Below are 61,598 nucleotides of genomic sequence, written 5' to 3'. Positions count from 1 at the left end.
TAATATGATCCTCCTTGATACTCGGACTCGTTGATCATTTTTCTTGCTCAATAATGGTATTAAGTCTCACATGGTTTGCAAATCTCTTCCACTTCCTTTTTTCCATATGACCATGATAATGGTATTGATTCACATCTGTAGAGTCTAGATAAATTCAATCCGAGATGTCCTGTTGTAGGTGTCCCTCGTCGACTCATTAAAGGCTTCATAATTTTCGAGAATTTCATAACGCTCTGGTAAACTGTTGGAAATTCGCTATAACCATAATGATACAAAAATGAAAGTTCCAAGGCATAATATTCTTCTGGTAAACCCTCTTTTATTCGATGATCTTATCGAATTCATAGGTAATCTAACACACCCCAGGGCTATCATAGGAAACATAGAACATATGCCTATATCATATTCAGAGTAATTGTCCTATTTGTCCTTAATGATAATTCCAACTCAACATTTCAACTCAATTTACCATATATTTTCCCCCAACTGACCCGGAGTATCACAAACACACTATTCTTGTTTATCTCTTATTCCCCCTTTTAAGTACCTAATTGGTTTCATTCTCGACATGTAAATACTTGCAGGTTACATAACTGCTCTTGTGTGAGTCGTGTATGAACATCTAATCTTATTTGTAAACTTCCCTTCCTTTGGTTCGTTCTACTTTGCGTATCTTATACATATCCAAACTCTTTTGCCTATCTGTTGTGACTTATCTCGTCATACTCTTTTCTTTCCTTTATTTGTTCCTTGATTATCACATCTTATATTCTACTATAGAAAACTTTATGTCCCTTCTTATTTGTCACTTATAAATTGCAATATCATTAACAAACGACTCTACTGTCAATTCCTTTACTTCTATTCCAGTATAGCATCGCTATCCTTTACAATATTCCTTGAGTTATTTGCTCTCAATGTCATGTTGTTCAAGGTCTCCACGAATGATTTTCAATACAGTCTTAGATACCCGCTCGATTCCTGTTCATTTATTTACTAGCTATTAGACTAATTTCTGCATAACACTCACTTTTTGTTTTAGAGTCTATATCTGTCACATCTTAGGATTTATCGTTTCAATTTCTACACTTGTATTTTCCTTACTCGCTTCCCCCTTTTAAGGGTCTTACTTATACCATTCTCAAATCCGTTACCTCACTTCCAATCTTGAATTCATGTATCCCTTTCCTCAATTCCCTTATTATACTGCATCATATTCATGCCATTTCCTATAATTTATAGCTACAATAATTCATGTGTGAAGTCTTAACATACTCATCTTGCAGTTTTGTGATCAAGTAATACAACCAACATAGCAATCCAAACAAGGATGCATTTTACTTAGCTCAACCGTTAGTTATGAGTCAATGTCTACATCCGCTCCAATTAACAACTTATGTCCCATCGGGATACTCGAAATAGTAGTATGTCTAGCTATCTGTACCATCCATGTAATGTCACTTATCCCATTCTTCGATACACATAGTTCACTTATAGCGTCATCTTTCCCTTTTCTTCCCATCTCAAGTTATTCCTCTCTTTCTCGTAATCGACTTATAGTAACCGTAAATGCATTTTCCCTTAAACCCGCCATCTTTGTTTTCAAGGAACTAAGTCTCATGCGCAACTAATACCCCTTATGCCTCATACTCTTTTACTCTTGTGTTGCACTCAACATTGATTTCAAAACCAATCATAATCATATTGTATTTATCGTTGATAATAGCCTTGTTTTATCGCTTTATCGTCGTACGATAAACTCATAACTCATGGCCACATTTTTCTTTCCAACTTATTCCTTTATATACTTTACTCGCTCTGTCTTGGTATAGGATATTCGTAGGAGATGCATCTTCCTTTTCTCATAATACGACTACTTCTTAAGCGCGCGTACTTCACATATTTCCTTTTCTTTCTATACCCATACTTATTCCTTTACATTATTTCCTCCTCAATTTATCTTATTACCTCCCGTTTTATAATCAATCCTTTATTACTCGCACAAGGTACCCTATTCTTAACTAAGTACCGCTTTGTCCTTTAGAATATATTACTTCTATACAATCCATTCTTCACTTCCAAAACTTATTCTGTTCATTCTGATCATCCCTTCTCATCCTTATTATGCTGATCCTTTTCCTAACAATCGTTCTATTTCGTTATACATCTTTCCGTAGTCTTGGTCTTTTACATCCAGCCAAAGATATCACTCGTGATCTCAACTATACAAATCACAAACTGTTACTACTTTGCCATATCACTTTTTTCTGATTTTTTTTTCAAGTTGACTTCCTTTTTCCTTTTGCTTGCTATCATTTCTGTCATTGCTTCAATTGAAAATCAAGAAGATGCTTATCGTGGAAGAAAAGTCCAAGAACGAGTCCAAGAATTATGGAGAAGAATGGGGTAAATACTGCACATATTTCATGATCCAAGTCCAAGCTCAAGAGGAGGAGGATTGGGGCCCACATGGAGCCCAAAAGAGCTTAAATTCAAGCTCACATGGGGCTGAAATTTCTGCCAAAAAATGAGCTCAAATCCAACCCAAATTGGGTGGAGAAAGTCACGTACAACGTGACTTTTAGGCAACATTTTCCTTGTTCAATTAGGGAAGAAGTTTGCCAATTATTTTACATGCTTTCCTAGTTTAATCCTAGTTAGGTTTTAGTATTTAATTATTTCCATAAAAGTAGATTCTAATCCCATGCTACTTGGGATAAGTTTCACCTATATATATGGGTGGATTTTGTCATTTTCATTACACAACATGATTATTATTTGAGAGTTTCTCTCTTTTATACATTTGCCTGTGACTACTTTTGATTTATCTTGCAACCTTATAAGAACGATTCTTTTAAGACGTAACATTAATTTGTACTTAATATTTTTGGTTCTTGTTCGTAAATTAAAGAAGGTAATTCGTCTTAGAGTAGTGATTATTGTTTCTAATTTCTTCAAAATAGGGGTCTAGATCACCTTTTGATATAAGTTTTTGAATTAACTCTATTAGTATCGTAATTAGTTTTAATCCGCTAATTTTGAATACTAAGATCAATTAGAGTTCTTACCACTTAATCTTGAAATTTTGGGAATTTTATTCTCGAATTTCGTATATCTTTAGATTCAGTCTTTAATCTTTGTATTTTCGCTTCCACATTTTTTTTTTAATTCAAGTAACTTGATTCTTATCATAACCACTAGGCAACTAGTCTAGGGGTATATTTTGCTTAAAAGAATACCATACGCTTGAAGTAATTTTGAAATGTGTAGACTTTGTAAATTTTAGGCGAGTGTGACTTAAATGATGAAATACGAAATTCTATAATTGGTCAAAAAGAGGGCGGGAAATGAGAAGGGCCCAAGCTTAGACAGCCTGACTTGTGAGTACACATATATATACCAAACGTTCACAGTTACCCCAAAAATAAAAATTCCACCCGGGGATTCGCTCCGATAATCAAATGCACTCTACTCTTAAGGTTTTCTTTCATCTACTTTCCCTTTTCCCCTTCCTTAATTTATCTTTCATTTCCTAATTTAATCTTAATTTGTAGTTTGACCCGCACAGATTTTAGTTTTGTTATTAGTATTTCTGCCTTTCTATGCATGAGATTTCTGCCTTTTCCTGTGGGTGTAGAAATATTTTGGGTACACAGAGTTTCGACCCTATCAAAAGGAAATCATAGACAAGATTTTACATGGAAAAGACTGTTTGGTCATAATGGCCACTGGTAGTGGCAAATCATTGTGGTAAGCTTCAAACTTTTTTGTCAATATTTAATACTTCCTCCGTCAAAAAAAAAAAAAGTCCCAAAATAAGTGTCACCTTAAGAATTCAAGACAAAAATTAGTATTAAAGAAGTAGTCCTCTTTAATATTGGTCAATTCTTAAAAAACATCTAGTAATAAATAGGGATAGTTTAGTAAACTCCACATAGTATTTATTGATTTCGTTAATGAGCCTGATTTTTACTAACACTTATTTTGGGATGGTACTATACACAAACATACATGCGCTGAACCTTTTGCTTGAATAGCTATCAGGTTCCCCCACTGATATCCAACAAGACTGCTGTAGTTATAAGTCCTCTCATTTCTTTGATGCAAGATCAGGTAAAACACTTTGTATTGTACTCCCTCTATTCCAATTTATGTGACACTTCTCGCTTCTCGAGATTCAAACACCATGAACTTTGACCAACATTTTATGATGTATTTTTTCACCAAATTGATATGACAAAAGCTGCAACTTATAGTAGTATTTTCGTGTAGTTTTCAATTATATAAATTTTAGTCTTAAAATAATGAGTTAATCTGATCCAATGTAGCTTCAAAATTCAGTCAAATTGACTCTCGAAAGGCAAAAAGTGTCACATAAATTGGGACGGAAGAAGTATGCTTTTTGATCATAGCATAAGAAAGATGTTTTGAAAATACTCTGTCCTGTGCTGTAGGTGATGGCACTGAAACAGAGGGGAATTGAAGCTGACTATATTTCAAGTGCTCAGACTGATCGTGGGGTGCAGTCGAATGCTGAGTTGGGTCACTATCATATTTTGTATATGACTCCAGAAAAGGCTTGTGCGCTTCCTAACAGGTGAGTAATCTGGAAACGCGTATGTCTAAGTGGAAAAGCTCCTTGAATAACTAAAGGAAGGTGCTTTATGTACTCTTATTACTTCTGTAGCATTGCCAAATATCCAGCTAATATAATGCTGAAGAAATTCAAGATAAATGATTTAACCGTAAAAGTTTTTTTGTATACATCTCAATAGATTCCTTCTACTCCAACTGTGAGTTTTCATATCTTTTTCTTTTTTTTAAAAGCACAGCCACGTGGGCTCTTTTTTATTAATTAAGCAAAACAAGACAAAAGTCCAACAAACAAAACCAAATTGTGAGTTTTCATATCAAGTTTCGGGTAAGAGGATTTTTGTGTATAACTGGTTAGGCTCCACTATTGTTGATGGATTCCTTCAATTTCACGTTTACCTGTTGCATGTATTCTTACTCCAGTCTTTAGATGTCCCAATTTGGCTCACGTGGAAAATGACTGGAACTTTTTCAGTAACAGTTAGTTTAGGTTTCCACTCACTATTATTGTCAAGTATTTTTGCTGTTGTTTTCTGTCATTCACTTAGCAAAGTTGTCACCTGGAAACAATGATGATTTTCAAGTTAAGAATCTTTAAGGTGTTTTTTCCAATGGGTTTAGTGCCTTTAAATATGATTAAATTTCATCCTTGATTTTGTTGTTGTGCTGCAGTTTCTGGTCAGGATTGTTGAAAGCAGGGATTTGTCTCTTGGCTGTTGATGAAGCACACTGCATTTCAGAATGGGGTCATGATTTCAGGTTAGACCCTCTACCACATTATCCTAACATTTTGACATTTGAATTGTTTATGTATTCTTTGGTCCACTTGGTGTGGATCTTAGCAAAAGTATTATTTGAGTATCTTGCCCGTGTATGGTTTGCTGCTTCAAAAAACTTCCCAGTTTAGAGATTTTGATAGCAGTGGCTGAAGATAAATAAAGCTCAAGAAGATTGTATTTTCTGAGCTGTACAAATTTTCCTAGCTAAATAATGGGAAACAGTGGTAGTCGAATAGCTTGGGACCCAGTTTTGTTTCCTGGTTAGATGTTCATATAAGTCTCTCCATATGGAGAAACACTCTAGAGAATGATTTTATGAGAAGTAAAACTAAGACATAACACTGGAAGCATAGTCCCCAGGAAATGAAGATGAAATGAGATAGAATGCGATTACTGTACATAAATGTAGACATTTCTAATACTTAGACTCAGTTTGATAGAGAACTGAATGATAGATGAAGAATGAAGTTATAATGCATAGAATTACAATTTGATTACTTAAATTGCAGCAGCATTGGTGGAGTACTATGCGATAAAAAAATACCTAACAAAATGAGAACTTACCACTTGGTGAAATGGGGAATTACTACAATGGGTAAAGACTAAGGAGGACTGGGCATAAAGAATATGAGAGTCCAAAATAGAAGCTTTCCAAAGAAGTGATTATGGAGATTCAATAAATAGGAGAATTCCTTATGGATATGTATGATTAAAGAGAAATATTTCACTGGGTATGTTGTTGTTGTTGTATGGAATGCTAGGGTAATGGTGTACCTAAGCACTGGCAGGAACTTACGGGTTGGGTTACTGGAAAAATCTTATGGTCTTGTGACCAGATTTTGAGAAAAGAGTGGGTTTTAAAATTGGAAATTAAAGAAGAATATCCCTTTTCTTTTATCAGTAAAAGTAACATTTGTATAAATTACCAGCAAGAAGAAATTGCTGTGTGAATAGAAGATAGAAGAATATTCTTCTTTCTTGACAACTGCAAAGAGCATACCCCCAGGAAGGAGCAACTTCCTCGGCTTTACAATCTGGTGCAAAATGCAGATACAAATTTATCTCAATGCAATGTAGAAGGATAGGATGTGAGGTTCAGGAGAAACTTGAACTACTGGGAGCTGGAAAGTAGCAGAGATATTTAAGACTCTAGAAGAGAGCGAAGGCCTATCTGATGAAGTAGATTCTGGTGTGGAAGACACAAGGAAAGGGGATGTTTACCGTTAAGACATGCTATCTAGCTCGTACAAAAAGGTATGGACAGTACAACACAGCAAGGTGGAGGAAGTTCTGGAAATCCGAAGCTCTTTTTGAAAGCAACTTGTTTCTCTTGGATGGTCTCTCATCAGGCGTGCTTGTCTCAAGAGAACCTCTGGAAGAGAGGAGTCCAGCTGTGAGATTGCTGCTACCTATGTCGAGGAGACTGAAAGCATTAGCCGTGTATTCTTGCATTGCTCTTCAGCAAGCCATGTATGGTCCTTTTTCCTAAACACACTGGGGATGACTAGGACTATGCCTGGAACAACACCAGAACCAGTAGATTGCTTTTCTTTTGAGAAAGAGAACTGGTAGATTGCTAAGGCTGCAAAGATGTAATGAAGGGGAATTATGTTGATAGGGAGAATTGTAATCACATGCATTAATATAAAAGTTCATGTTCAAACTACTACAAATACTTCCAATTAGTAACCAAATCTTCCAAGGGAAGAAGAAATAAAAAGTAGAAGGGAGGGAGGTTCCAGATCTAAACAACTAAGAAAATAAGTGACAACTTCATAGCATAGCCCTAATGGAATAGTTCCCCTTCTATATATAGCCATCCTCACACATAGTGCACATGCTCCTTTTAACCGGGGTCCCAAAGGTAATTTGACGTTTTCCCATCCAAGTTCATAACAATTCTTCCGCCCTCGAAAAGAACCTTCTCCTTAAGGTTCTAGTAGTAGAGCAAATGCAGGAATATCTGGTCGACATTTTCAACACCAATGAAGCAAATTATAGCAACAATACTATCACTAACTTTCTCTTCCCATGTTCCTCGCATAAAGGCACTGTCCAGTAGGCTAGCAGCAACCAATACCATGACTAACAATGTATTGAATACATAAGAGAACCTCATCAGATAGCTTATCAAAACCATGCCCTTTTCTTTCAATTCTTCTTCAGTAGCAAACCCCGATGAAATGTCAAAAGCAATTAAGTTACCATTCTCCTTGTCTTCCTGTAACACTAGGAAAGCTCTAGCTAGACTAGTGTCACTGCATATACGTAATGATGTTAGAAGAGTGAAGACATTTAGGCTTGAGTAAACTGCAGTGATAATACTAAAGAAGTCCATGTCGAGAACATCACATAGATCACGTATGGTAAAGCTCACTAATTCCAGGACACTGTGCCGTTGCACGCACTTTATTATTAGAAGATCTTAAAGTTGTGCATGAAAGCCATCAGTTGAACGACGTTGTGTAGCATCATCTACAGATAGATAACCTGCAATCCTTAACATCACGTGGGAGGCCAAATTTTCCAACATCCTTAGCATCATCTCAGCTTGCTGTGACAGGAGTTGATATCTTTCCAGAAGACTAATGAAATACTTTACCACGGCACTCCCTTGTGACTGTCCAGATTTGGACTGTGTCAAATTGTGTTTTTCACATCTTTGCCACCAAATATGCAGAACAATCGTTGTGTTGCAAGATACAAAGCAATTAAGATGTTCTATGACCAACTGTTTTGTTTGTTGCATACATCGTGTAAGATTAGTCTTGTGAGTCCTAGCAGAAGCATTGAAGTTCTTTTTGGCAGCTAGCAAGCCAAGTACTTCCGTGGCAACATAGGCAACCACAAATCCTAGTGATCTTGCTAACAATGGTTCTAGTTCACTAGTGAGCTCTGTGCATAATGATTCCCCTGCTGGAAACTCAAAATCAGCCACCCTAGTCATAGATCGAGCCAATAACGTCGTCACCACATCATGGAAAATAAGTTCGCCACCATATGACATGAAACTCACCGAGTGCTCAATGAATGAACATACAATTCTATAGCAATGAGGCCACATAGACGAAAAGGATGCAACATAAGGAAATGCAGGTACAAGATGGGACGGCAGTAACATAATCAAAAGCATATTCATGGGATGTTCATATTCCATCTTCATATCCCTTAGCCCTTAGTGCAAGCTGATTTGTAGCAAGTGCCTCTATTATCTGGTTAGGACATTCAGCCAAGAAAAGCTCACAAATATAACCAAAAGGCAAGAAAGGGTCAAGGGATACAACCAAAAGGCCCAAGCTTCTTATAATGCCTCTGCTTATTAAAGAATCCACTTTGCAAATCCAGTGAGCTCTGCTACAACAAGAGCAAATAATTGACGCCGAGCACCTTCTACTTGTGTGTTTTTAACGCACCAAATTCCTCAATGACAAGTTCACCACCAACCTACTCTCGTAATTTTGCAATACCTCTGTCAACTCCACATTTAGCAGCCTTAAAATCTTGCCCCGTTCCAAACCAATTGCCTACATAACTGCAAAATGGGATAAGCTCTAGTGGTGATTCAGACTCATCAGAAATATATGCACAAGTCCTCGTATGACAGCAAGAACAAGTATCAATTATGTTGTCATTTTCCAAATTGACACCAATATGCACATCGCATGTTCGACCAAAAGGAAAAAACCCACCTATGGCAATGCTAGCGTAAGGAACCATAAACATAGTTGCAAAGTAACCAAGCTGTGTTGCTATATGTCGTTCAGTATTTGAAGCAAACATCCGGTCCACAAGTTTGGAATTCCCATCTATGTGGTGTAAAACATGAACTTTAGCTACTCTGCCAGCAAAGTAACTGTGCATACATAAAACCACCGGCACTTCCGGTTTAGCAACCCAAACATATAGCTTCCCAGGACCCCAAATCTCGATCATTACTGGGGAATAATTGAATCGGTTATACAACCAACTTACAATAGTTTCTGTGTGCATGTAGGGAACAAAATGAAGTTTATGTGAAACACCTTGGTCATCTTCCTTTACCACAGATATGCTAGTTACCCTATAAGTGCAAAAATTATAATTGCTTCCTATTTGAGCTCCATTACTGCCATATAAATCTGTAAGTGCTCTTTGAGAAATTTTCTCGAACAGTGTAAGTGCATTTAATGTTAGCGTTGAAACATCAAAAAATGAATGTTCCGGACCAAGTTGTGAGAGCTCACATACAACAGAAACCCAAATATCTTGACTTGCGTCAAAAGCGTTAAGACGAACAGGCCTTAATGAGGGACCGAGAGAGGTAAATACATGGCAAAGTCATTCTGTAATCTCTGCCAGGTGTCTAACCAGTTATGGACGTGAATCCGCTGCTTGTTAATCTCGAACGAAGGAGGGTTGACAGGCTCAATAACCCTAAAAGTCTCAGTGAAATCCAAGGAAGATAACTTTACCTGTAGTTGATAAAATCGGGAAGCAACTGTGTCTTTGAACTTAACCTTTAGCTGATCAACTTTGGAAGCAGCTTTGCCTTCCACATTACCATCACAAACTAATTTCTTCTGAAAACCCACTTGAAATGTAATTATTGAACCTATCGAGCCGATGTGCTTACCGCTATCTTGTTCCGTATATTTGATGAAGTGAAGTTCACCTAGAATGACAGAGTCTACCAGTTGAGGACATTCATCGAACACCTCATCCTCATCTGATATTCCATCAGCTAAATCAGATACCGAAGCAGAGAAAATGGTTGTAGCATCTGGAATATCTGGAGCAGCATCAAATGTCGTAGAATCAATTGCTTCGTAAAGGACCTTTGCTGCACCGCCCATGACTATGACCTCATCTGTTTGTGAAGCATCCAAAACGGTGGAGTCCACTAGCATCTCCTTCTGCAGCAGTGACCGTATATGGCTAATAGAAGAGAGCATACGAGAGTTGGTCTCTTCCATCTCGTTTATTGATTCTTGCAATGTCTTCACCGATTCAAAGAGTGCATCCAATTGATCATTGGTTATAATAGACGGGTAGAGAGGTGTGGAGTACGAACAATGAAAGCACCAATGTAATGAAGGGGAATTATATTGATATAGAGAATTGTAATCACATGCATTAATATAAAAGTTCATGTTCAAACTATTACAAATACTTCCAATTAGTAACGAAATCTTCCAAGGGACGAAGAAATAAAAGGTAGAAGGGAGGGAGGTTCCAGATCTAAACAACTAAGAAAATAAGTGACAACTTCATAGCATAACCCTAATGGAATAGGTCCCCTTCTATATATAGCCATCCTCACACATAGTGCACATGCTCCTTTTAACCGGGGTCCCAAAGGTAATTTGACATTTTCCGATCCAAGTTCATAACAAAAGATCAGAGTAAGGATTGGAAGATAATATGGAACACCATCCCTCTATGCATTTGGTGGACAATGTGGAAAAAAGCAAACCAGAGGTGTTCTGAAGGAAGTGCTAACTCCATGTTGAAGATCAGGACTAGATGTATATTTTTGGTGTATAAGGGAATATTTACAGTAGGCTGAATACTGATAGATTTTATTGGTTGCTTTCACTGTTAGAAGGAAAGTCACTTCCGTTTTTCGCATCTTAGTGCTCTTGTTTAATGAAATTTCTCTTTACGGTTTGAAAAGATACCTAACAGAGTGAAAGGCAAGACCTATAGAATGGTTGTGAGACCAACAATGTTATGTGGCAGTAAATGTTGAACCTAGACCCAACACATCCACACTGTGAATATCACAAACATGAATGTTAAGACCGGATATGTGGTTGTATAAGATCAGACAATTTGAAATGATCACAACTGTGTGAGGGTGCAAGCAGCATTCATAGTGGTTAAGGTTATAACTTTGCACTGATCAGTGGATCTCAATTACTTGAAGTGCACTGAAGTAGATTCAGAATTAAATGTATCTTCATCTTTGGTTCATGGAGCTCTAGCTTGAAAGTTTCTTCAGATTAATATTATTTTCTACTGCATGAAAACTAAAGACGTTGTTAATAGTGGATTTGTAACATCATTCCATCAAGATATTTTTGTTCTTTCTTGTAGTGTGAGTCTACTTCTGCCTTGTAGGGAATGGTTCTTCATTATGTCTTTGCTCTTCGAATTCTATAGTGCTGGCACATTTTAGTCGTCTCTTGCAGTATTAACCTACTTCTGCCATAGATGATATTCCTTTGCCCTTTTACTTATTGTCTGAAGAAACTTGCTTTTCTCCGTTGCAGGGTTGAGTATAAACGGTTGAACAAGCTGCGCAATGTTCTATTGAATGTTCCATTTGTTGGCTTAACAGCAACTGCTACAGAAAAGTAAATACTTTTTCAAGTGCTGTAATGTTTTTCTTTACTTCTCTTTTCCCTAACTCTACAATTTCTTCTTCTTTTCTTATAAATAGCCGTGGAAACAGCCTCTTGCAGAAATGCAGGGTAAGGCTGCATACAATAGACCCTTGTGATCCGGCCCTTTCCCGGACCTCGCGCATAGCGGAAGCTTAGTGCACCAGGCTGCCCTTTTTTTAAAATAATTTTCAGGGCCATGTTCTGCTTAAGAAACATTGGTGGACAGGATCTAACTGGATATAGAAGTCTTACTCTGCATTCTTATTCCATCTCATAATTTCTTTTGCTTGCTGCTTGTTAGTATCTGGACCACTCAGTAGACTTTCTACCAAACACTGTTTTATATTTTAATTTCTACTGTTTGGTTGGGTTTCCAGGGTATGGTGTTATCTACAACTGTATTTAGAGGGACATTTGTTAAAGTGAATTTGGTCGTTTCCCAGTAACAAAAGGAAAATTTATATTCAAGCTCAACTGTCAGCTTGAGATATCAGCCTTAGTTATATCCCTTACCTTGTTTCTCTTGTATCTAACAGTCTATTATGTTGTGTTAACTTCTGCTGTCTCTAGACTACTTTATCCTAATTTTACAAGCATTCTTGTTGTAGTAGCCTAGTAGGCAACTTCTGTTGTGAGTTAAGCTGCATCAGGTTTATGTTAACTATGCTTTTTGTTAAGCTACTCACAACTTCTAGGCCTTGTCAAGAATGTATTCGCGTCTCTCATAGCAAGAGATGTCATTTACCGGGTAATAATAAAATTGGACGCGCACTATAGCTTTGTTGGGCCTGTAGATATAAGCTGACACTCCATTTTTATGTCTTAGTTTTCCTTTCTTTATTTAGATCTTAGAAGCTTTGGATGAGTAATCGTTTCTTTTCTTAATTTTCAGAGTTCGGAGTGACATTATGAACTCGTTGCAGATGAAAGATCCTCATGTTGCTATTGGCTCATTTGACCGCAAAAATCTTTTCTACGGAGTCAAATCTTTTAGGCGTAGTTCTGAATTTGTTGATCAGCTGGTGGAGGAGATCTCTAAATATGTAGATAATGCAAATTCAATAATAATATATTGTACAACTGTCAAAGACACTGAAGAGGTGACATTTCATCTCTGCCATGACAAAACTATGATTTCTGTTTTGCCCATGAGGACATTCTTAGCATTCTAGTATGATATGTTTCCTGTGGATCTGCTTTGATACACATTTAATGAGTAGAAAGTGTTGAAAGCATTAGTCTTTGTGCCTTCCATTTCAATATGTCTTCCTTCTCCAAGGTTTGTGGTTAGATGCATGAAGTTTGGCTTGCTTGCCACTTACAGTTTATTTCAGTTGAGAAAATGCAGAACTTTTTTCTGCTCCTACTAGTTTTCCTTTTTCCTTTATTCTGTTTCTGTACTTGCTAGTCTGCTAGGTTCAGATAAAGTTCATGATTTCAACAGACTGTTGGCTCCTTCCTTGTTGCATAATAGCATCAAGTTGTTGGATGTGTTTCTGTGCTCATGATATTGTAACAGTGCATCATGCTTTACTAGTGACTGAATGCCGCTAGGACCTAGTGATTTGGTGTATGACACCATTATCATGGTTTTTGTAGATCTTCAAATCACTTCTTGAGGCAGGAATCAAAGGTGGAATCTACCATGGTCAAATGGCTAATAAAGCACGTGAGGAGGCTCATAGGTTTCATCCTCCTCCATTCATTTCTTTTGCTTTTGAAACTAGTATGGGCAATTAATTGGCCTTCGGCCTTCCTAAGTCTATCACAGAAACCAATTTAGCAGCCTTTCTTTAGCTATGCTTATTTGTTGCTCGAGTCATTAGTGTTTGGTCATGGGTGACGTATAGGCTACATTTCTTATTGCAGGTCGTTTATCAGAGATGAATTCTATGTCATGGTTGCAACTGTTGCTTTTGGCATGGGTATAGATAAACCAAACATAAGGTATGTGATACATTACGGCTGCCCAAAGAGCCTGGAGTCTTACTACCAGGAAAGTGGACGATGCGGCAGAGATGGTGTTCCTTCTGTTTGCTGGCTTTACTACACAAGAAGTGACTTCGCAAAAACTGATTTCTACTCTGCAGAAGCTCGTTCAGTATGTGCTTCTTTGTCCTGGTTCTAAAATGGACCATATCTTGCATTTGTCTCTTTAATTCTGTTATACATCCTGGTACTTGTGACTTATGACCAGGTAGTTCAAAGAAAAGCTATTCTGGAAGCATTTTCTGCTGCACAACATTACTGCATGCTGTCAACCTGTAGAAGAAAATATTTGTTGGATTACTTTGCGGATGAGTATGCCTATGGTGACTGTGGTATGATCTCTATTGAATCTCTTTTGTCCTGGGAATATCTGTCTTAGCTTTTGTCACACCCCAACCGGGGGGGGGGGGGGTGTGGCCGGCACCCGAAGGGCCGAGCGAACCAATTGTGATATCTGAACTCTGTAATATGAATCATAGGCCGACAAGGCCGCTGAATAATAATTGTAAGAAGTATATTATGTTAACTTGCAAGCAGAAAAGGCCCAACAACACACATATGCATAACTAGGGCCGACAAGGCCACAACCAAGAAAGACAACTAGTCAGAAGGCCGGCAAGGCCAAACACAATACTTGTACACTGACTGACTAATAGTCTGTAAGCCTCTAAGAGCACTAATATGCATCAATCGGTCGGACAAAGGGCCCCGACGTACCCATAGCCATACTCATAATATATATATATATATATACATGCATGCATCCTATTTAATGACTCTGACCAGCAACTTCGGAGAATGGAGTGCGAACATCCCTGCTGAACTCTGGTATCCTACTGAGAAAGGTACACCAATCCGTCTACCGTATCTGTGGGCATGATCACAGCGCAAAAATGCGTCAGTATGAAAGATGTACCGAGTATGTAAGGCGGTAAGCATAAACATAACATAAGCATAAGAGATATAAATAACAAGAGGGGATATATAGAGGCAACCTGAAACTCTAAACGAGGCCACTGAGGGCGACCATAACCATGAAAAAAATGGATTTTTCCAATGTATAAAATCAAAATTCCAATGGCTTTGGCTACTCTATCCTTCCCGACCATGATTTTTTTTTTATTAGATTTTTCACTGTGAAATAAGAAATTGTATTTTCCTAGGTATCAAAAATCTAGTAAATAAAAGAAATAAAAAAAGAAAGACATAAATGTAAACGCATGCTCGTAAAATCATTCCTCACAGTGGAAGCTTATAACATATCATATCATATAATAATATATATCCCTCTGTGGTCATCTCTGCCCAACTGATCAGTGGTATGCACAGCTACATACGCCGGCCGTGTATGACACGGCGCGGTAATGAAAGAAATCCATCTAGGTGCACGTCTACGTGCCTGCCCGGCCGACCATAGCGCGGCGTGGTAATGAAAATAAATACATACATATATATATATATAGAGTCAGAGTGACCTATCGTCGTTATCCTCCGACTATAATTATTGTCGCTACGTTTATCATTCTTTAATCATTAGGCCAAAGAAGTAAAAGTACAAGGAAACATCTTGTTATGAATTATTCACGAAACAAAGTTAGCCAAACTCTTATGAAATATGATCGACACAACTTTTATCGGAAAGAGTGTGCCAACGAGGTTCGTCAATTCGAGCAATAGACAAAAAAGATAAGGATTAACTCAATTAAAGGAAGTACAATCAACTCAACTTTGATGTGAAGAGTATTATGACTAATATCATTCTTCATTCGATAAACAAGAGGGATACGAAATGTGAAAGGTACTTCAATACAAGCTATTCATGAGAAAAGGGTAAGCTTAACCATTTTGGAACATAATCGACACAAGTTGAACGGAAAGTCTTTTGATCGATAGCCAAAAGGAGATACGTGGAACATAATTTGTACAAGTCATGATTTAAGTACGTGTCGGCCAAATATGATGGAACGTGATCGATCCAAGTTAGCGGGACAACTTTTCAATGAAAGGTCATTTGAAATCTAGTCATGCCACAAAGAGAATAGAAAGCCCTACATACCTTGTCGATGGAGTTATATATGTTTCCCCGAGTCCTCGAACGCCTTACGAACGATTTCCTACATAATACGGACTATTCAAGATCAAACCAAAGTCATAGCTTATAGAAATCTTCATTTAGACATTTAATCGAGCAGCTCATGGGCGTGAATTTATAGGCCCTTTTGTAGCGTAGTTTCCCCGTAAAACGCTGCCAAATTCTACTTTTCTACTTCTCTTCTTCAATATGATCCCATCCATATCACAACTCCAAACAACACAACAAAACCATATAAAACAACCCAACAAATAAGCTAAGTTCATGAAAGTTTCATAAGAATATAGAAGAGCTTGTTCTATGGGGTTTTTCACCAATTTCTATGATTAATTACTTATAGAAGTTTAAAGAGGTCAAAAGGAAGTTAAAATATACCTTAGATGATCAAAATCACTCCAAACTCCAAGTTACTTCAAAGCAAGGTTTACCTCCGAAAGGCGAAATAGTGAAGAAATCACAATTCCGTAATTGCCATGTTGTTCTCCATGTTGAAATTGTTTGATTTGCTCTTAGGTGTGTTTGTGATTGATGGGAAAAGGTTTGAGAATATTACTTAGGGTTTGCTGGTCTTTTATGGTGAAGAAATGAAGGAAATTTTGTCCAAGGCCATGTATATATACAGGGGCAAAATAAAGACACCGACTATGTTCACCGTTCCCGCGGCAGTTTGCGTCATTGGACGAACACGCGAATATCTCTCTACTCCGATGTCGTATCGACGAACGGTAAAATGCGCTGGAAACTAGACTCGTAGACCTTCGATTTGATAGGTGGATCAACCCGTAACTCCAAGTAGATTGAGAGAAAAGCTCTTCGACATCTGACCCAAATTTCAGTGAAATTTACAAACTTAACTTGCGACGCCCTTTGTCGACTTTCGTATTACAACTCGTTTGACTTCCAAACTTAACAAGAGACCATTATACGATTCAAATACTTCATATCATTACCTGCTTAGCTTATGAAGCACTTCTAATCTCACCCAAAAGTACAAGTTATCGTATTCCCAACTTGCCGGCCTTTGACGAAACTCATGCTTCTTGGATTCATTCACCCTCCAAATCTTCCATCACTTGCTAATCTTATTTATAGGCTCTTATAACCATTTATATTAATAAGCTCAATCCCTTTTAACCTCAAGATAATTTCCTTTGAACTTACGTCGACTAACTCATGCTGTGACTTTAACGTGCGAAGATTCGGGGTGTAACAGCTTTCCAAGATGTTTCTGTTGGCATAACACAGGAGAGGTGCTGGGTATAAAAGTAAGCATGCCTTACCTCCTAGTGATGCGTTTTAAAGCTGTGCGGGCCTAAGCCCAGGCGGACGATATCCTTTAACGCGGCGGGTTGTTGCGGATGGTAGCAAAACCACCGCCGTGTTAGCCTTGTCGATGGTGGGCCGCAGTTCGCGAGTTTAGGAAAATCCCGGGTAGGCGGGCAAACCTCGATCTTTGAGTCTGGGCCGTCCCGTACGGTGGGGCAAACTTCGGGGGACGTTGAGTCCGAGTAAGAGGAGGTGTATGTGACACCCAGTGGAGGAAAGTCAATATCGGCCTCAATGGCACGGAAGAGGCCGGGTATATAAGTAAGCATGCCTTACCTCTGGTGACGACGTTTTAAAGCCGTGCGGTTCTAGGCCCCAGTTACAATATCCTGCAAAATTTGTTTTGTTAATTTTAGTGCATTATTATTGGTTACCAACAAAAGACTTAGAATAGTTATATGTTTGTGACTCATGTCTAAACATGAAAGTCTGAGGAAAATAAAAAAATGGCTAGAGAGAGACACTCCTCTCTAGAGGCAAGAAGACTAAACTTTGAGGCTCTGGACTGGCTGATGCTGTCTTTAGTGGGGGAAGGCAAGAGATTGCACAATGAGTTTGACCCATTTTCAAACTTTGAAGGGATCATGTGGTGGCAAGGACGAATATCTCTAGACCTATTTGGTTGAGGCTTTTGAGAAGAAGATGAGATCATTAGATCTAGTAACTGACCGGACAATGGAGGCTTGAGAGGTGTCATCGGGGCTGAGATGTCGGCTATGACGGATTAGACATTTCTGTTTTGATTTGCTTGTGAGGTAGAATTTATGGTGTTCTGGGTAAGGGTGTGAGATGGATGGGGATAACTATATAGTATTGGAAAGATGGGAGAAGATAAAAAGATGTGAAATATAGAAAAGAAAGGAACATATCATGGTCATGAATGTTGTTGGCTTGCCGGCACACTTGTGGTGTTATGAGTTGTTAAAAAAGGTTTGGAATATATGTGGAGGGTCCATTGATGTTTATTGTAAACCAGCGGATATGGGTAGCGTGAAGGTATTAGTAGGGCCGGAGCTGCGGAGGGAGATTTTAGTGTCTATGTTGGGGTAGGGGGTAATTTTAATTTTAGATTTTGGTTAAGACCAAAATTTACCCTTGGAATTCTGTCCCAGGAGAGTGTAAGAAAAGTAATTAGGGAGGAGAGAAGAGAGAGAAAGGGCAGAGGTAAAAAGGACCAGGGTTTAACATAAGTTCCCTGTTGAGTAAAATGGTGAAGTGACCGAAAATGGCTAAAACTGACATGCTAGGGGATGAGGGATTCAAATTTGTTAAGGCTGGGAGGAGCAGGGATGGGAGGAAAAAACCTATATGCCCTCGGGTTAGTGAACTGAGTCGGGAGGAAAAAACCTATATGCCCTTAGGTTAGTAAATCGAGGAGGAGGAATATGAACGGGTTCACCAAACCACTCAGTCTGGTAAGGTCTAATAATGAAGGACCGACTAGGCAAACCGGCTTGAACCATTGGCCACTCAGGACAGGCACATTCCTATTCTGGTGCAATTAATTGTTCAAAATTCAATGGAAAGGCTATCTCCTTGCACAGAATCATCTCGAAAGCTCAATACTAGGGCCAACTTCTCACCTGAAGTTTTTGTCAAACTGAGTGGCTGAAATAGTAATCTAAGTGCACTCAAAATCCTCAGTTGTGGGGTGGATGTGGGTATAGGTGTTGGAATGGCCTCGGTAAGGGTTTGAACCACACAGCTTGTGAACAATGCCAGTTCGACCTCAAGTTTGGTCAGATTTTTTTCGGGAAGAGTGTCGGTCACAGAAAAGGGTTATTTTCCTTCTGGGCATGCAAATTTAGTCTCCAAAAACAAAAGGGCAGATCAGGACAAGGCCCCTAATGCTGTGGGTAGTGGATGATCCTTAATTTTGGAAGTTGTTATCCCCGACACCTCTACTACAAACTTGCAGTCGCCGGAAAAGGACAATCATCATCCTAAAATGATTGTTTTAGCCCTTGAATGCATTGAATTTCTGGGGAAAGGGGGAGTTAGGGGTGGCTGCAAAAAGATAGTGTTATAAAGTCCACAAGAGTGACTAATAATGGCATTAGTGGGTGGCACCTTGCAAATTCTCGTCCCCAAGGAGATGCTTCAAGTATTGGTACTAGCCTTTGAAAAGAGGAGTGAATGACAGTTTTAAATGGTAGAGTTGAATATCCCCAACCTTTGGCAATCATTGAAGGGGAAAGAAAACTAACTAGATGTGCTGGGAAGAAATATCTTAATTTTGGGAAGTTCTTAGGGTTTTATTTGAGAGAACAGAGAAGGTCATTGATCTCTTACTTCACATTAAACAAGAGTCAAGAGCTATTGTAGATGTACGTTGTAGTGACATAATAGGTAAGGAGGGGTAACTAGCAGTGACATAAAAAGCAGAAGACAAGATATTGGTGTACGAAAGAAGAAATAAGAAAATATGAAAGGGAAGTGAGATAGTAGAGGGGAGTATGGGAAGGTGGGGAGGGAAATAATTATATCGGCTCGGGGAAATGCGGGGGGAATCATGTAACTTTGAAATCTTCAGTCTCCAGAAACCCGAGTGCTGCGCTCACCTCAAAAAGGCAGTAATGGCTCTGATACCATGAAGATTTCAAGAAGAAGAAAAAGCTTCCTTGCATTTCTTGAACTATACAACCCTTGAGAATGGGTACTTATACAATGAGTCCTAAGACTAAATAAGGAAAGACAACATTACAGGATCAATTACATCTAAGACAATATCGTTCGACTCCTATAATTAAGCTATCTGTATCGATCAACATAAACTATGAGAAAAGTGAGTTTACTTTTTTGATATCTTATGAAGAGGGTGTGATCAACATTGCTTTGTTGGTAATTGAAGGAGATTATTGCTTTGCAGAATCTATCAAATCAAGCTCTAGGAGATTGCTTCAATCCATACAAGGCTTTCTTCAGTCTACATACCTTTCCTTGACTTTGTTCAGTAGCAAAACCATGAGGAATCTCCATGTACACCTCTTCTAAGTTTCCATGAATAAATTCATTCTTCACATCAAACTGTTGTAAGTCCTAATCAAGATTAGCTGCACAAGACAAAAGAATTCAAATAGTGTTCATTTTTGCAACAAGAGCAAACATAGTATACCACGGGATATACATAATGTATGGAGGTAGGAGGTGGGGGATAAATGAGTTTTATCTGTTAAATCCTATTATGGATAACTTTTGTATAGGAAGGAGGTGGACTTTACGTATAGGTCGATTTGGATTCCGAAGGTATCGACAAAAGTGTTTTTTTCCCCACTTGTAGTAGCTAGAAGGGTGATCTTCCCAGAAATTTCAGAAGAGAAAGGTTACCCATGTCAGGTGCTATATGTGCAAGGGTTTGGATGTAGATGTCGACCATCGCCTCAATCATTGTTTAGTAGCATCGAGACTATGTTGGGAAATTCTCATATGGTTATGGCTAATGCAAGGCCCAGGGAAAGAGGTAATGACCAGTTGGAGCTATTGGTAGTTTGAGAAGAAGTAGGTTATGGAAATTTGCGCCGCTAGCTCTTATGTGGGTAGTATGGAGGGAACGAAATATGAGATCTTTTGAGGGTGTAGAGATGAACTTTGTTCTATCAGGAAGTAGTATCCTATCCCTTATTTCTTTTTGTTGCACATTGTTATGATCTCAATCACACAAAAGAGAAATTAACGAACTAAATGGAAATTACGCGAGTTTTTGGGACGATTTTCTGTATATTGATAAAACTGAATTGTGATTACAACTAATAAGCTAATTACGAAAATGGAAGATAGATTGGAGCTCCCTTGTAGCTCAGATCCGAAGAAGAAGAATTAGAGTAGGTGAGGAGAATTTGAGAAGAAGAATTTGGGGAAGAGAAGTGAAACCTGATTTTCGTTAATACCCGTTCCCACAATAGTTTCAGTGTATTTGTGTTGAAGTGTCAATAGCACATGCCTCGCATGTGACCACTAATTAAAGTGGGGTCATGACAATCCTTCCTGCTTGAAATTGACCTTGTCCTCAAGGTCACTCGTGATACACTCAACTCGTGTCAGTTGAGAATTGCTCGATTTATGCTAGGTAGAATCGAACACCCGCAAAACCACCAATGCCAATGACCGTAATTCAAACGGATCAGCTGTTGCAATAAAGCATTTTCAAGCTTGCGATCCAAATAGCCAGTGTTCTCACTGATCACTTTTGAGCAATCATGCTTCAACCCGACAATTATTCTCCGTTTCAGTTCCTGGATCATTCTTTTGCACATTTCAAGATCATTCTTTATTATCTGTACCTCATTTTCAACTGATTCAAGCTGCATATATGATAAAATGGAAGAAGTTTCTCATAGCAACCAAACTACCAAAAAAATGCCAACGACAATATTCCAATAGAATGAGCTGCTCAATTAAATTAATCCAAGGTTGCATTTCACCCATTTTAATTGACTTTTTGCTCCCACTTCCCCGTAGAATCTCAATTTCATCAAGCGAAACAATAGTCTTTTTAGAAGAGCTAACCATGTCAGTCTGAACTTTGTTCAAATCCAGAATACAGTCTTCATTAATGACATCTCCTCCTATAAGTACTGAAATGCCCTCCAAGATGCCTCTCATATGATTCACATAATCAAAAGCTGTAATGACACAATGAACTACTGGTCTCAGACTTTGGTGGTGAGTATAATTGATTGCAGCCGCAAAATTATTAGCCAACAATTGTTTCCTTCTAGAAGACCTCTTTGATGGTCCTTTTACTGCGAGATAGTTCCACATCCAAGCAATTTTCGCTTCCTTATTGTCAGCATCTTTTTCAGGTAGTTGTGTCTTGCCATTACGTGTTGCTGCTGTGGTTTCAGTTGGATCTCTAGCAGTCTTATCAGCTTCAACGTTATCCTTGTTCTGTTCGAATTTCCGGAAGAATTTTCAGCGGGCAATGTAGGGAAAACTTCCTCCTCTTCAGCGTAAGTCATATCTTCAAGACTATAGTCAGTTTTCTCGGTTGGATCTTCCTGAAGTACCCACACTTTAAGAGCTTTATCCCATTTGTACCTAGTTCCATCATCACCATCAGTGAACTCATCTTCACCATCTGGAGGAGTTGAAGGCCTTTGATCCTCATCGACTGCTTGCTCGTCCTCTGCCTCTTTCACTTCCTTTTGAAACTTTCCATACTCATCCAATGGATCATTAGAAGTCAAAGAAACTGAATTTGTACCACCAGTGCTCTGTTCAGGTACATCAGCCAGCAATCCTGGAATCGAGCAAAGTGGTTGCCATTCACTCCTTCCTTCGGACCGTACACCAGCAGAGTAGTGCTCACGCAGTTCAGATATTGTATGCGGGCTTAGTTGTTGATGACTTTGCGCAAGCACAACCCAATCCAGTGCTCATTTCAGAAGTTGTACACAAACTACTGTTGTCGTCACCCACAGAGAACATTCTCTTGCCTCCCCTCTTGTGCATTTTCACAAACCTATGCATCTGAAATATCAAGTACAAAGGTGCCATACTTTGCTCAGATAACATACGCCAATAATTCATTTCCAAGGTCCTTAAGGTTGTAGTTAACAACAAAATGGAAGTGATTACGTCATTAATTCTGCCCCAACCGAGCAAAAAACATGCTAAGAAACTATTCGGCAATTCACCAACAATAGATTTGATGTTTTTCCAGTAGATATCAAGCAACCAAATAACTGCCTCACAATCCACTTGTTTGAAGCCTTGGCATCATTAGCGAGTTGTGTTATGGCATAATCCAATGAATAAAGAAACAAAGGTAATGAGGCACAAGATGCAAATTTGACTCTATGGAAAAGTTCCTTCAGTTGATTCAGCCAATTGAAATTAGACTCAATAAACTTCATGTAGCTAATTTCGGACAAATAGAATGTAAGGCCTCCAGGATCAAAACTTAATGATATTGCAACAGTAAGCTTATCACGCATTCCCATTCCAATTCCCATTCTTCTGAAAAATACAATCTCATGCTCCATTTCAGATTTTTTTTTTCACATCATATTCCCAGAAAAATACAATCTCATGCTCCATTTCAGATTTATTTTTTTCACATCATATTCCTTGCGACATAGTTTGAGTTCCGGACACAAGGAATTCATTTGTTGGGTTTTCCCTAAATGTGAGGTGGTATTTACCATAAAAAACTTTGCAAGAAGGAAACTCCAGTTGCTCACCCATTTTGACAAAATTCGCTGTTGCTAGACTATTTTGACTAAAACTATTAATATTGACACGGACCGCAGGAAGCTGACCTTTATTGGCAATTTTTATTTGAGTTTACTTGAGTCTCTGGTGAGCTCTGTGGTACTATTGCAGTCTCCATCCTCGTTTCATCTCTTTGAGGCTGTTTATCATACACCTTTTGCTCGTAAGCCTCTCTATGTTGTGCCTCTTCCAATGTGGTGAGTTTATGTGAAATTTTCTCCAACAATGTCCAGCTTGTAGCTTGAGAATCTTTCATAAGAGTTTGGAAATGAGAAATCTCACCTAATTTCTGATTCATCCGCTTGAATCTCTCTTCCTGTTGGTTGATACTCTCACCTAATGCCTTCAAAGGCTTACCATCAGCTATCGATCAGAATCGAGGCTCTGATACCAATTGTTATGATCTCAATCACACAAAACAGAAATTAACGAACTAAATGGAAATTGCGCGAGTTTTTGGGACGATTTTCTGTATATTGATAAAACTGAATTGTGATTACAACTAACTAAGCTAATTACGAAAATGGAAGATTGGAGCTCCATTGTAGCTCAGATCTGAAGAAGAAGAATTAGAAGAGAATTAGAGTAGGTGAGAAGAGAATTTGAGAAGAAGAAGAATTTGGGGAAGAGAAGTGAACCCTGATTTTCGTTAATACTCATTCCACAATAGTGTCAATGTATTTACGTTGAAGTGTCAATAGCACGTGCCTCTCATGTGACCACTAATTAAAGTGGGGTCCTGACACACCTATAGGATTCCTTGATATATAGAAGTTTGGGTGTCATTCGTAGAAAGCTATCTCTTTTTGTACGTTTTCTTCTTTTGATATACTTGTTGTAAGAGAGCACGTTTTTGCTTAGCATTAATAAAATTTATTACCTCATAAAAAAAGAAGGATGTCTTATTTATGTAATTGGGATGTCATAAAAGAGTTTAACGTTTGTGCCACTTTAGACTGCAAAGCATCTAGGAAATGGATTTTATTTGTCTGAAATCACATTATTGAGGGTCAGACCGATGTTGCATCAAAATTAGTGTTTGTCTCTACAACATTGACCAATCCCCGACACACTTTAAAGAATAACAAGAAGTGAATAGGACAGAAGATCTTTGTTTTTAAAATGTTGGACCTTTTGAATATACTGGTTGAAAAACAGTCCTGGGTTGCTACACTTGTGTATGAGGTATGGACAATTACTTAAGAGTGTGAAATGAATCTACATGTTGTTTCCAGGAAACTGTGATATTTGCACTAGCTCAATGAAGGAAAAGGACTTGTCCAGAGAAGCATTTCTTCTTATGGCTTGTATTCAGTCATGTGGAGGATGTTGGGGCTTGAATCTACCCATAGGCATTCTTCGTGGATCTAGAGTAAGCTCTCATTGAAATCTTAAAGTTTGAATTATTGTGTAACTAGGAGCTGAATTCTTGAATACTCTATCTTCCCACTCGTAAGACCTACTTTTGAGTGGGAAAAATTTGATAAATCTTATATTTGTTTATGGTGTCAAAAAAGTTTGTTATTGTATTGGCGTTTGTGAAGTTAAGATTAAAAAGAAAACGTTTGGAAGATACAAAATAATGGTTTTCTTATATATAAAAGAAAAGAAAAGAATAACCATGCCAAATCAGCGTCGAATAATATAATCAAGTATTAAAAATGTTGATTTGAACTCTTGTAAACAGGAGAATTAATTGAGAGCCCTGGTAGAGATTCTAGCTTCCATCCTTGAGGTGCAGGGTATCCTCACTCTGCTACCCCCCACCGCCAAACAAAGTAGTTAAACAAAAGGGGTCCATCTATTTTAGAGTTGAGACAATTAATATGGAAAGTAGGTCGGACAAAACGGGATGCAATATCATTGAATCTTTATGTGGAGATGTACTTCCAAGTTTTCGAAGCCTCTAATTTCAAATATTACAAACTCACAAAAAAAGTAATTTCCCTTTTAGTGTAAATGTTTCGAGTTGATATCTGCATAGGCTAAATTAAGATGAGTTAAACCTTTTGTTTTAACTTTTAAGGTGTGTAAGGAAGCTTGGTGCCCCTTTGTTAAGGGTCAGGTACTGAACTTCAGATATAACGGTGTCAACATTGATCTGTCAAATATAAATCCGTATTGCATATTGTTGAAAGTTTAGCAGTTGTCTGTAGAATTATTGGCTCATCCTTAGTTGAATGCCTAAAACACCAAGCTCCTTGTGCTAACCCCTTCTGAATAACAGATCAAGAAAATTGTTGATGCTCAGTTTGACAAGCTTCCATTTCATGGTCTTGGGAAGGAGTTATCTGCAAATTGGTGGAAGGGACTGGCTTACCAATTGATTTCACGTGGTATGTATGAGAAACACAGTCATGCTTTTATATGTAGTTGATATACCTGCTTAGTCTCTTTACCCCGGATCTCTGAACTGTAGAGAAGAAAGAGGATAAAGCATCTGGAATCAACAAAATCTATAGGATAATCTTGTGAGAAAAAAAAAAGAGAAATTTGCAAGCTCAGAGGGCTTTGGTCTAGTGGTAAGAGCGCAACTCGTTACTGTGTAGGTTAGACGCACATCATGAGTTCTAACCTGGTTGCAGACAGTGGCGTACTTGGGATTTTAAAGTCGTGGGTGCTCACTGTATTTAAGGCATTATGTAATTACCGCCAAATATAAGCAAATTGATGATTAAAATATGTATAATAAATATTAATCTTGAATTATACTTTCTGTTTTCATATTTTGTAAACAATTTATAACACTAATATCATTCATATAATACCACAAACCTCTCTTTCAATTTCGGGTGACACGAGCGCCTCCACGCACCACTCCTTTAGACTACCGGAAGATATTTCTTCAGCACGTGAGCCTCACGCTCATCTCCGTCGGCCGCTGGATTCAGAGGATCTGTAATTCGAGGGTAGGGGACCCTCCGTAGGTAGGTGGTGGCATCAGAATTCCAATTCCCAATCATCTTCCAAAGTACCAGATTTGGTCCCAAAGTAAGTCTCACTTCCAGTGAGTTTTCTAACTCAACTCTGGCGAAGCAAATGATCCAACCTGATACCATGTAAGTAAACAGGAATGTGGAGGAATTTCCTTGTATATTATTTCATGATGTAAAATGTGAAAAAAAAGAAGATGTACACTAGGTTCTAATTAAGGAAAAAAAAAAGATATCCTAAAAATCTTTACATATTTCCTAGGCTATGTACATAACACTAAGTGTAGTTTCTATTCATTTTGTAACAAATTGTAATGATAACAGTAAACCACTAAGTGGTCGGAAAAGTGAAGACAGTTGAGTGGAAATGACTAATTTCCTGAAAAACTGCTAGAACCTTGCCATAAAGTTCTGAAAAACAGATAGAGAGTTATGCAAGCAGAAAATCTCGGTTGACTCCCAAAGTGAAAGAAAGACCAACCAAAGACTGCCTACAACAACAACAAACCTAGTGTAATCCCACAAGTGGTGTCTGGGGAGGGTAGGATGTACGCAGACCTTACACCTACCTTTGTGGGGTAGAGGGATTGTTTCCAATAGACCCTCCGCTCAAAAGAAGTGTAATCAAAGAAGGATAGAAAGAAAAATAATGACAAGAAATGGCAAGGTAAACAAAACAAATGAAGCAACAAGTAGTAATAAGAATTGAAGAGTAAGCTACTATGCGAATATTAAATAATACTACTAAATAAGGAGGAGATGAGAAGAGGAGACTACAACACTCGGCTACCTACTACCCTTCTACCTTAATCCTCGACCTCCATACCTTCATATCTAGGGTCATGTCCTCAGTAAGCTGAAGATGAGCCATGTCCTGTCTAATCACCTTCCCCAGTTCTTCTTTGGCCTACCTCTATCTCTCCCACAACCTGTTATAGCCAACCTCTGATATCTCATCTGCGCACCTCCTCTTCACGTGCCCGAACCATTTCGGCCTCGCTTCCCTCATCTTGTCCACCACGGAGGCCACTCCCACCTTGCCCTGAATAACTTCGTTCCTAATCCTATCTCTTCTCGTATGCCCACACATCCATCTGAGCATCCTCATCTCTGCTCGCTTCATCTTTTGAACGTGTGCGTTCTTGACTGGCCAACACTCTGTTTCATATATTAGGGTAGGTCTAAACACCACTCTGTAGAACTTACCTTTAAGCCTTGATGACACATTCTTATCACATAATACCCCGCGAGCCTGCATTTCATCTATCCCGCTCCAATACGGTTTGCGACATCATCATCAATCTCCCCGTTCTTTAGATTATAGACCCAAGATATTTGCAACTTCCCTATTGGGTATGATTTGTGTATCGATCTTCGCCTCTACCTCCATGTCATGCAGAACATCACTGAACGTGCACTTCAGTGATGGAGTGATACACTGATTTACCATAATAATAAATAGAGTCAATGGTGACTTCGCCGTGGGAAGAGCTGCTTCCTTCTTGCTTGATAGGGGGGCTTCCATTCACCAGCGCAGACTAAAAGTGCTCTCCGAACCAAAAAATTAGATGAAATAGTAGGTATAAAGTGAATTGCCCAATGTTTCCAAACTAGTCCAACTTTGTACCTTTCCGGCACAAACCGTATATCTTTCCAGGTACTTTGTTTTAGTCCTTTTTAACCTGAAACCTTTAGATTCTAGGGTCTGTCACCAAACTTCTAGGCTATCTTTAACTCCATCGACGTCTCGTCGATTAATACTATGACATCTGCGAATAACATATACCACGACACCTCCCCTAAATATGCCACGCCACGCGTCCATCACTAAGGCAAATAGAAACGGGATAAGGGCTGATTCCTGGTGCAACCCCATCATGACCGGAAAGTGTTGAGTCACCTCCCACTGTCCTTATCCGGGTCTTGGCTCCATCGTAGATGTCCTTAATTGCCCTAATGTAAGCCACCGGTACACCTCTAGACTCCAAACATCTCCATAGAACCCCTAGGAACTTTATCATATGCCTTTTTAAGGAAACCAAACCTGAACCTGAGAAATTTTGACATGAAAGAAATTGGGTAGTCGGACTAGGGCTCCAGTGAATCTGATAGGTCTTGGATGGTTGAATTGGAATTTTAAGTTGATAACCAAGTTGCTGGAAAGAGAAAGTGAAGCTCGCTGGAGAAGGCTACATGTGATGGCGTATGGTGCACATGGCCTCAAATCTCCCAGGTTTAGTTGGCAATCAAGGGATTACACTGCTGATATCGTCTTTTCATTAGGGTTCCGGTCCTTGTATTGGTAATGGTATGTTCACAACACTCTGGTAAGCAAACAGACATTTAGTGGATTCATAGATTGCCAAAAGATTGCACGGTGATGATCTTATTCTCTACCAGATGTTGCTGGTGATTGCACAATGATTATGGGGGTTTATTTCAACCTCTGTTCAGGTACCATGTGAAAAATAAGAGAAATTGAGAGAATGCATGAGACAAATTTCTGAATCATTTTATAGACGTTGTAGATTCTTACGTTGGTCCGATGCGGAAGACTTGCATGTACACTTATGTATTGCATCTTAATTTAACTACTTCCATTTTGTTATCTAGCAAATTTCAACTGCTTAAAAATTCTCTTAAGAAATTCTTCATAAAACAAACTGATTGTTAAGCCTTTGACATCAATGGATCTCAGTCCAGCTTCTCTCTGGTATAGCTACATGACGGTCACTCTTATCTATACTGGATGGAGGGTCATAGTTTCAGTGTAAGTTTCAGTGTATATATTCTCTCAAGCAGTTTCTCCTTTTCCTTGTGAGATAATGCTGACTACTAAGTGTAAGGCCTTTTGTTTCTCATAGACGTTGAATTACAAGGAATTTTTAACAGAAAACTTGCCTTGTTGCAGATTATTTGGTAGAGAACTTCAAAGATATGTACAAAACTGTGAGGTAGATACTTCCCTTATGTCTTTTGACTTCTAGGATTTGTTTAACATTTTCATACGTATTGTCAACCATGGATCATCTCTTTAAATCCTTCTTGACATCTTGTTGTATATCTACAAATGAAAGACATAATATTAAAATTCATGCATCAGTGTCAGTGAAAAAGGATTGAATTTTCTGAGATCCAGTAGCCCTGATCATCAACCTCCACTGTTTTTACCGGAGACTCCTGAAATGGATCTTGACGAGAAAAATAGAGATGCACCCAGTGAAGCGAGTGAGATCGATGGTTTGGCTTCTAAGGAGTTTGAAGAAGTTTCACAAGTACGTGCTCTTTCTATTTCCCTTTTCTTCAGACATCAATTGTGTAATTCATATTATCCTTATTGTTGCATCATAACTGTTTCCTTTCCGCGTTAGTGTCTTCCAAATCCTGAAAGGAATTATATTCTGTTTTTTCTATTCAATATGCAATCTGGGGCAAAACCTCCTTGATGCATCAGGGTTAGGCTTCATCAGACCCTGTTTTGCCGAAAAATGTGAGGTGTAATTGTTTTTTACTACGTTTTGTAGCACAAACTGAACCTGGCTTACTGTTTAAGGTGATTCATTCTTTAGGAGAGATAGGAGTTTGAGTCTAGATTCCCCATTTTCCCTTTTTGGCCATTATAGAAATAGATGATGGATTTACTGTCCCAGGGGCACATGCATTGCAATAAGAATTGGAGACACAATTAATTGGGGAAGACTCCTCTTTGCTATACCTGATTTGATGTAAATATGTTTGGATTAAAAGCTTTTGAAGAGCTTTAGATTATCAAAGATGAAAATGATTTAACTGGGTCAAACAATAACGATGGTGGGCTTTTTATCTATACTTACTAAAGGGTTAGTTGGTTAGTTTTGTTTCCCGATCTGAAGACATGGTAGTTAATGGGTAATCCAACAGAGATCTGCTTCTTACTTTTTTGGGCATGTTTTTGTTTATGAACAAGTAATTAGACAAAGATCTTAGTCTCATTTCTTTTTAAGACCGGTTTTTATATAATTAGTTTGTTTTTCACAAGCAATAAAAGTATTTTAGTTTATTTAATTTGTTATAATTTAATAACTAATTAGAATTGTAAGAATATAATAAATAATAGATAGATTACAGACTTTTTTGGTTTAACAAAAATCCGTTATGATTCAATGAAATGTTAAGTTTATTAAAGTAACATTTAAAGTAAAATAGGTTTAAATTAAATAGATAAATTGTTAAAGTAAATCTTTCATTAAGTTAATGGTTTTGTTGTTAATTATTTTTGTATTTATAGTTTATCCTATTAGAATTTTAGTTTGTATTTCACTTTTAAAATTTACTGAAGAAATAATTCTCTTCGAATATTTTCTGAACTTTCATAATTAAGTTTCAATCTCTCTAAGTGCATCGAACTCGGAAAAAAGAGCCAACAGTCAGAGCCTTTGCATTCTTTGTAGAGATAAATTGATTATTCGATTTAAATTTTAATAGTTTTAATTTTGTAATTCTTGTTTTTTTTTTTTTTTTTTTTTTAAATTTAATAAAACTTGACACAAAATGAGGTTGTTTTGTCGAATTATTTAAGAAAAAATGCAGCCTCAAACATTATGAAACAAAAAACAGAGTTGCGGGTTGATCTGCCTTTCAAGTCTGTGTCGCCTCCATTGCCAGTTAACACTGTAAATTTGTTTAGCACTTGGCTCAACCTGCTTAAAATCCTACATATGCTACTGTATGCAGCAAAGACCTTAATAAACCCCTAACAAATCTTAGTTCCCTGCCTCAAAGTTCTCTTGCTTATGCAAAATGGCAGAACTCAAGTATCAGGCATCCTCAGCTAGCCTTAGTTGCTGGGACATTCTGATATGCTTCATGTACTTCTCAGCTTCTTACAGTGGACATTCTGATATGCTTCATGTACTTCTCAGCTTCTTACAGTCCTTCGTAATGCCTGAAACTCCTTTTAAATCAGATGTGTGCTCGAACTTGAAACAATGTAATCCCACACAAATAATGTATTTCCATAATTTCACAAGCTACCCAAATGTTTGGCTTTGACATTTCAATTTCCATAATTGGCTTCCATATGGTTGAATTCAGTGGGGCCCACACTAATATATCTCTTTTCCTTGTGGATTATTCAGGCTGAAGCTCAACTGTACAAAATGCTTATAGAAGAGAGAATTAAGCTTGCCAGAGCTACTGGAACTGCTCCGTAAGTACATAATACAATACTCAGCTCATTCTTTTGGAACTTTGACTTGAAAACTATCCATATGATACTTTAGTTACAAGGGGTGCTACATGCATGTTATGACAGTATTTTCCCTGGCTACATAAAAGTGAGTCCAAATTTATTTGTCTAGTTGTCACTTCCAGATATGCAGTTTGTGGCGACCAAACATTGAAAAGGATAAGCTTGACCAGGCCTTCTACAAAAGCAAGACTAGCAAATATTGATGGTGTAAACCAGGTATACTTAGTAATTGGATACTGATATATAAATACTTGTAACTGTTGCACTACTAGTTGACACATACCATAAACTCGCCGGGTGCATGCATTCTCACTGTAATGGGAAGTGTTGCAAGGTGTGAGATAACCCTGGTAATGTAATCACCTTGTTAAGGTGAATGTGCCTTGTGATGTTCATGTTATGTCACTTGTCAAGCTCTGAGTAAGCTCCTTTAGATAATTTAATGTCTTCATGCATCTTTATTTCCGTGCTCAAATGCCTACTTTTCGTGTTTGCTCTCTTCAACCCTTTGCACCCTATCAGGAGGATGATCCATGATTCACCTATCTGCTTTACTTTTGGTGCCATCTTTATTGCTGGAACCACGCAGCAAAGGAGTATCGTATGTTAGGCTCTACTTTTGTTCCTGAATGTTTAACGCATTCTGCGCCTGTTTCTTTTGGTGCACGCTATTTTTATCTGACTGTTTGGTGTTGCTGGAGTTGATTTCTCAATTCTGTTGCAGCATTTCGTAAAACTGTATGGGGATAATTTTCTTCAAAGCGTTAAACGTCTATCAGAAGCTTGCAATCTTTCTTTGGATGGGAATCCAAGCAGTCAAACCTCTTTTCCCAGTAAGATTGTCACTGTTCCAAGCAATAAAAAATTAACACCAGCAAAATTTGAAGCATGGAAGATGTGGCATGAGGATGGTCTTACGTTCAAACAAATTGCTGTGAGTCATGTTATTAGGATTTATTGAATGAAACTCCGGCTTGTGTATTCCAATTCTTACATATTCTTCATGTAGAATTTTCCTGGCAGAGCAGCAGCAATAAAGGAACAAACTGTGCTAGAGTATATACTCGAAGCTGCACGGGAGGGTTGCAAATTGAATTGGACCAGGTTTTGTGAGGAGACTGGGCTGACAAGAGAGACATTCCTGAGTATCCAGAATGCTGTCTCAAAAGTTGGTAGAGAAAAATTGAAGCCTATAAAAAATGAGTTACCAGAAGAGGTGAGGTCTACGTTGAAATCGCTCATATGATAGATTGTTTGTGATTGTAGTGCATTCCTTATAGCTGACGTATGTGGGTTCGCACGCCAACCATATTGTAAAAGCTAAATAAGTCTTCTTAACAAGCAGGTAAGTTATGGCCAGATAAAGGCGTACTTGACGATGCAAGAGGCAGGAGTATCAGCTGAAGTATTTTCATCCAATTCTGAGCAAAGTCGCAATGGAGATGAATGTTTTAGTGAAATATCAGAAATACAACAGAACTCTTTTATTCCATCTGACGTGCAAGGAGATGATGACGTAGTTGAGGCACCTGTTATCGCTGGTATAAATAGTGCTTCTTCTCCTGGGAAGACTGAAGGAGCAGAATATCATCTCGTGACTGGTGATTTGCTCATTCCTACAAAACGCCAGAGGGTCGAAGCACCAGAAGTAGAAAGTTGTAGGACTCCGGATGCCACAGAAGAATCCATATTGAGCTGGCTCAAGAACTTTGATGATGGGGTAAGTACTTGTCCTTTGTAGTGACATTGAAATCTTAAAAGTTATCATATTCCTTGTTGATATGAGGACAATGTCGGATAACGAGATAAATATGCAGGTCACCCTTTCTGATCTTTTGGAGCACTTCAATGGGTCCACCGAGAAATCTATAGTCAATCTGCTTTGTTGTCTTGAAGGCGAGTTTTTGATATATAGGAAGAACAATCTATACAAGCTTATGTAATCAATGTTGGCGGAAAATTCTCTGTAATCACTGAACTTAGTGGGCTCCATCTATATTTCTACTCTGTTTTTTACCACCTATTTCTACTGTGTTATTTACCACCCATTTCTCCAAATAAGTAAGGAACCTAGCAAAAAGCTTGAGTTTGTTAAATTGGGAGCCAAGCGTCAGTGGAATGGTTTGTTGATCACCTAGTAAATTGGCTAGAAGCTGGCAACAACCAACTTCTATATAGTCGTTGGGTGATAGAATTTACTAGCATGATAGCATAGCCAACTGCCAAATCGATAGTAGTAGCAAACATAAAACAACAAGAATACGCAGAAATTGATTGACAAGTTTATCTAAAGCAGACTTCTCAAATATTGGGAAGTGAACAAAATTTCAAGGTGAATTCTGCCGAGGCAATATACTGAAGTATACACATCTATCTAAATTGTTACGTTGAAAAATATAACACTACTTTATCCTTGAAAGCAAAAAAGTGAACTTGCACGACACTTTTTAACTCTTTAACACTGAGGAGGAAGGTGAGGATGGTCAAGTTATCATGTTCCAGGCGAGAGATGCTACAATGATCAGAACAAAGGATGCAATCCCGTGACTGTAAAAATCCATCCCCATTCAGAAGTGCAGGGTACAGTTCATTTGCATGAAACCGAAATTGCTACTAGTATATAAGTAATCGCGGTCCAAACATATGGTGATGATACATCTTTGCTCCAAGTTCTTCATAATTGATTCACCTTTTTAAAAACTTGTTTTTTGTTGGTCATCTTCGCTTGACTACATAAGATGTAAAACCTGTCCTTATTTACTGTAACTTTCATTATTGAGCTTAAATTCCCCCATTTTCACGTTTACAAGTTCATCCTTCTCTGATGATATTCTTCTACGAAAGAACAAAAAAGGTATTGGTAAATTTTAGAACAATTTAAATATTTTTCCAAACTCTAAGAAAAATAAATTCCGAAGAACCTGTCAACAAATAAGGAATCCCATAATCTCACAAATTAGGATGAGTTTGTTTTGTCGTCTCTTTTGAAATAAAAGAATGATTGGTAGAACTTCTACTAGAAAAATATTTCTGACCTCTATACGGAAATCAAAGGTCTCTCCGTGCAAGAAAAACAGTAAGTTACAGCAGGCCAACTAGCCATGAAACTGCCACAGAGCGACTGCATCATAAAGAAATTTCCCATTGTAAAATCAATTCCCGGGTAGCAATTTACCTCAAAGAAGGATGTGCCAAACCCATGATACATAAAAGCCTTGTGCAATCTTTTCCCAAACTTTTGATATTATAAGCTGAGGCTGTCACTTGCACAACCAACAAAAATTCAAAATTGGGTGTATGCCATCGGTCTCTACATACAACTTCAAGTATAACAAGCTACATCTTAGAGTTGTAAGCTGAATGGAAATGTGATGGTCAAGAATTATTTCTTTCTAGGCCTACCTTGAAAGAACACAGGCCCATTTGTACAGCTCTTTGGAAAAGTTCTCTTTTAAAAATAAGGTGTTTGGTTGGTTAGCTAAAGAAATTTTGTGTTGGTTATCTAAAGAAATTTTGTGAGTTTTCTCCAAAACAAAAATTCTCAAAAGCTTTTCTGAAAAGGGACAAAGACGACCACAGTAGACTTTCCAAGAAGAACTTTGATCTTCAAGTCCTATAAGTTAGCTAAAACCGAAAACAAGATTAAACAGCTCAAATATTTTCAGCCTCCTCTGAGAAAATGAAGGGCTTGCCTTGATGTGTTTCAGTGACCATGTAAAAGATCCTCTGGTTCCAGTTCAATTCCTAACCGATATTTCAACGAGGCTTGGCCATTGATGGGTAATTTGCATTTTCTTTGTAACTCGACAAACCTGTGAATGTCAAAATTATTCTGTTGGATGAGCTTCCTTTGCCTTGAACAAAAAAGCCTCTTCAACAGATCTTGGTATGTTGGGTCTCTTGAAGTGAAGAGGAAGTAAGCATAACCTAGTATTGCCCCAGTAGCAGTACCGAAAAACGCAATTGGTTCCATTACATCCCAAGAGAATTCCCAGAAGGTAAGGCGGAAGAAGAGGCCAATCTGTAAAAGACCAGCTCCCATTCCGGTCCACAAAATGCGGCGAACCTGCTTATGTGCAAGCTCATCAATTTTATCCTTCTTTTCCTGCAGATTCTTTAGCTCATCTTTTGTAGGGTCATCTTCAGGTAGAAGTGCTAGAGGTACTGCCCTTCTAATTTCATCAACTACCTGCACATAAAACAAGAATATGAAACGGAAAACATTCAAGTGTGCAAGCAAGTTTGGCAAGAAATACAAAATATATGGAATAAAACCTCAGTCAGATGCAAATTCAGAGTTCGATTTAATACATTGTTACTTTAAGCATTGAAATTATAAATAAGGATTTCCTTTTATGGTTGTTTCATAGTAATATCTTAGTGTTCCGCATGAATGTACAAGAGGTTATTGAAACAGGACATCTCCCTGCCAAATTAGAGATGATCATACTAACAAACTTCAAGACAAGAAGAGTTGTCTGCAAATCTCTAAATTCTTTGTCATAAAATCAAGCTTCCCAAATCCTCCAACCACTGCCAACCCCACCAGACCCCGTCCCACTCCTTTATTCAAAAATCTCAAACAGAAGCAGATCATTAATTCACATTGATTTATTCAACATAGACCAGTTACAAATATTGAACTAATTTAAGAACCTAGATTCAAAACAGGAAGGCAAATTACTGATCCCAAACTCATGAATCTGGATGAGACCATCCCCAGATTAGTAATCCGCATTGCGGAATATAGTTAACACCTTTCGACCATTCAAATAACTAATAGGAAACAAAGCTGATCAATGTACGTGTTCCTTCTAATCCACATAGCAATGGTAGATATGAACCAATCAATCAGCTACTTTCAATCTCAAACTAGTTACCGTTAGTTGTATGAATCATTGCTTTCCATTCTGCTGTATTCAAGCCCATTTCATTCCAATATTAATAATTGTCTAGAAACACCTATGCCCACACATGTATATATACACAAGTCCGTAAAAAGATACAAACTCAAGAAGAAAAACATATACTATGGCCTTCCCAAGGGGCCAATCCAATCAAAAGCCAAATCAGTATCCATATGCCACATACTGAAGCACAATGAGCCCCAAACATTCGCGCGAAAGAGTACTTTCAATGATAACTCTGCTAAAAAATTCAAGATTTAATGGATACAACAGAGAGTAAATACAGTAAATCATACAACCCCACATACAAAAAAAGAATGAAAGAAACATCCATCTATATATATATTAGAAGTGGTGAATCAAATAGATAAAAAGACTATATACCTTATGAGGGTGAAGATAAACTTTATCCCTGAATAGCCAAACAACTCCGGCTTGATCAAGAAGTCTTGCAAAAGACACAGCCTCGTCTTTTGTCTTGGCCAAACCAATACTCTGACACGCTCTCAACAGCTCCGAATACCCAATAGCCTCTTTATTACTCTCATCCATCCCTAGCAGCCTCCTCTTGAGCTCCTCCACATTCACCAATCTCATCAACCTCTTTCCCTCCTCTAATTCACTTATATTCCCATTCTTGTTTTCCCCCACTGAACTCAGCAATCGGGTCGACCACCCATGTTCATAACTGATCCCGCAGGTGGACTTTGCCCTTGCAACTGTCTGTTTCAACATATAATATGAACTACTTCTCCACATGCTTTCAACTTTTAGTTTTTTTACAACAGTTTTCACGTATAATTAATGTTAATAATGTATGGACAGATCGATATTCAAATATTTGAATCATGAGCCATGAAGATTTTGACTCTCAACAAGGAAGTTTGTAAAAATATACGCAGAAAAAGGAAAGAAGAGAACGAGAAAGACGTACGGACTGTTTAAAGAGAGCGCATGAAAGCCACTAACGCCCCACTAAAGGAGAATAGAATGAGAGTGGTGATTTTTCATGGCCAACTTATTATACGGACAATGGACGCCTTCACGCGCTTTGCTTTAAAGGACGGTCCAGCAGGCAGCAGATACCCAAATATTCACCACCAACCATGCATGAAGTCAAAATTATTTGCGCTCCTTAACTTTGCTTTAAAAATTAAATTCATCCCTTAATATTGAATAATAGACATTTTCCTGCCTCCCTGAATCCTATGCAATGTCTATTTTACCCTTAACATTTCAATTCTCCATCCATGTAATGCCTTTTTATACGATACTAGTCTCTATGAACGTGCCTCACACGTTATCCCCTAACGAACTGGGCGGATGTAGCATGGTAGCGGCGGGTTCAATTGAACCCCTAACTTTCGATGCAATCCACGAATATACTGTGCAAAATCACCTAAATATACATATATATTGAGCTGAACCCATAACTAAAAGAGGGTATGTGTCCAGTGGTGAAGCAGTCCAGCATAAAGCTGTTTCACACAAGCACATGCGAATTTGAGTACTCGTGGCTACAATTTTTTATTAGATTTGCTTCTACATTATAAATCCCTAAAGTTAAAATCCTGATCCGCCTCTGTAACAATATTAGGTAATGTTATTTATGGTTACGTTACGTTTTTTGCTTTACTAAGTACAAAAATATTATATATATGTATATATATTCGCTTATTCATTTTATCCGTGCGGAAAAATATTTGATGAAAAAACTTCCAACATCAAGGACGCCTCATGTAGCCATTTTGAGATGTTATTTAATTCTAATAACCCTGTTCGTTGTACAGTTTCTTTGAATGTTTTGAATAGATTTAAGAGGAAAATTTAATTAAACTCTCTAACAAAATCTCCCCTTATAGGATTGACCATCAAACAAACAAACAAACATGCAAATAAATAAATAAATAAATAAATGAGAATTGCATTAATCTTTGTGGCATGAAAATCTCTTACCTTTGAATGTTTTATCGTCATTTATTCTAAAATCGATGTTATTAACTTCATCGAAATTTTGAAGAAGCTCTCGAGTTATGCCAACCTTCGTGCGATGCACGAATATCTTCAGTGTTGAAGCAAGGTTGAAGAATGAGAACGCAATTGGATTTGTTCGTTTGAAAATTATAATGTACAAATAGAGCAATTTTTTTTAAAATTATCTATAAGTTGTTAAATTCTCTTGGCATAAGAGAAAATTCTAATGAAGTGACAAAATAGTTCAAAATATCTTATGTCAAATATTATGAAGTTCGTCTCAAAAGTAATAAACTTTCAATTCCATAGATATTCTAAATTGTTATCCTACAATTTTATTTGAATTTCACATATGCTAGTTTCATGGTTCTCCCATAATTATACATTTGTTTGTGACCAAAGTGTGAGTGAGTTTCACCGTGAACGTGGTTTTGACTTTTTTCCTTTTGTTTTATTCCTAATTAAAATTATCAAAAATTATAATTCTTCTTTTATTCTCTATAGCCTCTTAATTGTGACTTATCTAAAAGTAAAGTATTATTTTGATTCAAATAGTGGTACTTTAGATGAGGATAAATTTCATATAAATAGGAATGTTTTCTTCTAATTAATGTGCTTTTCTAATCCAAATAGAATTTAATTTGTTTCTCCATTATTAGGAATTGGAGTGACAAAATCGTTTCACTTTAGAGGCTCATAGAGTCATGTGTATTTATGCAACAAAAATATTTCACGAGATAATATCATGTCACTTAAAATTGTAAAATTTAGAATTTTTAATTCATATCTAATAGGTTTTCACTTGCTTTGGTATTTAAGTAACTGATTCCACTCCCCCTCAACCCTCTTTTTTCCCAATAGATCATCCTAATATTGAGGAGTTTGTAGTTGCATAGGACAAGGATACTTTGATATTGTATCTTGTTGCAGGCAACTTGAAGCAAAGAAAAATGGTAATAAATAAGCTTGCTACAATTAATTAACTCTCAATAATTAATTTTATTGAAAAATTGACTACAATTAAACTTTAAGGGCCTGTTTGGAAAGCCACCTAGGTAATTGGAATTGGGGGTAATTACACAGTTTGGCCTGTTTGTTTGATCAAGTAATTACACAGTTAGGTGGGAATTGGGTGTAATTGAGATGGTGTAATTACACTCTTCAATTCTCATGTGTGTGTGTGGGGGGGGGGGGGGGGGGTTGAGAATTGGGTAATTACAGGGTTACATTTTAGTTTCTTTCTTTTGTGTTTTATTTTAATTTCATTTCTTTTTTATTTCTATTATTTTAATTTCTTTTTTATTTTTACTTTTTAATTATTTTTTAAAATATATATTTTTTATATTATTTATCTTCCATTTCCTTTCTTCTCATTCCAACCTTAACTTCTTGTAGTTCTGTCACGACCCAAACCGATGAGTCGTGACGAGTGTCTGACCTCTAGCGACCAAACACCCCTATACTCATATCTGAATCTTACTGAACATCAAGGACCCATAAAAAGACTTAAACTGATATCATAAATAGGCGACATCATGAACTCTGAACAATCACGCATATACATAAACATGCTTCCCGAAAGAACGATTGCAAACTAGCTAGGTCGCTATATATACCGTACACAAAAGAATAGGCCGATAAAGGCTACATCATACGACTAATACATACAATCGTCTCTGGACCCTGCGGAATGAAAACGGAAGGGACGGGACGAGGCCCCGTCATACCCATCTATATACATCTCAAAAGAATGACATACCAAAATAGACTGCAACTCCGGATCAAATGGAGTGCACTGATCGCTGCTGGATAAAAGTCCTACCAAGCTGGACCACCTGTTTGTCTACCTGTACCTGCGGGCATGAACGTAGTCCCCCCGAGCAACGGGGAGTTAGTGCGGATAATGTACTGAGTATGAAAGGCATAAGAACAACATATATATGTGAGAGTTATGAATAAGATCTGAACTCATAAGCTGAAATAACTATCTGCATGTACTTGTATGAACTAGTATCTGCATAAATCTGTGTAACTGACAATGCCTCTGTGGGAGCATAATATGCATGCTCATGCCTATCAATGAAGGTCATACATCTATATATATGTGCGTGTATAACGCCTGTCAAGCCTCTATGACATCCCATCATATCATATCGGCCTCTCTGCGGCCATCATCATATACATTGCTGCGGTACGTGCAGCCCTATCCCTATATCATCATCATGGTGCACCAACTGATCAGGTGGTAATGCGTGTATAACGCCTATCTCTCTTCTCATACCCCACATATATCTAATATTTGCGTATATAACGCCTTCTGTTCATGGGTCAATGTACATAGATATATAATGAATGTGATGCATGAATAAACTGTATACATAGAACTGGCTACATAAAACTGAGCCCATGAACAGAAGGAACACTCATAAACGGGGTACATGAACATCAAAGACTGAAGTACTCCTAATGCTTCTAAGAGTGGAGTAATATGGAAGCACGCTTACTCGCTTGTTGGCTCATATCATAGGATCATGCCAAAGGAAAGAAAGGATAGCCTTAACATACCTTAAAGTATATCCAATTGTCCAACTTCTACCTCTCGAACTTGCAAGTCTACAATTAAGATAACATAGGCCTTAATTAGACTATTTGCCTCACTTACTAACCATCTTTAAATACATATAGAGCTTAACGAATTATGGACATCATTTCCCTTGTGAGCTCAACAACCCTTCGACTTCCCATTCAATCTAACATCGTCAACCACAATGCCCACAACAACAATGACAACACACACACACACACACACACACACACACACACATATATATATACACTTAAATCCATTTCCAATCATCTCTTAAAATAACCCCAAATCACTATATTACCCTTCATCAACTTACTACTTCCATAAGTATCCTCTCTCTACTTAAAATCACTAAAACTCTTGATAATAAACTCAAATACAAGGGTAGAAATCATTTACATACCTTGAGGGGTCTAAGATTCCAAGAATCACTCCAACTCCAACTTCCTAAGCTTCACAACCTTGAAGAAACCCTAGAAACAACCTTCTTCTTGACAAGCACAGGTTCACGGGGCTCGGATCTTGCCAAATCTCCAATAATAATGATGGAAAAATGTTGGAAGAGAAAATACTAGGGTTTCTCTGATTTGGAATGGAGGAAAATGAGAAATAAGGTCGTGGCTCCTACATTTGTACTTGGAAGCCAAAACGTTACAGTGGTGCGGTTCGACGACCCGTCGACGGTCCGTCGACTTGCTCCGTCGACCTGCGCCTGCAGATTCAAGGCTGCGGAAACATAACGACGCCCCACAACGACGGCCCGTCGACCATGTTGACGACCCGTCGACGATGACTAGTGTCTGCAGATTTTCTCAGATTCAGCTCAGATCGCGTCGATTCGATTCGTTTAACTTCTAATCCTGCAAATTGCCAGGAATACCTGCTGGTACCTTTATAAACGGGGTAAGACACTTTCTATCTCCAAAACTCGAGCTCGGGTCTCTATTCCAAGGGCATACCTGACTAGAAAACCATAGGTTCTGCTACGACGCAAATGAGAGGCGTAACATGTTCCATGTAATTGCTTGTATTTTTTTAAACTATTTTATTCATTTAGCATAACCGTGTTATAAATCCGTCAACCGGTTCAAACCGGTAACCGGACCGGTAAAATCAGAACCGGAACCGAAACCGATTGAACAGGTTCCGGGTTAATTTTTTTTTTTTTTTAAATGTAGCCGTTGGGCTACTTTGTTGGACCGCTGGCCAACGGTCCATTTGCAAAAATGGTCGTTGCCAAACGGTCCCAAACCCACATTTTGGCCCCCCCACCTTTTTTTTTAACACTTTAACCCATCCCCCACCCCTATATAAACCCCTCTCCATTTTCATTTTAATCCACACCAATTCACTCTTCTCTTTCTCTCAATCTCTCAATTATAGTTACTTTGCTACAATTAGCCACATTAAATTTCTCTCAATTAAATATTATAAAGTCTTATTATGATTTCAATTATTAATTTTGCAATTATAAAATTGTTGGAGGAGTTGGTGATTTTGCAACAATCCGAAGTAGCTTTGGTGGATTTGCAATTCTAGCCGCCTTTACTTTGTTGGAAATTAGTCCGGCAATTTGGTACCTTCATTCCAACTCTATCTTTATTTTTCGCAGTTTAATTTACGCAATTTAATTCTAGCAATTTAATTTGTTGCAATTTATTTTCTTGTGATTTATTTGAGTGTGATTTAAATTAATTCTATTTAATAATGGCGAAGAGATTTAGACATGGCGCGGTAGTAGTGGTATTGTTAGGGGTGGGTTTAATGAGGAAACATTTGTGGAAGAAACACCTAATTTAGGTATTGATGTTGGTGGAAATAATCCACTTTTAGATCATGAGGCAATGCAACAACATTATACCGACACTTTTAATGTAATTGATGATGATGATGAAACACAAGCCCCTGAAAATCCCATAGGAGATACAGGTCCTGCACAATCACATACACAAGATAAACCACCTTGAACTCGTAAGCCAACCGCTAAAATTTGGAAATTTATGACTAAGGATAAGGAAAGCCAAACAACTAAATGTACCCTATGTGGACAAGTATTTGCTTTTAGGCAAGGAACTAGTAAGGATGGTGGAACGGGTACACTAAATGGTCATATAAGAAAGAAACATATGGATGTTTGGGGAGAGCAAACGGGTTCAAATGTGGGGGTATTCAAATGACGATAGACCTACGAATCGGTAAAAATTTTAAGTATAACAAGAAAAAAGAGCGTGTAGAAATAGCTAAAATGGTAGCTTATGATTGTTTACCATTTTCCTTTCCTTCAGGTTTGGGGTTTGTTACTTACATTCAATGTTGTTATAATTCATTATTTGAGGGTATTCCTAGAAGTACTTGTAGAGCGGATGTTATAGATTTGTATAAAAAATATAGATTTTATTTGCGCCATGTATTTAATTCTTTAAATTGTAATGTTTCTCTTACCGATTTGGGTCTTAGTCTTAACAAGTTAGATTTTTTTGCTATTACATGTCATTGGGTTGATGATAATTGGGTTATGCAAAAAAGAATTATAGCTTTTTTATATGATGAAGGGAAAGGTCATCACGATGAAATTTTTTTAGCGGATTCAATGTCTACTATTATGAGATTTTTTAACATTTATAGAAAAACACTTTGTATTGCGTTAGATAATGCTTCTAATAATACAAAGGCGATTGGTCTTTTAAAAAGGGAATTAAACCCTCCGCTAAAAAATATTTTTCATGTGAGATGTAGTTATCACATTTTAAACTTAATTGTTAAAGATAGTCTTGTGTGTTTTGACGATTCTATTCAAAAAGTTAGAGAGGCGGTTGCGTTTCTTTTTTGTAATGCTAATAGGGGAGGACTGAGAGATTTTAAGAATTGTTGTGTGGAAAATAACCTTAGACCTAAGAAAATTCAAGTCGAAATTGAGACTAGATGGAACTACACTTACATTATGCTACAACAAGCATATGAGTATAGGATTCCCATACAATAAGTTCACAACAAATATAATATTAATAATGATGATTGGTTAAATTTTATGCATTGGGAAGATGTTAAGGAATGTGTTGAACTCTTAGAAATTTTTTATAATGCAACTCTTGCTTTTTCTAAACAATTCTATCCCACGGTAATCGAAATTTTAGCCAACTTAGCGGAAATAGACAAGAGTATAAATATAAACCCGGTTATTAAGCGGCTATTTTTGATATGACAACAAAATTTAAGAAGTATTTTTTTCCCATCCCAACTTTATTTATATTGGGTTCTCTTTTAAATCCTTGTTTAAAAGTGTCTTATACTAAAGCATTGGTTAATCAATTTTATACATTTTTAGAAATTGAAGAGGGAGTTGAACCATCTTTAGCTGAAGCCGACCTCGCTATTGATGCCGAGTTTAGAAAAGTTTCTAGTCATTATTATAATTTGGAAGAACATGCTACACCCGTTGCTCCACGCCATACTACTTCTCAAAGTAGCAAAAAGGGCTTGTCGGGTTTGTCGCATTTAAAAGTTTTACATTCACATCCAACTCCTCTTCATGTAATGCAAACTTTGATGAATATCACTTTTATTTGATGCAGCCAAATGTGGATATCAAGGAACTAGATGATTTGGACGTCTTAGCATGGTGGAAGAAATACAAAGCAAGTCATCCGATGCTCTCAAGAATGGCTCGAGATATCCTTACGGTTTAAGTATCAACTGTGGCTTCGGAGAGTGCATTTAGCCAAGGAAGACAACAAATTGGAGACCATAGACACTCATTATCCGAATTTAGCTTGCAAGTACTAGTGTGCATTCGCGATTGGATTAGATAGGAGCGACGCAACCAAAACTTAGAAGCGGTGGAAGGCGAAGAGGAAGAGATTGAAGATTTGATAGCAAGTAGAGCGGACCAAATGGAAGACTTTGAAGATATCTCCATCGCCGAATATGATATGGGGGAAATTAACCAAATGATTGAGAATTGGTGATTTTATTATTCTACTATTTCTTTGTAACTCATGTATTATTTGCAAGTTTAAAAAAAAACTACAACTTGCAAATAAATGTTATCCAAGAATGAATAAAATATATGGCTCATTAAGCTTTCTTCTATTTACTGGTGTTTATATTTTTACTTATATTAAGTTAGGAATATACCTAAAATATACTAAGAATATACTTATAATATGCATCTACTTAAATTAAAAACTAGAAAGTTATATACTTGAAAAATAACTAAAATATACTAAGAATATACTTATAATATAAATATACTTAATTTATAAAATACGAATTTATAAACTTAGAAAAAAATTAAGCTATAAATAACTTAAGTTATAATATATAAGTATATATAGTATACATATAACTTAAATATATATATATAAGTTATAAGTCAATATAGTATATATATAACTTAAACATACATACATATATATATATATATATATATATATATATATATATATATATATATATATATATATATATATATATATATATATATATATATATATATATATATATATATATATAGTTATATAATAAGTATATTGATATATATAAGTATATTCTTACTATATTTTAGGTATATGTAGTATAACTTAAGCATATAACTTATATATATATATATATATATATATATATATATATATATATATATATATATATATATACACATATTGACCTTATATATATATATATATATATATATATATCTTTAATATTGTTAAGTTAGTCGGTAAATATATAACTTTACTTATAAACTTATATAACGTATGTAAATATATACCTACAATATACTAATAAATACTATAATATATATACTATACAAAAAAAAAAGGTTTTGGACACTTTTGAACCGGACCGGTCTGGTTTCGGTTATTTAACCGGTAAACTAGAACCGGTTAAACCGGAACGGTGGCCGGTTCCGGTTTTTAAATCGGAAACCGGCCGGTTTCTTAACCGGTTACCGGTTCGGTCCGGTTCAAATCGGTTAACAGGTTTACCGTGTTATTATTCTAATTTTTGAAACTACACCTCTTAATATTAGAAATAATGAGTCATTAAATGGTATATAATAAGCGATGTTATTAAAGCAAAATTTCGTTGTGAATGAGGTTATAGACTTATATTTTCCCTTTCTTTTGAATTATATTTACTTCAGTTATGTTGGAACTTACTTATGTAATGTTGGAATTTGACATAAGAGTATTATGTTAAACTTTTTCTTTTGGATTTTGAATTTAGGTTATACTTTCGATTTTAATTTATTTGCTTCAGTACTATTAACTTATTGTTTCACATTGCATGATGTTTTTTTCACTTACAATTGATAGATTTTTTTTTTGTCAAACATTTGAATAATGTTATGATATTATAATTATAAATATTTTTTTTTTTTGATCAAACATCCAATCCATGGTGTTCTCACAAAAAAGGTCAGCTTTTAAGTTTCATAATTAATTAAAATAAAATATTATTAATTTGAAAAAATAGATATCAATTAATTTTACAATAATAGTTATAAATATATGATTATTAATTAATATATTTTCAAGAAACAAGGTGTTATTAATTAACTAATTTAATATCATTTATAAAGGTACATATTTTTAAATATTAATTTTAATTTTTATAATTAAATTTTATTTTTAAATTAAACTAACTGTGTAATTGCACTTGTACAACCAAACAACACGCTTGTAATTACATTATGACAAACAAACAAGTCGTTGTAATTATAATACTGTGTAATTACTACCCTAGTAATTACACTAATCCCAATTACCAGGTGGCTTTCCAAACAGACCCTAAGTAAAATCTAAAAGAATTACAATCTCCAACCTTGGTGTTTGATTCTGGAAAACTACCGTTTTTTAGAATTTGATTAAGGCCTCATTTCTTTTCACTTATTGGAAGTCTGAATCTGAATGGTTCAGACCTTAAGCCATTAAGTGTATTTGTTTGCATTAAGATCTAAGCACTTATTGGGTCTGAATATGTCTTAATCATTAAGATCTTGAACTAAGTTTTAGTATCATTAAGAGGTATTTTTGTATGGAACTTTTTTATCACCAACTCTAACCCCATCCCCAACCCCAACCCTCCACCTCAACCCCACCCCCACCCACTCTCCACCTTAACCTCACTCCCACCCACTCTCCACCTCAACCCTACCCCTACCACTCTTCACTCCAACCCTACCCATCCACCTTAACCCCACCCCACCACCCATCCACCTCAACCCCACCCCACTACCCACCCACCCTCTACTCTAACCCCCCACTCCCCACCACCCCCAATCCCACCTCACACCACCCACCCTCACTCCCCACCACCAACCCCTACCCCATACCCTCACCCCCACTTCCCACCACCAACCCCACCCCCACTCCCCACAACCCCACCATCAACCCCTACCCCACACCACCCACCCCCACCCTCACTACGCCCACCTCCCCCATTCAACCCCACCCCCACCCCCGCCAACCCCACCACCAACCCCACCCCCACTACCACCCACCCTCACCCCAACCACCCACTCACCCCTCCACCCCATTCACCACCCACCACGACTACAAAACATCTCCACCATTACTAGTGAACATAAATGTTTCATTTTTTTTTATCAAATAATATTTTTTAAAATTAAATTTGTGTTTATTTTTTACGATTTAGTTACTTTTTAATTTGAATCGTATATTTATTATGTTTAAATAAATACATTATGCACATTCAGATATTAAAAACCAAACAGTCTTAATCATCAGTGTTCAGACCTAGAGACAACATCTTAATGATTCAGATGTGCATTCAGATTCAGACGTCTTAATCTTAATGAAAACAAATGAGGCCTAAGAATAGGACTGGAATTGTTATATTTATGGTTTTTTTAATAGCTATGAATACACCACAATTTGATTTGGACTATACAACTAATGAAGTATTTTACATTTTTGTACATTAATATTATAGAATAGACATAGGATTAGAGCCTATTAAGGGTATAAAAGTCGTTCAACATTTGAATGATATTCTGGTCAACCAACATTTATATTCATGCTTTTATAATAACTAGTCTCCATAAATGTGCTTTGCACGTTATTTCCTGTCAGCCTCAATCATCGCAAAAAAGATTATTTATAAATATATACATTTATTTTATAAGGTACAAAAATGTTACTATTATAGTATAAGATTATATCTACTTAATATTTCTTTAAAAATGATTTTCTTTTGGTATATATTTTTTTCTCTTTTTCCCTACATGGAAAACATGTTATGACTAAGATAATTTAACATTAGAGATTAACGTAACTACCTAATAGACGAATGAAAACACACGCAAAAAAAATTCTACAGTTGGAACTGGAAGTATTACTCTTGCAGTTTCTTATTCTTTGATTTTTGTTACTGTATTGTTTCGTGTACTTTCTGTCATATGATTTTTGTGGTAGTTAATGTTATTTTTCCTTTTTCAGATTTTTTTGTCATTCTTTATATAGTATTTTTCCATGGACTTTTAATTCTGTTATTTCTTTTTCTGCACTACTTTGATTTGCTTTTCTTTGAGCTGAGGGTCTACCAGGAAACAGTCTCTCTACCTCCAATAATAAGTATAAGGTCTGCGTATACTCTACCCTCTCCAGACCCTACTTGCGGGATTACATTAGGTATGTTATTGTTGGAATCGTAAGTGTTTAATTGAAACACTTTTTTAGGAGTTGAGGTGTCTAATTGAAACATGATTTAGTTCAAGTGTATAAATGGAATATCCTGACAATTTTAAGGGACTTATGTATTAATCCTATATTTATCTATTGTCATTTACACATATAAAAGTGTTTAAAATTGTCTCTAAACAAAATTAAATTATAAGAATATCTTTCAATTTTAAGAATATTTAGTTAATATTTATATATAAAATTTAAGCTGATCACCAAAGTAAGATACAATATTCAACAAAAGAAAATCAAGTCCTCGCCATAAATTTTTCTAGCTTCATGATAGTTTTATGATGAAATGTTTAGACGAACAAACAATTTTAATTATTTTTTTCTTTCAACGTAAATTTTTATACCTACTGACTTGCAAAAGATAATCAATCAATTTTAGATAGCTATTTTTGTGTTTTCTCCTCCTCCTATTTTATTTAAGAATATCCATATTGATTCCCACAATAATATCCTAATCGGCAGTCATTCAACATAGTTACACAAAATCACTTTTGAAATTTTATTACATAAATGCCATCTAACTTAAAATTTATCACAAAAATGCCATCAAACTTAAAGTTTTTTGTTTTTTTGTTACAAAAAAATCATCCTATTTAATTAAGTTATCACATAAAAGTTGCATTTCTATTTCTGTTACCTAAAATTCATCCAACTTAATTAAAATTTATCATCCGAACAATGCTTTTTTATTTTTTGTTACATAACAATCATCCAACTTAATTAAAGTTTATTATACAAAATCTTTTTTTTTTAAATTTTAAAAAAAAATAAAAGTCATCCAACTTTGGTCAAGTTAACTAAAAAGTGAATCTCAGCTAAATTCTTATATTTTATACCGAAAATATGACATGACACTCTAAAATAGCTAGTTAGCTTAATAAAATATTAAATGTAATAGATCAATTTCAGACACCTTCATTCAGATTTCTCTTCGTAACACTAAATTTGGCCATTAATAGCAGCATCAATAGGGTTATAAGCGGCCTGTTTGCTTGACTGCTCGAATATAAAAGATTTTTAAATATTATAGGTCTCTTAAATTTTTGATATTACATTCTAATTAGGACTCTCAAAATCAAGTGACTTAAATTTTGGCTTAAGAATTCTTATAGTACTTGGATCTACGATTAAGTAATGCTAATGTTCGACATCTAATATTTTAAATTTGTTAGAAAACTTCTTATTTACGGTTAGTGCATGTTAAAGTTTCTACAATGATTAGACTTTGATTTGGAATCAACATGATCGGGATTAGAATCGGAATCCGATGCAAACTCATCCTACTAATTGGTAAAGTTTTTAACGTTACAATTTTATCCAACATGAAGTTATGTCTTTAAAAAATACTTAATCTATAGGGGTCGTTTGGTTTGAACACAAGTTATGATGGGATTAATTATGTTGGGATAAGTTATACTGGGATTATTTATGTTGGGATTAGTTATCCTGATATTATTTCTTATTGATTGTTTGGTTTGTTGTATTAAAAGTAACATGCATTGCATAACTTTTAAGAAAAAGTTGTTTGTTTACAAAAATATCCTCCACCTTATGTAGTAGAAAAAGAGTTTTGAGAACCTCAGGGCTATTTTAGTCAATTTCACTGTTTTATCCTGAGATAAGTTATTCCAGGATAACTATTCCACTCTCTGATGGGTATAAGTTATCCCAGCACTATTTTTAATCCTGGGATAACTTATCCCACGATTAGTAATCAAACAAAGAATGAGGTGGTACTAAATTTTTATCCCATCAGTATTTTTGCTTATCCATCATACCAAACCATCCTTAAGGGTAAAAAAGTCGTTCAATATTTGAAAGATATTTTGGTCAACCAACATTTGTATTCATGCTTTTAAAATAATATAGATATAGATAATAATATTTTAGTTTGAAGCCTAATTAGGTATTTATAGAAATTTATTTAAGTTCATTAGTATTATAATAGAATAATCCTTCTATGAATTTGATCCAAAGGTTAATGCTATTTTATTATGATCTTATTATTTTAATATACATACGTACTTTCAATTTTATTTACAGTATAAATAGATACTACCTCCGTCCCAATTTATGTGATGTAGTTTGACTGGGCACGGAATTTAAGAAATAAAGGAAGACTTCTGAATCTTGTGGTCTAAAACAAGCCAAAGATATTTGTGTGGTTATAAATTATCTCGTTAAACGTAAAAGTTAAATTGTTGCCAAATAAGAAAATGTGTCATTCTTTTTGGGACTGATTAAAAATGAAAGTGTGTCATATAAATTGAGACAGAGGGAGTAATATTTTAAGAACTTGTTATAAAATTTACCTCTATAAAGGTATTTGTAAAGATTGCAAGGTTATTCTGAGTGAGAATCTTATGACCCAACATAAGCTCTTGGTGATGAATTTGGAGATCAAGAGGAAGAAGAGGGTTGTGGATGACCGCCCGAGGATCAAATGGGGGAGTTTGACCATGACCAGTGCCCAGGAGATGGGGGAGAAGCTAATGGAACTACAAGAAAGAAGACATTTGGCAACAAATTTTTTTTGTTGTTATATAAACTTTTCCCAGCGGCTGTTATTGCAACGACGTGCATCAACTTTTTTTTAGTTGCCAAAAATACTTTTTGCAACAATAGTCAATACTATATGGCAACAAAATTAAATTTTTGGCAACGAAAAAAAGTTCATTTTTAAAAGATTCATCATGTATGCTAACAATAAAACTAAGTTATTCCCAAATATTGACTTGTGCCAACTATATTATTTTTTGCCAAAAGAGCTGTTGCAATTTCTATACTTTCTTGTAGTGATGGCTATGAAGGCTTGAGAGAGTAGTGGGGATGTGAACAGTATGTGGGATAGGGCGACCTTTTGCATTAGGGAAGCAGCTAGAGAGGCGCGTTGGGGGTCTCGAGAGGTAGCTGTGGTGGGCATCGAGGGTACTGGTCGTGGAATGAAGAAGTCCAATGGAAGGTAGAAGCAAAGAAGGTGTCGTATGAGAAATTAGTAAAAAGCAAGGATGGAGAGGAGAAGCAGACGAATGGGGAAAGGTATAAGATAGCGAGAAAGGAGGCAAAGTTAGAGGTTATGACAGCAAAAACGACATCTTTTGAACGCTTGTATGCAGAACTAGAGGACAAAGGCGGAGATAAATAGTTGTACAGGCTAGCCAAGGAGAGGGAGATGAGGGAATGTGACATAGATCACGTGAAGTCCATCAATGACGAGGACGACAAAGTGCTAGTGGAGTAAGCTCTCATTAGACGAAGATGTCAGTCATACTTTCATAAACTCTTGAACGAATGAGGGGACAGAGATATTGTGTTGGGTGATTTGGAGCACTCTGAGAAGCGTCACGATTTTGGGTATTATAGATGTATAAAGGTTGCAGAGGCTATGGGTGTTGTTTGTAGGATGCGCAAGGGAAGAGCGATCGGGTCTGACGGGATCCAAGAAAATTTTGGAAGAGCACAGAAAGGGCAGGTTTGGAGTGGCTGACTTGGTTGTTTCATGTCATTTTAAGATGGTGAAAATGCCTGAAGAATGGATGGGGAGTAAGATGATTCCTTTGTACAAGAACAGGAGTGACATTCAGAGTTACAACAACTATAAAGGTATCAAGCTGTTATGCCACACTATGAAAGCTTGGGAGAGAGTGGTGAAGACGACGGTAAGGAGAGGCGTGTCTATTTCTGAGAACCAGTTCAGATTTATGTCGGGGCGCTCAACTACAGAAGCCAATCATTTGGTAAGGATAATGGTGGAGCAGTAAAGGGAGAGGAAGAGAGATTTACACATGGTGTTCATCGACCTAGAAAAGGCATACGATAAATTCCCAAGGGATGTTCTATGGAGATGCTTGGAGGCTAGAAGTATACTTGTTGTTATATCTCGTATTTCATGCATTGGAACAATCCGGATTGACTATGGTAAGTTAGGGACCAAACCATTTCGGGATGCAAAGTCGAGACTTTGGACCTTCGATTTTATTTTGAGACATAAGTTGTTCATGAATTTGTTGGTATGGAACACTTAGGAAAATTTGGGACCAAAATTGGAATTTATGGAAGTTGGAAATCATGCAAAATAAGGCCCTTGGCCGTGTGGTTCTTGAATGGTCCCACACACATTTGTGGACAATTTTAATTGGTCCAACACTTGTGTGGGCCAAAGGACACTTGTATGAATCATCTTAGAGCTTAAAAGATGACTAATACTTCATTCCTTATTCATTACAACACTTAGAAAAAAAAAGATCAAGAAGTTGAAGAACATAGAGGCTCTCGGCCAAGAGAGAAAAAAATCAACTTCAATTCAAGCCATCCCAAAAATATTTCCTTGGTACAAATCCACTAATTTGAGGTCCCTAAGTAGCGTGGAAGCGTTGTTCGGGTCATCCAACCATTCGTTGTGTCAATTGCAAACCCTAGACAAAGTGTGGAGTTGAAGAAGAAAGGTAAGAATTGATCTTGTTTTATGTGTTATAAAGGTTGTATACATGTTGTAGTATGTTAAAATGGATGAAAATCATGAATTATAGTAAGTTGGAATTGAGGCCATATGTATGAGGTTTGGCCGTGTGAGGTGTGTGTATGTTGTGTTGTGTTTAAGTGATGAATTAAGTTCTATGTAGTATGTTAATTGTTGTAGTGTGAAGAAATGAGTGAGAATTATCAATATGTGCATGTTGGTATGTTGGCCGAATATAACCTCCCATGTGTGACCAAGAATGAATTAATATTACTTATCGTTTAGTTGTTGTCATTATGAATTCCATGATGAGAATGAGAGTTTGATGACTCAAATTGGTGTTGTAATTGTTGCGGACTGATTTGGAGGTTATTGTACATTTGATGTAACTTGTATAATTATGAGAACGACATTGTTAGAATGCGAATTGTTGATGCAAATTATGATTTGAAAATGAGGAATGGGTTATAGTGAGGTTCTCGGGTTTGGGGACAGTTTTCGGGCAAATTGGAGCCTTGTTGGATTGTTGAAAATATTGTACGAATTGTTTGAAATGTTTTTAAATGTTGTTAGTATGGATTCGGATTGGTATTTGAATGTATAAGCGTTGATGTTGGCTTGAACATAAGTCGTTGAATCAAATATATTGAAAGTTGTTGAATGATGAAAAAGAGGCTTATTAATGTTATATTGCCTTTCGGATTGATTATTGATGTTTCTAGGTTGGTTGTTGTTGTTGTTGATTTTGGCCGAGTTAAATTCTCGGGGTGGCCTATTTACAGGGGAAATGCTGGCCAAATTTCTGTAGAATTAAGGGCTAATTTGGAATTAAATGCCTAAACGTCCATAGCTAATGTTTGGCATATTATGACATAGTTGTAGACCTTGGAGAGCCCGAGGCGTAGGTTGACATTAGCTTGAATTTGGAGTAGCTTGGAGAGCGTTTGAGGTATGTAAAACTCAATTCTTTCTTCTTTGGCATGCCTTAGTTGCAAATAGGCTATGACACGTGCCTCGAGGAAATTCTATTCCCGCAATCCGAGCACGTTTATGACTCTTATTCATTCCTCGGAATTCGTATGTTGATATGTTGAAATATTGGCCTTTATGTCTTTGAAATATTTGATTTTCAACTTTTGCATAAAAAGTTTGGCTTTCAAAGAGTTCCGTAACTACGAACGCCCGTATCTTTCACGGGAAGGCTCGGATTGCCTCGATATGCCCGTAGGTGATTGTATGGTGTATGATGAGTATGTTTTTCATAGGCGGGCCCGGCTCGGGTCAACACCCGTCCGTGGGTCCCGCGACTCTTCTTTTTGTAATCCTGACGACTTTTGAAGAATTTGATTTGGTTATTATTCCGATTTCTAAGTATGGTCATTTTACTTATCATTTGAGTCTGTGATAATGATTTTATGCATATGGTTACTCACGACTCCGTTCGTGCATTCTGTTATATCTTTCGCCGAGTCCCGGGCCGGTTCTGTTGTCGTGCGCACTATGATATACTCCGGTGTTATGCTGTGTTTATGGTTCGCCGAGCTCCTCGCTAGAGGGCCGGGTTCCACTTACATTTGGTGTTATGCTGTGATTATGATGTGTGACGGGGATACGGAGATTTGAAACTTTCTGGCGTTATGCTGTGTTATGGCGCCAATGACGGGCGGGCGACCATATTTTCTGAGTCCTATGCATGATTCGTATTTTGAAGATAAACATTTTAATATTTTCAGATATGCACTTATTTTACGTACTTGTTTCGATTATGACTCAAATTTGTCCTCTCGTATATTCTGCTTTGCATACTCGGTACATATTTAAATGTGACCGACCCCTTTCTTCGGGTAACGCGTTTCATGCCTGCAGTACGTACGCGCCGTTCGGTGATCCACCGCCATTTAGGACACCCTCTTCTTCATTTGGAGTGCTCCCCTTATCCCGGAGCCTACCTTTTGGTATATATTCGTTCGTTGCATATGTATATATTTGTTCAGGGGTACGGCGGGGCCCTGTCCCATCATATGATTCTGTTTGTCTGTTTAGAGGTCTGTGGACATGTTTGTGGGTTATGCCTATCCTGTACAGGTGTGTTTGTATATGTTATGTTCTGGGCGATCCCATTCGCCGTGGCAGCCTCGTCGGCTTGCATTTGTATATGTTTTGGGCCGTTGCGCCATTTGATAGCCTTGTCGGCTTCTGATATATATATATATGGCTGTGTTTGAGATATGTTTGCGACAATTTGATATAATCTGAGACAGCGTTTGATATGTATGTCTGTATAAGCCATCTGTTTGCTATTCGAGTTTATGAATGTGTTTGGGTGCCCAATTCGGGCACTAGTCACGGTCTACGGGGTTGGGTCGTGACACTTGTGGAGTACACTAGGGTGATCAAATACATGATGCAGGAAGTGAGGCTGAGATGGTTCGAATATGTGAAGAGGAAATGCATAAATGCCTATTGCGGAGGTGTGAGAGATTGGCTATGAATGGTTTCAGGAGAGGTAGAGGTAGGCCAAAGAAGTATTGGGGAGAGGTGATTAGACAGGACATGACCGCAGTTGTAGTTTACCGAGGACATTGCCTTAGATAGGTTATGGAGGACACTGATTAGGGTAGAAGGTGGTAGTTGAACGTTGTCCCACTTATCCTTTCATACTAGTAGTCATAGTATTACTCTTGTAGTTTCTTGTCGTTCATTTTTACGCTACTATATGTTGTTTCTTGTACTTTGATTATCATACTAATTTGTGGTAGTTACTGCTCCTTTTTTAGACTTCTTTATCATGCTTTTTATTGTATTTTGTCATGGCTTATTGGCAGAGGCGGATTCAGGATTTAAACTTTAGGGGTTCAATCTTTTAAGATTCTTAGCGTTGAACCCATTATATTTTAAAAGTTATGGGTTCATGTCTACTATTTATTGCAATTTTGATAAATTTGTCCATATAAATTTAAACGCTGCATCGAAAGTTAGGGATTCAGCTGAACCCCCATCTAATACGATACATACACCCCTGCTTATTGGCTTCCGTTATTTCCTTTTTCACATTGTTTTGAATTGCTTGTCCTTGTGTCGAAGGTCTACCGAAACAACCTCTCTACGTCCCAAGGTACGGATAAGGTCTGCGTACACTCTACCCTCCTGATGCAATCCAAATTACCATGGTGATGACTCAAGTGTTCAAGCCGAGGAGACCTAAATTGAAGCTCGAGAGGATGTGGATTGAAGCCCAAGATCCGCCTACGTAAAGAACAAGTCTAGCGACCCCAAATTAGGACTTCTAGAAGCTCTAGTGTGAACATGAGGGGCTGGTCTAATGTGAACGAAGGAAGCTTCCTTTTCGTGTTTTCTAGGCTTATTAAAGGCTATTTTGACTTTCATAATGTATAGTGGCTTTCTAGGCTTCTAGGAGTATGCATTTTGTAGTCTTATGCACTGAAGACTACACTTTCATTTATTTCTTTTGACTAGTATATTTTAAGAACCTTATTTAAAGGTGCTTGTAAATCATTGAGGGGAACCTATCTTGAAATATATGAATATTGAATATTATTGAAACCCTATAGTCTTGAATGACTAGTGTTAATTTGGTGGACTCCAAATTGGACAACCCCGTTTGATCTAACGGTTTGCAAGAGATGGCTATTCTCGAGGATTGTTCGAATAGGATAGGTGCCTTTTGATCCTTTTGGGAGGTAACTAGGACTAGTTCTTCTAGTTATTGTCCAATTGTTATTCAAATTGTGTCTTCTTTCTATCTTTGTTATTTTTCTTGCATCATTTGGTATCAGAGCCTAGTATAGATTTGTTCCAACAAATCTAGTCTTGGGTTTGGTATTCACAAAAAAAAAAAAAAAAAAATCTGGAAAAAAAATAATCCAAAATTTGTTTGAATTCCTTGTTTTGTTGTTGATTCTAGTGTTAGATTCAAGTTCCTGAGTTCTTAGGTTCTAAATATGAAGTTTTGAGTTAATTAAAGTTAGATTTTCAATTTCCACCATTGTTAGACCTTGAAACTTGAAGACTCAAAGTGGGTCTTATAGAAAAGGTTGAAATTGAGGGTTGAAAGTTGTTGGGTTGATTTCTCCTAGTTAAGAAGGGAAAGAATCCAAAAATTGGAAAGATTTGGAGTATTTCGGTGTTCTTAATCTATTTGGTGAATCTGATTTTTGATGTTTTGAATACTTGTGTTCTTGAGTGTTCATAAATATTTTGTGAATATTCATGTGTGTTCTTGATAATTTCAGATTTACTAACTTTGTTTGATCTAATTTTGGTAATAAGTTAAGCTTTCAAGATGTTAGGGAGTGTGAAAGTTGTTTTGGAAGTCAAAGGGTAGTACTAGTCAAGAGTTGATTCCCAAGGAGTTGGTGCATTGAACCCCTCCAAAACGTGGAGAAGGGGGCTGCACTCATTAGGAGAAGTCAAAAATCAGTTTGGGGTGTGTGAAAGGGTGTAGGCAAACAAATAGTCAAACCATTAATTGACACAAGTTCCCAAGTTAATTCTTGGGGAGACTAACAGTCACCTTGAGAAAAGAGTGTCCAAGTTCCTAATCACCTCTTAGGAAAACGAGAAGTCAAGTGTGCAAGTCCCTAGTCATCTTTTGGGAAGACGAGAAGCTACATTGAAACTTGTAGTAATTAAATTCCAAGACAAGTTGGTCAAAGGATATTAATTAGTAAGACTTAGGGGGGGCCTTGCACATTTTAAGGGGGATTGGGAAGCTTCTTAATCCTTTCTTTGTGACATAACTTCTAGCTAGTATCCATTGAGTAATTACCTACTCAAAGTTTACTAGTTCTTGAGCTATAACTTTTTCCGTGCTAATTCTTTCAAGCTTTTCTCGTTTTAACTCGTCGTGAATTATTTGACTCAAGTGCGCCACAATTAAAAGAGTCGTCCGACTATAGAGTCCATAATCTCACTCTAATCCCGAAGAGGTAGCATCTTTTGCATAATTTGGGAGATTGAATAGGAGTTGTTCAATTCCGAGGAAGCCAAGTACTACAAGACAGAGTGAACCAAACCTATTGTATCATTGAGTGAACCGAGCGCCACCTAAATAAAGTAAGGGAGTGAGTAAGGTGATTTTTAACTCATAACCTTTTCTTTGAGCTTTGTTATGCAGGTATGATGGACCAAGGTGCAATGAGGACTAAACCCGTTCAATCGGAAGTAAGAACTAGATGGCTTATACAAAGGAGAGGACCACTATTTCCAAGAAAAGGAGAGAGATTGCCTAAGCCAAGGTTTCAAAAATTGAAGGTGAATGTTTGTGGGTATAATGGCTTTGATCTAGAGCTTGACGATTTGTGTGACTCCACATTTATCTCTTCTTATGCGGTTGATTGGTTGAATTTGACATGGGTTAAAAAGAGATATCCATATGACTATAATGGGTATCAAGTAGAGTGGATGGTCAAGGTGGTAATATCTCAAGGAGATTATGTTGAAACAGTCCGATGTGATGTGTTTCCCCTAAAAATAAGTCACTTATGCTTTGGACAGCCCTGGTTTCGAAAACACGACATTCCAAATGTACAAGATTTGATAAGGTATGTCATGGACGAGGAAGGATGGTCTCTCTTTCCATTCCCACTTCCGAAAGAAAATCCCAATAGTGCATATGTTTCTTCTAAGCCTATAGGGGAGTGTAATTCCATGCAAAATGGGAAGTCCTAGTTGTGTTGATGGAATGAGTGAAATGCCACAAAAGAAACAAGAGAATGGAATTGAAAAGAACATGAGAGAAAAGAAAAATAATGAGGGAGATGAAGTTCTTCACTCTAACACTCACAATGTTTCTTTTTCCTCTAGTTGTTTGAATTCTTTTGTAGGTATCATTGGAAACAATCTTGAGAATGAGCCTCATACAATGGAAACTCATGAAAAGGATGCAACAATTTCGGAAGAGCGGCGCAAATTGTCCAAAAGCGGGACTTGAAGGTAAAGAAGATCAATCTTTTGAGCCTAAAGGTACTTCTAAACTGACTTTAGATGCTAATGTTAAGAATGTTGATTGTGTGAGTATGACTAAGGAATTATCTTGTTTGGGCTTAAAATATTCTTTGTCTTGTGATGATAAACTGAATGAATCTTATGGAGATACACTAGTTGTTCTCGGTTGTGATCCTGAAACTGAAACTACTTGTGAATTTGATGTGATGAAAACTAGTGTTGACACTTGTGATGAGAGTCTTAATGCAAAAGACACAACTTCTGTGGTTGGAAGGAGTAAAAACAAGTTGATTGATTTTAATGTTTTGTCTTTAGAAAACAATCTTGAACCTTGTGTGTGTGTGAATATTATTCCATTATTAGTTGATGATTATTCTGGATATGATGGAATTGTTGGCCATAAATGTGATTGTTTGGAATTAGGCACACCACCCATGTTTGATAAGGAAGAAAGCAATTCATCTTTGAGTCTTTCTAATATTGAATCTCTGCATGATAATGAAATTGACTTAAATGATGAGTTTGAACATGTGGAATTCAATGATGATGTGAACTTGGGTGAGACCTTTCTTGTGAAACTATTTTTACTTAGAGATGCTTGTTTGTTTAATGATGAGTTTGAGTTTCTTAATACTCTTTCTTATGATGGAATTAACTCCTTGTTGGATAGTTCACTTGATAAAGGACATTGTCTTGGAAAGGAAAGTGTGGGAAGTTGCTTAAGTAATAAATCTTCTTTGTGTGGTCCAAATCGTGATCTTGTGCTTAATGGTATTCATGATTGTGAAAGTGAACTTACTGATGGGGAAGTGACCACACCACCCATTAAGTAGCACTTTTCTTTACTATTTGTTTGCGTATGATGAGGGTCATGATTGTTTTAGGAGCTTTTGTGATGTGGAGGACTTAAAGTGTGACTTTGAGTGTGCTAGACATGTAGGAAGTGATCTTAAAGAGGATTGGGGAAAGTAGTGCGGGAATTCTTTAATAGTGAAGAAGAATGTGAGGATGAGTTCTCATGTGAGCGTGCTAGAATTTGAGTTGAAATGTCTAGTGTGTGAATAAACTTGAAGCGGAAAAGGAAAGTAGAATGGTGGATGCTTGTTCTAGAGTCTATTACTTTACTTATTGTGATCCTTACATGGATCACTCACTTGAGATAGGATATACCAAGTTCCTTAGCTTGAAATGTGGAAGTTATGCATTTGAATCCTGGGATAGTAGTCACGATCTTAGAGGTAAAATTCTTCCTTTTGATAAGTTTGATTGCTTATTTGACTTTTTTGTGGGTTCTTGTCAAAGAAAAAGACGAGAGAAGTATGAGAAATCTGGTCATTACACATGGTTTGATCTCTTTGATGTTTCTAAGATCAATGATGGCACGTATTCTTACCTCATGATTCATGCTTCTCTGGAGTACTCTTGTAGTAATTGGATACATCATTGTCACTCTTGTTTGTTGTTACTATTCGAGTTACTAGTAGATATGCTTGAGACATATGCTAAGCTTGATGTGTTGACCTTTTTTGTTTTTGACCTCGAATTGATCATGTTTATAACTTGTTGGAATTGATGACTTTGGGGTGGGCCGGTACATTACTTCGGTATTGGCGGTGAGTTATTCTACTTGTTTTGTACTTAGCCTTGGAAAGAATTTGGTGTATTTTAAGGTGAATCGGTGGAGAGCCATTGGAAAGATCCTCCCAAATCATTGTGGTATGCGACCATGACTTGTAAACTCCATGAAGATGGTAGGTTTTCTTGGCTCATGCTTCTTCTTGGGCTTTCCAAATCCATGACGGTAATCTCTATTATCTTTGGGCGAGTTTTGTAGCACTCGGTTTTATATCATGATTATTCACTCATGTTGCTACTTAATTGTTACCCGATTGAGACTTGGAAGCTACACATACTCATTCTCGTCCATGTTTTGCGGATCGAATTTGAGGACAAATTCTTTTCAAAAGAGGGAGAATGATGTATATAGCCATGATGATGATCCAACCGTGCCATAATGATATGGTTGAGGTTGATCACTTGCCGCGGTCGAGGTTGATATTAATGTTGTAATTTCGAGGATGAAATTCTTCCAAGAAAGGGAGGATGATGCAATCCAAATTACCATGGTGACGACTCAAGTGTTCAAGCGAGGAGACCTAAATTGAAGCTCGAGAGGATGTGGATTGAAGCCCAAGATCCGCCCACGAAAGAACAAGTCTAGCGACCCCAAATTAGGACTTCTAGAAGCTACTAGTGTGAACATGAGGGGCTGGTCTAATGTGAACGGAAGCTTCCCTTTTGTGTTTTCTAGGCTTATTAAAGGCTATTTTGACTTTCATAATGTATAGTGGCTTTCTAGGCTTCTAGGAGTATGCATTTTGTAGTCTTCTATGCACCTAGAAGACTACACTTTCATTTATTTCTTTTGACTAGTATATTTTAAGAACCTTATTTAAAGGTGCTTGTAAA

The 61,598-nt window shown here is 37.0% G+C and overlaps 2 protein-coding genes across 2 annotated transcripts; one reads left to right on the top strand and one right to left on the bottom strand.

The window, feature by feature from the left end:
- The first annotated feature begins 3,325 nt into the window (after positions 1-3,325).
- LOC132043290 (uncharacterized) lies at positions 3,326-33,543 on the top strand. Its single transcript, XM_059433793.1, has 20 exons — positions 3,326-3,479; positions 3,638-3,750; positions 4,038-4,113; positions 4,455-4,597; positions 5,266-5,352; positions 11,624-11,707; positions 12,630-12,837; positions 13,337-13,422; positions 13,607-13,838; positions 13,935-14,058; positions 24,593-24,729; positions 25,585-25,693; positions 29,202-29,244; positions 29,394-29,565; positions 31,408-31,478; positions 31,643-31,736; positions 32,245-32,454; positions 32,530-32,736; positions 32,866-33,240; positions 33,338-33,543. The coding sequence occupies exons 1-20, from the start codon at positions 3,462-3,464 to the stop codon at positions 33,461-33,463; spliced, it is 2,715 nt and encodes a 904-aa protein (XP_059289776.1). The 5' UTR covers positions 3,326-3,461; the 3' UTR covers positions 33,464-33,543.
- Positions 33,544-35,156: 1,613 nt separating this feature from the next.
- Positions 35,157-37,437, bottom strand: LOC132043291 (calcium uniporter protein 5, mitochondrial-like). Its single transcript, XM_059433794.1, has 2 exons — positions 36,812-37,437; positions 35,157-35,709 (listed from the first exon to the last, which is right to left on the bottom strand). Exons 1-2 carry the CDS (start codon positions 37,184-37,186, stop codon positions 35,224-35,226), a joined length of 861 nt encoding a protein of 286 aa, XP_059289777.1. The 5' UTR covers positions 37,187-37,437; the 3' UTR covers positions 35,157-35,223.
- Positions 37,438-61,598: the final 24,161 nt, after the last annotated feature.

Source organism: Lycium ferocissimum, unplaced genomic scaffold (assembly GCF_029784015.1).
Source record: "Lycium ferocissimum isolate CSIRO_LF1 unplaced genomic scaffold, AGI_CSIRO_Lferr_CH_V1 ctg226, whole genome shotgun sequence".
Lineage (NCBI taxonomy): Eukaryota > Viridiplantae > Streptophyta > Magnoliopsida > Solanales > Solanaceae > Lycium > Lycium ferocissimum.
The sequence above is the reverse complement of the archived record's forward strand: the minus strand, read 5'-3'. Positions and strand labels throughout refer to the sequence as shown.

Coding starts and splice junctions, on each gene's coding strand:
- LOC132043290 (XM_059433793.1), top strand. Junction 11,708..12,629: donor ACAGCAACTGCTACAGAAAA/GTAAATACTTTT, acceptor CTTAATTTTCAG/AGTTCGGAGTGACATTATGA. Junction 29,245..29,393: donor GATATGTACAAAACTGTGAG/GTAGATACTTCC, acceptor TTCATGCATCAG/TGTCAGTGAAAAAGGATTGA.
- LOC132043291 (XM_059433794.1), bottom strand. CDS start 37,186: ATGTGGAGAAGTAGTTCATATTATATGTTGAAACAGACAGTTGCAAGG. Junction 35,710..36,811: donor TTTATCTTCACCCTCATAAG/GTATATAGTCTT, acceptor TTTTATGTGCAG/GTAGTTGATGAAATTAGAAG.